At 50.5% G+C, this 63,798-nt stretch overlaps 22 protein-coding genes across 22 annotated transcripts; 12 read left to right on the top strand and 10 right to left on the bottom strand.

The window, feature by feature from the left end:
• Positions 1-1,248: 1,248 nt before the first annotated feature.
• M431DRAFT_96981 (hypothetical protein) lies at positions 1,249-2,390 on the bottom strand (the record flags this gene model as incomplete). Its single annotated transcript, XM_024924887.1, has 3 exons — positions 1,249-2,156; positions 2,213-2,285; positions 2,343-2,390. The coding sequence occupies 3 exons, from the start codon at positions 2,388-2,390 to the stop codon at positions 1,249-1,251; spliced, it is 1,029 nt and encodes a 342-aa protein (XP_024769364.1).
• Positions 2,391-2,768: 378 nt separating this feature from the next.
• M431DRAFT_96774 (hypothetical protein) lies at positions 2,769-3,346 on the top strand (the record flags this gene model as incomplete). The annotated part of the gene is made up of 3 exons (XM_024924860.1): positions 2,769-2,786; positions 2,851-3,138; positions 3,242-3,346. The coding sequence occupies 3 exons, from the start codon at positions 2,769-2,771 to the stop codon at positions 3,344-3,346; spliced, it is 411 nt and encodes a 136-aa protein (XP_024769365.1).
• A 955-nt stretch (positions 3,347-4,301) lies between these two features.
• Positions 4,302-4,754, bottom strand: M431DRAFT_486254 (hypothetical protein; the record flags this gene model as incomplete). The annotated part of the gene is made up of 1 exon (XM_024916370.1): positions 4,302-4,754. The coding sequence occupies one exon, from the start codon at positions 4,752-4,754 to the stop codon at positions 4,302-4,304; it is 453 nt and encodes a 150-aa protein (XP_024769366.1).
• Positions 4,755-5,958: 1,204 nt separating this feature from the next.
• Positions 5,959-8,765, top strand: M431DRAFT_96995 (hypothetical protein; the record flags this gene model as incomplete). The annotated part of the gene is made up of 3 exons (XM_024924889.1): positions 5,959-7,714; positions 7,773-8,273; positions 8,344-8,765. The coding sequence occupies 3 exons, from the start codon at positions 5,959-5,961 to the stop codon at positions 8,763-8,765; spliced, it is 2,679 nt and encodes an 892-aa protein (XP_024769367.1).
• A 598-nt stretch (positions 8,766-9,363) lies between these two features.
• Positions 9,364-10,355, top strand: M431DRAFT_512499 (hypothetical protein). Its single transcript, XM_024919848.1, has 4 exons — positions 9,364-9,501; positions 9,632-9,743; positions 9,842-9,939; positions 10,037-10,355. Exons 1-4 carry the CDS (start codon positions 9,462-9,464, stop codon positions 10,123-10,125), a joined length of 339 nt encoding a protein of 112 aa, XP_024769368.1. The 5' UTR covers positions 9,364-9,461; the 3' UTR covers positions 10,126-10,355.
• Positions 10,356-10,763: 408 nt separating this feature from the next.
• M431DRAFT_512500 (hypothetical protein) lies at positions 10,764-11,584 on the top strand. The gene is made up of 2 exons (XM_024919849.1): positions 10,764-11,148; positions 11,259-11,584. The coding sequence occupies exons 1-2, from the start codon at positions 11,000-11,002 to the stop codon at positions 11,272-11,274; spliced, it is 165 nt and encodes a 54-aa protein (XP_024769369.1). The 5' UTR covers positions 10,764-10,999; the 3' UTR covers positions 11,275-11,584.
• A 1,003-nt stretch (positions 11,585-12,587) lies between these two features.
• Positions 12,588-14,408, bottom strand: M431DRAFT_499734 (hypothetical protein; the record flags this gene model as incomplete). Its single annotated transcript, XM_024917831.1, has 2 exons — positions 12,588-13,983; positions 14,038-14,408. 2 exons carry the CDS (start codon positions 14,406-14,408, stop codon positions 12,588-12,590), a joined length of 1,767 nt encoding a protein of 588 aa, XP_024769370.1.
• Positions 14,409-16,681: 2,273 nt separating this feature from the next.
• M431DRAFT_265351 (hypothetical protein) lies at positions 16,682-17,444 on the top strand. Its single transcript, XM_024913899.1, has 2 exons — positions 16,682-16,858; positions 16,971-17,444. Exons 1-2 carry the CDS (start codon positions 16,775-16,777, stop codon positions 17,247-17,249), a joined length of 363 nt encoding a protein of 120 aa, XP_024769371.1. The 5' UTR covers positions 16,682-16,774; the 3' UTR covers positions 17,250-17,444.
• Positions 17,293-18,754, bottom strand: M431DRAFT_265322 (hypothetical protein). Its single transcript, XM_024913898.1, has 3 exons — positions 18,452-18,754; positions 17,710-18,363; positions 17,293-17,648 (listed from the first exon to the last, which is right to left on the bottom strand). Exons 1-3 carry the CDS (start codon positions 18,513-18,515, stop codon positions 17,401-17,403), a joined length of 966 nt encoding a protein of 321 aa, XP_024769372.1. The 5' UTR covers positions 18,516-18,754; the 3' UTR covers positions 17,293-17,400.
• A 757-nt stretch (positions 18,755-19,511) lies between these two features.
• M431DRAFT_512503 (hypothetical protein) lies at positions 19,512-21,264 on the top strand. Its single transcript, XM_024919850.1, has 5 exons — positions 19,512-19,795; positions 19,863-19,962; positions 20,047-20,482; positions 20,542-20,591; positions 20,645-21,264. The coding sequence occupies exons 1-5, from the start codon at positions 19,682-19,684 to the stop codon at positions 20,848-20,850; spliced, it is 906 nt and encodes a 301-aa protein (XP_024769373.1). The 5' UTR covers positions 19,512-19,681; the 3' UTR covers positions 20,851-21,264.
• A 148-nt stretch (positions 21,265-21,412) lies between these two features.
• Positions 21,413-23,065, top strand: M431DRAFT_512504 (hypothetical protein). The gene is made up of 4 exons (XM_024919851.1): positions 21,413-21,677; positions 21,747-22,001; positions 22,095-22,829; positions 22,898-23,065. Exons 1-4 carry the CDS (start codon positions 21,647-21,649, stop codon positions 22,963-22,965), a joined length of 1,089 nt encoding a protein of 362 aa, XP_024769374.1. The 5' UTR covers positions 21,413-21,646; the 3' UTR covers positions 22,966-23,065.
• A 689-nt stretch (positions 23,066-23,754) lies between these two features.
• M431DRAFT_486261 (hypothetical protein) lies at positions 23,755-26,301 on the bottom strand (the record flags this gene model as incomplete). Its single annotated transcript, XM_024916371.1, has 2 exons — positions 23,755-24,073; positions 24,131-26,301. The coding sequence occupies 2 exons, from the start codon at positions 26,299-26,301 to the stop codon at positions 23,755-23,757; spliced, it is 2,490 nt and encodes an 829-aa protein (XP_024769375.1).
• A 1,504-nt stretch (positions 26,302-27,805) lies between these two features.
• Positions 27,806-29,500, bottom strand: M431DRAFT_542107 (hypothetical protein; the record flags this gene model as incomplete). The annotated part of the gene is made up of 3 exons (XM_024921114.1): positions 27,806-29,055; positions 29,112-29,205; positions 29,416-29,500. 3 exons carry the CDS (start codon positions 29,498-29,500, stop codon positions 28,023-28,025), a joined length of 1,212 nt encoding a protein of 403 aa, XP_024769376.1. The 3' UTR covers positions 27,806-28,022.
• M431DRAFT_512507 (hypothetical protein) lies at positions 29,466-30,694 on the top strand. Its single transcript, XM_024919852.1, has one exon. It carries the CDS (start codon positions 29,588-29,590, stop codon positions 30,434-30,436), a length of 849 nt encoding a protein of 282 aa, XP_024769377.1. The 5' UTR covers positions 29,466-29,587; the 3' UTR covers positions 30,437-30,694.
• Positions 30,695-38,177: 7,483 nt separating this feature from the next.
• On the bottom strand, positions 38,178-38,886 carry M431DRAFT_512510 (hypothetical protein; the record flags this gene model as incomplete). The annotated part of the gene is made up of 1 exon (XM_024919853.1): positions 38,178-38,886. A coding segment is annotated over exon 1 (233 nt), but the record flags the coding sequence as incomplete, so codon positions are not given.
• A 1,460-nt stretch (positions 38,887-40,346) lies between these two features.
• Positions 40,347-41,572, bottom strand: M431DRAFT_96722 (hypothetical protein; the record flags this gene model as incomplete). Its single annotated transcript, XM_024924852.1, has 3 exons — positions 40,347-41,106; positions 41,168-41,265; positions 41,321-41,572. 3 exons carry the CDS (start codon positions 41,570-41,572, stop codon positions 40,347-40,349), a joined length of 1,110 nt encoding a protein of 369 aa, XP_024769379.1.
• An 8,640-nt stretch (positions 41,573-50,212) lies between these two features.
• M431DRAFT_265497 (hypothetical protein) lies at positions 50,213-50,654 on the top strand. The gene has a single exon (XM_024913900.1). The coding sequence runs from the start codon at positions 50,317-50,319 to the stop codon at positions 50,560-50,562; it is 246 nt and encodes an 81-aa protein (XP_024769380.1). The 5' UTR covers positions 50,213-50,316; the 3' UTR covers positions 50,563-50,654.
• Positions 50,655-50,916: 262 nt separating this feature from the next.
• Positions 50,917-51,316, bottom strand: M431DRAFT_512513 (hypothetical protein). Its single transcript, XM_024919854.1, has one exon. It carries the CDS (start codon positions 51,146-51,148, stop codon positions 50,942-50,944), a length of 207 nt encoding a protein of 68 aa, XP_024769381.1. The 5' UTR covers positions 51,149-51,316; the 3' UTR covers positions 50,917-50,941.
• A 1,493-nt stretch (positions 51,317-52,809) lies between these two features.
• Positions 52,810-54,819, bottom strand: M431DRAFT_20235 (hypothetical protein). Its single transcript, XM_024913344.1, has 2 exons — positions 53,550-54,819; positions 52,810-53,498 (listed from the first exon to the last, which is right to left on the bottom strand). The coding sequence occupies exons 1-2, from the start codon at positions 54,497-54,499 to the stop codon at positions 53,285-53,287; spliced, it is 1,164 nt and encodes a 387-aa protein (XP_024769382.1). The 5' UTR covers positions 54,500-54,819; the 3' UTR covers positions 52,810-53,284.
• Positions 54,820-55,109: 290 nt separating this feature from the next.
• On the top strand, positions 55,110-56,377 carry M431DRAFT_96837 (hypothetical protein; the record flags this gene model as incomplete). The annotated part of the gene is made up of 7 exons (XM_024924875.1): positions 55,110-55,189; positions 55,256-55,331; positions 55,396-55,861; positions 55,918-55,949; positions 56,007-56,080; positions 56,151-56,221; positions 56,271-56,377. The coding sequence occupies 7 exons, from the start codon at positions 55,110-55,112 to the stop codon at positions 56,375-56,377; spliced, it is 906 nt and encodes a 301-aa protein (XP_024769383.1).
• Positions 56,378-57,988: 1,611 nt separating this feature from the next.
• M431DRAFT_265527 (hypothetical protein) lies at positions 57,989-58,631 on the top strand. The gene has a single exon (XM_024913901.1). It carries the CDS (start codon positions 58,213-58,215, stop codon positions 58,546-58,548), a length of 336 nt encoding a protein of 111 aa, XP_024769384.1. The 5' UTR covers positions 57,989-58,212; the 3' UTR covers positions 58,549-58,631.
• Positions 58,632-61,947: 3,316 nt separating this feature from the next.
• On the top strand, positions 61,948-62,909 carry M431DRAFT_96496 (hypothetical protein; the record flags this gene model as incomplete). The annotated part of the gene is made up of 2 exons (XM_024924831.1): positions 61,948-62,536; positions 62,608-62,909. 2 exons carry the CDS (start codon positions 61,948-61,950, stop codon positions 62,907-62,909), a joined length of 891 nt encoding a protein of 296 aa, XP_024769385.1.
• Positions 62,910-63,798: the final 889 nt, after the last annotated feature.

The following is a 63,798-nucleotide window of genomic DNA, read 5'->3' on the forward strand; positions in this document are numbered from 1 at the left end:
CTGTCAGAAGCCGGGTTCGTGGAAGAGAGTGAAGAGGGATAAGGGATGATCACAGGTAGCTACACAGCGAATACGCAAGCTTAGGGTAGCGAAGTGACTGTATTTATCTCTGCCTTCCTTAACTCCTTCCCTAGATTTTAGGTCTTTTATAGTGTTGTTGCTAAGCTAAGGGCTTCGCAACCCTTAGCTCGCGCCCCCGTAACGTGGCCGGTGCGCGGCCGTTGCGCGACCGCGCCCTCTTTAGATGGGCTCTGACAAAATATTACTCTGTGGATGTTTAAGACTCCTAAGTACTATATTACTGTTATTAGTATATTTGCTTTATTAACTTTATGCTAAAATTATAAGTTAGTGCTAACAGATAATTCACAGACGCTCCCGGCCACCGCGATTTCATCGCGGTACTGGTGAGTTCTAGGCTAGTATCTCCAAGGATGGCCAGACCCGTGAGCACGCTTTGCTCGCCTACACTCTGGGTGTTAAGCAGCTCATCGTTGCTATCAACAAGATAGACACTGCCAACTGGGACGAGGCTCGTTACTATATATATTAATACTATTTTGTGCGCGCCGCCCTGTTTCTTTTCCCTTTGGTTGAAATAAACTGGAGTGTTATGGCCAGTTATTGCATCTCTTGGTGCAATATGCTATATGGCGTCCTCGTCTGCAAGATGCCGAGCTGCATGGATGGAGGAGATATCCATTGATGCCAAACTTGAAGTCGCCTTTTATTGTTTACTTGTAGATATTTCCTATGTGATCTTTTGAGCAGTTCTATTTGGGAATGTAAGGCAGTTGTGGTTATCGACGAGAGAGACAGCAAGATGTGCACGCATTCTTCTCGTTTCGAGTTTGACGATCCCATCCATCTATACACAGTACGATCTACGCAGCCAAATTGCGGACTCAAAGTCATTGTAGTATATTGATGTTTACTTGCTTTAGGCACAGAAGCTGAACAAAGAGTTCCGGCGGCAATGCATTTGTTGCTTGCTTTCTCTGACGTCGGGCGTATTCGCACACCAATTTGACGGCCCAATTTGAAGCGAAAACAGAACTTGTTACCTGCTATGGGCATCATTCATTGACAATCTAACGAGACGCCATAGACTTCAGCAGCCACTTACCCTATCCAAGGAGTTCCGTCGCGAGTTTGCAATACGTACGCTACAGTAGGCTGAGAGAGAATGGCATTTTCATCATCTTCATTTCCAAGAGATAATATTAAAAGGGTATCAGCTAATACGATTTACCACAGGTTCAACAAATCTTGAGCATCCATTCCAGCAGCGGCAGCGTAATCTCCCATCCCACTCTTCAACGCCTGGTCAAGTCCAACGGCCGCTCTCCCTGCCGCTCCGCCTTCCTTCTTCACTTTTTCGATTCCCTTTGTTACGGGATCGAAGAACCGCCGATAAAATACTTGCTGCCTTGCCTCTCGATTCGGATACATCTCTCCCTCCTCGTCTCGTCTTGACCCAAGCAAGTTCAGATACTCAAAGGTGTTTGAGGAACGGGGCAGCCTGTAGAGGTTGTCCCAGTATTCATCAGGACCGGGAGCGGCGGCAGTCTCTGATTTGAGCCCAGCTTGGAGGAATCTGGACAATATTGATATCTGGCGCGCGAGCGTCTGGGCATCCTTGGCTCGAAGTCCTGTCCTAGCAGCTGAGGTCCAGCCTGGAGCGGCCGATGCTAGGGACCAGCCCATGGTAACGCAAAAAGTACTCAGAGTCTTGACCCATCCACCTGGGATGGTGACGAGCTCATCCTGAGCCACGTCGAGAAGCCACTCCATCACTCCAAGAGAGTCGCCGCTAATATCAGCTGACAGATGTGTCATGCCTGCCCGGATAAACATGATGGCCTGCTCGGTGCTGTGTTTTGCTTCATCTTCGGGAAGTACTCGAAGCAGCTTTAATAGTTGACTCCGGACTGGCGTTGAGCTATCTGAGATGAGAGGGAGGAGTTTAGAGAGGAGGATGTTGGTCCCGACGGGATTGACTGGAGGATGTGAAGAGAGCTGGCTGGTGAGGTATGCCAAGGCGTCACGGCGCTGTTTATCATTCCGCGAGGAAGAAGCTAGAGAGAGGTTGTGCTTGAATTGCTGAACGACATCGGGGGCAACAGTTGATAGTGACTGCTGGTTCATAACAATCGCTGGTGGCTGTTAGTGACGGCCTTTGCTTTGTGAAGTAACATTAAGGTAGTCATACCTTTTGATCTGAAGCTTGTGTCTGTGAAATTTGAGGCCTTTGGCTTGGCCTTTCCCACCTTATACTTGGGTTTCTGGTAACTTGTGAGCAAATGACACTCAGATAACCAGAGCATATGAGAGAACAGTACCTGAAAATCCTTCTTCTTCTCTGCCTTCTTTTTGGCGCTGGAACCCATCTTGGCGGTGCTTTAGTGGCACAATTGTATGATAGACGGATGAAATAATGACACAAAAGCTGCAGAGAATACTTGAATTGTCCTTGATACGGCTCAATGGTACTAGATCTAATGCTTCTCGTTGATGATTGGTTTTTTACAATGGGCTGCAGGTTCAAGAGGCTGCATGGTGGGTCTGTAAATTTTGGCGGTGGCGCATGGCAGAATTCCGACGTGCCGCGATGCGATGTGGAACTACGTCAATGAGCCGAAGATGGCAGCACCCTGAGAACGCTACGGACGCCTTGGTCGCATCTACCGAACTCCGGAGCTCTCGCAAAATATTCGCATACCGTATTTTTGAGCGAGGATATACACATATACACAAACAACTACATGATGTCGGAGAACCCTACGGTACGAGAAGCCACAGCTATGTCGCATATTGCCTCCTTGCGCTTCTGGCTGATAACGTCTCTAGACAAACGGGCACGACGCCCTTGAAGAGAAGCTCGGCCGCCTGGCTAGGAAACCCGGCATCAAGGCCAGCCTCGTCTTGGACCGAGCAACCGGCGCAATTCTCAAGACGAGCGGCCAGATCGACGCGCTCCAGACGGCGAAATCGCGAAACGCGTCAACGGCGGCCTCATTCTCCAACGACGCTCCCGCAGCGGAGGAGGGCGAGGCGCAGGGCGTCGAAGAGTTTGCGGAAATGATCTGGAACTTTGTCAACAGCTCCGGGCAGCTAGTAGGGGACATTGACACAGAGGTTAGAACGCGGCTATTACGGCGATAACAACAACAACAACAACCCCTTTTTTGCAATCGCCTGCGTAAATACGGCATTTCGCAGAGGCTGACTGAGCTGGCAGGACGAATTGAAATTACTGCGACTGCGAACAAAGAAGCAAGAGATTGTCATAGTGCCGGACCAGAAGTACCTACTGACGGTCATCCACGATACTCAGCCGGCCTGATTACACACAACTTGAGCGGACTTTCCGATACGCAAAGCAGCGGGTTTATTAAGGGGCTACTATGATGGATTATAATACTGAACGGCGATGTTTCTAGAAGGTCAGGCGGTAATGGGTTACAAGTGTACGAAAGCATTGAAAGGCACCGGGGGGGGGGTTTGGCCAGCGGCGCCAACTCCGCTACTACTGGGAGAGAGAGAGGGAAATTTGTCATGGTCCATTTTCATTTTATGAAGCATAGCTACACGGCGCACAGGATGACGAAATGATACCCCAGGACTGTTAATGCCAGACCCGACACGTGCGTGATGAAATACAGGTCCGACACCGAGCTGCTGCCTGGCGTGACAGGATATCCTGCGGCCAACCGCCTGGATTGGAACGAACACGGATGTGCGGCTGCGGCATTCTCATTTGCGCGGGTTTGCCTTTTTTGCTTGGCGTCTTTCCTGTCTGCCTGACTACGGCTTGCTCATCTCGCCCAGCGAGAACGAGCATGTGCGACATTGGAGCGTTCTGCAAAGTGCCATCGTGTTCCATCAATGGCAGAGCTTCGATGAGAAACACACCAGCCTTGGCACCTCGGCTGCGATTCAGAGTAATTTCGCGTGCCGCGCGGCCCTCGCGACTCGGGGGATTGGCAGGAGCCCAAATAGAGTTATCTAAGCATCTCGATAACCCTCTCCCAATTCTATTCTCGTCGGTGTTTTTGCTTTTGGCAGCTCCTGCTCCTTAACTTGACTGCCAAGAGCCATGAGCTCATCTTCGGTACCGCGTACATACTGGTACCTGCGCGGATGTACCGGTACCTTCTCTTACGGGAAAAAGGGGCTGCCGCGCATGTACACATGCAGATTCAAGTACAGACCCCAGTCAGCCAATTTCTACACCAAGCGCCGCCTGTAATCAATCAGTCAATCACAAGCCAACTTTTGTCTCGCTGCAGCTCATGTAATCATGCCAGTCCAGAAAATGCGCCCATCCCGCTGCAGCTGCCTCCTGACATTTGGCGCCATTTATCCCTTTGTTCAGACTTCCAGAACGGATGATTGATGATCCATATGTACATATCGTACGAGTCCCCGGCCTCAGGGGGCGACTGAACTGCAAGGGCAGCAGCAGCCAATCCAATGAGCCGCGGTGTTAGTTGGGCTTGGCTCAACGGCAGCACAGAGTGAGAGTGACAAACAGCCAGCCAGCGCCCAGCCCAGATCGACGGGGCGAGAGGCGCTGATTGCCGACCCCAGATGCGCCCAGATTGACCAGGTGCAAACGCCCCATTAATTACGGCGTTAGGGAGCTCACTCAATCTCGGAGGGCTAAGATGACCGTGCTGGCTGAATCCCGTCCGTATCTGCGTTGCTGCTGTCTCAGGGCCCTTTCCGTTGAGGCGCTGTTCAGGGGCCATGGACGGGACCCTGGGCGGCGCCGAGAAGCCTCTCCCCCCATTCCACTGCAGAGCACTAGCACAAAGCACGAAATACTCCGTCCAGTTCTTAGGTCCAGGCAGGCGTTAGTCCTGCCCGAGGTAAGGCAGCTCTGGGTGGGTGGCATTCGCTTGGAGTTTGTTGCCTCCCAGCGCCCATTCACCAGAGGCCAATGGGTGTTATAGGTAGGTGACAATACGAAGTGAACTAGATGGGATGGACGTTTTTAATGGGACAAATTAAGAGTCCTACTAAGGTGGTACTGTGACACTTGGCTATTTGTAAAATGCGGGGGAATCTACTAAGGGACCTGCCGACAGACCGGTGACTTCAACATGACAGACGGCAGGTATTGAAGGGAGCAGGCAAGTCGTGGGGGAGGCGAAAGACACGCGACCTTGTTTGACGATGTAAAGAGATACAACACATTGGATGCACCAGCCGTAGAGGTGCAGTTTCAATGTTGTTTTTCAACTTGACAAAACCAACCTGGCAGCATAGGTAACCTGCAGCAGGCAGCTGATGCAAACAGCTTCATTCAATTGTGAAAGCATCATCACTTACCTGCACTGTACTCGACGCAATCCCCAGTGCATGTACGGGGCGAGGTACTCTCAATGTACTGTACATGCACAACCATCCCCACGCAACGTTGGATTGACAAGCAAAGTAAAGCAAAACAAGTCCAAAAAAGCAACAAATCCCCCCCCCCTGGAAGCATTGACGGGACATTGCAGTGCAAGTAAGCTTCAAATGTCTCATTGTTGCCCTTGTCTAGCCAGACACCAGAAACCCCCAAAATGCTAACGGGGGGGCCACCTGACCATTTCCGAGAATAGCGCTGTCTCTCTGTCTCTCCTCTCCTGGCTGAGGTACGAGTACAGGTACCCCCTTGTCCTGCCCCGCCGCTCTTGAGCAACCTCCGCAGCTAAATTGGGTCTTAACTGGACCCGGAGATCCGGCGAGATCGAACCATCATTCAGTGCCATTTTTGCTCTGCTGCCGACATTTTATTTTTCTCTTCTGTTAATTACCTCTCCCCCTTCCTTTCGCCGAGGGTCCAGCGAGCTTTCACCGAAAAATCCAATAAAGTCTCGCTACCGCCTCTTGCTTGTTCCATGCACGGCTAATGCGTCTTCCCGCCGAAGGTAGCAACACCCAAGAACCCAAAGAAGCCGAACAGCAATGGCGTCGTCCCACTTCCTTAGTGACGATGACATTGAGAAGCTCTTCTCCGGAGCTCCCCAGTATTTTGCCCGCAGCGAGAGCCACTTCCCTGGCGCGCCTCATCCCAGCGTAGCCTTTCCCTTTGACGAGGAATTGGAGATCCGCGACTTGACGGATCATGTCCAGATCGAGTCCAAGGCCTGGAGTGGCGTCACCGTCTGGCCACACCTGACCAGAGACGCCAACCATGATCCAGAGGCCAAGAAAGAAGCCGAGGAAACCCACAGAGCCCATTTCCATGTGCGATGCGCCGAACGACCCAACATGCTGAGCATGCAGGGCCTGGAGAAGGGCACCATGGGCTATCAGGCCGCCCTCGAGCTGGCCGTCAGCGATTCGCTTGAGGAGGAGCAGTTTGGCTTTGAGAGCCTCGGCACCAAGGCCCGTGCCGTCGTCGAGGCTCGCGAGCGCATGTTGTCTCGTGATGGATGGCTGCACCGTCTCCCCCAGACTGAGCTGCTGGACCGGCTCAAGCGCAATGCCGACATCTACCGTAACAACGACCTCCGCAAGAAGTCGTCTGAGGAAACCTACAAGGACCTCTTCCACGTCCTCATGAGGCCCAACAAAGCAGTCAATGTCGACAAGAAAGACCCCCACAGCCTCCCCAACCAGATCAGCGCCATCCTCAAGTGTATGGGAGCCCCCAATGTCTGGATTGACCTGACCCATGTCGAATGGCGTGTTCGCCTCGGCCAGATTCTCTGGGGCAAGCCACATGGCGACGAACTGGATGATGATACGCAAATTGTCGATGCCGAAAGCGCTGCTGAGAGAGCCGAAGAAAAGTATTGGCTACTAATGCAGATTTTGGTCTCGTCCGAGTTGCTCATCCGACTGGACGCAATCACAGATGGTGAAGAGTACGGCGCCGCACACTTTAGAGCCATTGACGTGGTCCAGTTTGAGAGGGCCGCCAACGCCTCTGTCAAGTGGTCGCTGCTTCTGGCCCGCAGCTGGATGAAGAACATTGAAATTGTTCGCGAGGAACATGGATCTACAGCACGACCAGAGGTCCGCCGTGGAAGCAGCGGTATTGCCCCAGGCTGGCTGGCGTCTCTAGCCAGCAAGATTTCTCTCCACGACCAACACAAGCACGGGAACCGACCTCCATCGCCGCCTCATTTTTACACCATTCGAGGAAGATATGGCCAGCGCCAGGTCGAAGGCTTGACTCACTTTGCGAGAAAGCTCCAGTGGCCAGGCATCGACGCCTACGAGAGACGAATTTCGGAAAACGTGCAGAGACTGACAGCACCAGCGTCTCTGGTACCACCGACACCAACACCGATGAAGAAGGATCCTGAACAGGATGGGTACTTTGGCGCCTGGGATGTCACATGCCAACGCGGACACCACAAGGAGCGAGCTCAAGCCAGGCGACGCCGAATGGCAGCCGCACTTCACAAAAACGGCTGGCTTTCCAAGTCGTACATCTTTGGCCTCATGATGCCTGGAGATGCTGTGAGCCACTTTTTGATGGCGACGTTACTGGAGAATGATAGCGAGGCTCTGTCCAGAATTGGGTCGTTTGCCAATCTGAGCAGCGGCTTTGTTTACCACGAGAAGAGTTTCTGGAGCACATCTTGCATTGTCGGCAGAGTTTTGGCTGCCGGGAAGGGATCTGCTGAGTGTATGGGTTGGATTTCGACAGACATTATCCCCGAAGGAATGAATGAGGGATGGATCAATATTGATGTTCATGACGTTGCCTGTGAGTTGTCCTCCTTGTCAGTAGATCTCGTAATGACCGTCTTCTAACTGCCCACCAGCCGAGATTTCTCAGCTTGGCAAAAAGGCCAGGCTCTGGGGCAAGAAACGAGTTGAGCGCGAGTCGTCGATTCTTGGAAATGGCCAAGAGGAGTCGGTTTCTCCCGCAGACTTTATCATCCCTCACGAGAACAACTACTCGCCCTGTCCACCAGGCGTGATTGTCGAATTACAATCGCTGGAGCTCGCCTCGCCAGTGGCAGAGTGCGTTCACCCAACGCCTCTTGCGGAGATTGTGGTGACTCCCTTCCACGAAAACCACCGAGCTCCGGATCTGCTGTCGTACCCTGCCAAGCTCAACTTTTTCGTTTCAATCGACGGGGAGAAGACGGAGACAGCAACCTTTTCGCTTCTGTACGATATCAATTTTGTCACCGCCCACCCGTGCTCACCTTCCTCGCGGGTCAGGGTCTTGAAGTCGCCTTCTAGTCCAACGCTGCAGCAGATTGACTTTGACGGATCAAAATCTCTGGGTAACGGATCTCGGTCCATGTATCGAGCAGGTAAGCAAGCACTCTGCCCGACCAGATAACCACCCCGCCACTTGCAGTATGCTAATGAAGAAACGCGCAGGCCACCCCTTGCACAAGTATTATAATTATACAGTTATCCACATCTCCGACCTTTTGCGACGACGAGACGCCGAGCTGTCAGATCTCCTCACGCCCCTCAACGGGCAAGCTGCTGCGAACCAGGTGCTGGTAGTTGACTGCATTACCAACTTTTCGTCGGCACCGCAGTCGCCTGTGCTCGACCGCTTGGACTCGCCTGGATCTTCGCCTATTGAGCGAAAGGGCAGTTTCTCCGCGGCAGCCAAGATGCACTTTGAGTCGAGAAAGCGACAGTTTGGGTCCGACATGGAAATCCTCATCCGGGCTCTGTGCTCCGAAAGAGGGTGGAATGCCATCATCAGCAGGAGGAAGCGAGGATGCCTAGCCTGCGCAATTCGCGAGGCCGGCGCTCTAGGTTGGAAAATCATTGTCCGAGTACCATGAGAGCATGTTAAGCAAGATGGAAGGGGAAAATATCCCCATGGCGTTTTTTCTTTAAATGCAGGCGAAAACAGCCTGAAGGGGAGAAAAAAAAAAGCAACGGAATAAGAAGAAGAAATACCCTTCTGTCACGGAGTTATCTTGGGTTTGTGGCGGGAATTTTCGGAGCGTTTTTGTCAGGTCAGCATCGGTTCTTTGTCGTTATTTTTTTCCAAGTTGAGCCAGCGAGCGAGCGGAAATATTTGTTGTATGATAGGTAGTAGCATTTTGGGAATGATTGGGTCATCATTACCAGCAAGGGCAAAAAAGGTCGCAGGAACGACGTTTGCGCCGAGGCTGATGGGAGAAGCATCTCGCAACTCGACAAGTCAGAAATATTTGACAAGACAAATAAAAATAATTTTGTGATATTTTTTTACACCTTTCTCCATCTTTTGAATCTCGTGAATTATCGGAACCAAAGGCCCGTTCCATCTAGGCTAGGCTTGAGGTTTGTGGAGCGCGATAAAGCTTGGAGGCTAGCTAACCCACATTGCGCTAAGCCTAGTTTGGGGAGTTATTGAAGCTTAGTCAACATGCGAGCTGCAACTATCCGCAACGGCTCTCGTGGCCAAACATGGCGCAACATTCAACCGCACAATCCTCATTGCCTTTTCTATCACCGCCGAGATTCTCTGTTCTTGAGACATTCAAATAGCAATGGCGCCTAGTACCAAGGACATGCGACGCGCGGACCTGAGTGAGTGCTGCGATTTCTTTGTTCTGTGTGCCGCAATTGGTTGGGGCGCCCGCCTTGATCGTCATGCGCTTTCAAGAGCTATGAGGGGGAGAGAGAGAACAACGAAGCTGACTTTGTGAAAAACTTCTAGTCGTGCCGTATCAGGAACCCGTCGTAAAGGGCGAGGTGACGGATTTCTCGTCTACCATGTCGTCGACGCTGCCCATGGCTGCCATGTTTATGCGGAACAAGTTTGTCGGATGGTATGCGATCCTTGGGGGGACGAATTCCGAACGCCGAACGAAGCAGAGAGAAGAAAGAATGAAAAGGACATTGTTGGCTGACGGTTGTTACTTTTTAGGATTGCGGTGGTGTTTTCTATCCAGACTTGGTTGGGCGAGAGCGAGGATAGCCAGAAGAGCAGTGGAACGCCGGGATACTTTTCCGTTGGCATGTCGGGTACGTCTCCCTCTCTCTCTCAAGCTATAACCCCTGCACTTTCTTTACGTGTTGAGTCATTGGAGATGAATGAAGTTGGCTAACTAAGTAATTGCAGTTATGGCTCTGGCGGTGACATATCTGCCCATGTTTATTCCTCCTCCGGGCGCAAAGACTGCTCCTCCCCCTCCGCAGCCGCTGCAATAAGACAACGAAAAGCTGGGTGGAGATGAGAATGGATCGATACGTGATAATAAATAATAGGATACCTGACTGAGATTGAATCAAAAGAAGGTCTTGGATGGAGGTGTTTCGTGGGGGAAAAGGCAGACGGAGACGAGGCGAGCTGCAAGGCTTCTAATGTGACATTCGTGTACGACGGTGTATATACAATAATTTTGACGACCAAAAATGGCAGATGCCATATGTTTACGTGATTTTCAGATGGAGTTTTGCTCTTGAATGAGTGAATGATTTAGCATTGGGTTCTTGCAGGGACCTTGACAACATTGAAGACGTCGCAACTCTCATGCTCAACACAGACCACCTCTGGGGATGATCCCAATTCAGCACCACGTCTGCAATTCAGCACCACAATTACATATTCAAAAGCAAATACAACAAATTACAATCTCATCTGCCAGATTTTGTTTTAGCTTCACAAAAACCCCGTAGATCTCCCTTCCGCAGTGCCTGATTCCCATCTCAAACCAGCGCTTCGACGCGATTGGCCCGCCGCACCATGGGGGGTACGGAGGCCGTCCCTGAAACCGCACTTGACACAAGAAACGTCTGGGGAGGGGGGGGGGGGGGGGGGGGGACGTGCCAGAATCAAACTCCTTCGCGACGCTTTTCCTTCCTTCTTCCTCTTTTTCTCTCTTTCATTGTTTTCGTTGTTCTATATACGCATTTTTTTTTATTTGGGTCGTGTGTTTTTTTGGGTTACGTCTGTCGCATCTACTCTTCTTATTTGCAAACTACTACTGCTGTGCTGGACACTTTGAGCTTCTCAATCTCATCCCTTTCACTCATTCTCCTTGACGGATACAAGAAGTAAACGAACTCTTTTTACTCAATCAAGATGAAGACCACTTTCATTTTTGCTCTTCTCTCTACAGCGATTTCCTTCGTTGCGGCGGACATTGTCATTACGCCTATCTTTGAGGACCAGGTCGTGCAGAGGCAAGCGGGTGATTGCTTCTTTGGCGTTGTCACGCCTCAGGGATGCGGGTATGTTTCTCTTAGCCCATATGAATCTTACGTCTCTTGAAAGTACATGCAAATGTTCCTGAGCGTGAGACGTTTTTGGAGTATTGTGACGAGACTAATCTTTTCGGTAGACCAAAGCGAGGATAAAACTACATTCACTCATCCGCGAAAATGGAAGACAACCGTGGAGTAATTCCGCCACATTCGACATGCACCGACGATATGCTGGTGATTTAATTTTGAGGAGTGTACATGAAGAAACCTTGGACTCGCTGCGCGAGACTAGGATGAGAGGTGCCAAACAGACAAATTCTTAATACGGCGTTTTGATTTGGGAAAAGAAGGCATTGCGGCAGAGAGAAGTCGCTGATGGCCCTGAGTTGAGGATTTTTTTTTTTTATCAAGCCGTATTGTTCATGTACGGAATTACATATATGTGAGAGGAAAGAGTACAAGCATAGAGTTAGCCTTGTGGGAAGCAGATCCAGATACCCAAAATGCATGTTCTCATCTAACTCCCCAATACCTGTGTGTGTTTGCATAATGTCGCTAAACAGTTGTAATTGCACTCATATCGACTTTTCCCATTATACAATTGAAATGTGATTCATCATTTATAAGGTAAAATTGAACATCTCCTACTTTAATTTTAATAAGCCTATTCTCATGCAAAAACCCACAACCACCAACATCCCTCCACCGCATACCCAAAAATTATCTACCCCCAAAAAATAAGAGAGAAACTATCACCAAAAAAGAGCAATTGAAGCTTAACTCAACCCAAAGCCAAGAGCATCCAATTCTCTCATTCCTCTGTTAACTACCCGCACCCCCTGTTCTAGCATACATAATAAACCCTTGCCCGCCAAATTCCAAAATGCGCATCGTCCGACACTGGCGCAGCACCCCTCCTTGGCGCCAGAATCCTGAAACCGCTTCGTTAGAGCTCCGTTTCGCGTGTAAAATTAACCCATGCAACGCAAACTCTTGCCTCTGGACTATTATGAGTGTATCATTATGTGTTTCTTGTCTGGTCCGCTGTGTCATTCATGTCTCACGGGATGAGTATTGGCAGAGTTGTATATGCTCAACTCCGCTAAGGTAGGTCGCAAGAACAGAGCGAAGTGTCTTGACGTTCTCTCTCCAAGAGGCTGTTTTGTTGAGTGTGAGTTATTGTTCAACGCTCAACACACAAAAAAAAAAAAAAAGTCACATTCACGAGGCAATGGGAACAAGATGTGATTTTAATATAGTATATGATCCACTGTATACTCCGCACGAGTATACTCACTATTCCTAACAATCCAATAAGCTACAAATCGTGTCACAGACAAATAAAAATAAAAAAGAAAAATCTCCTTCCTCTCTGATTCTCCCATGATTGGGACTGTAGACGGGCTCCGTCGAACATCGAATTACAGCCCTAATAGTTTTTTTCTTCATACATATCTCGTAACACCTTATGATGAGGCAGCAAGGTTTGAAGTGCAGGTGGCAACCTGAGTCTGGCAGTCACCGACGGTGACGCCGCTCAGCTGCTGGCTGTTGACGGCATCAGCGCACTGGTTGTTCTGAATGTCACAGGCTCGCTGGATGGCAGCAGCCTTTGTGGTGAAGGTGTTGCCCTGGACGTCAAAGGGTCTGTCCTGGTTGCCAGACTGAGTGACGGGGGGAGCAGCGATTCCTCCAAGAGCAACAGAGCCGGCGGCACCACCCTTGCCAGCGGCAGCAGAGACAGCGACGTTACCGGAGCCATCAGTAGGAGCAGCGGCGGCAGTGGGAGTAGCGGCAGCACCGGCAGCAGCAGAAGTGGCGGCACCCTTTCGTCCACCACGGCCGCGTCCACGTCCACCACGGCCACGGCCCTGGCCCTGACCGTTCTGTCCAGTCTGACCGTTCTGTCCAGTCTGGCCGTTCTGTCCGGTCTGTCCATTCTGAGCAGCAGCAGTGGTAGCGGCAGCGGCAGCAGTGGTGGTCTGGTCAGGGGTAGAAGCGTTGTTTGTGCCGTTGGGGTCGGTCTGGCCATTCTGTCCGTTGTTGGCGTTGCCCTGGCCGTTGTTGGCGTTACCTTGACCAGCCTGACCATTCTGACCGTTGTTAGCCTGGCCAGCATTGTTGGTGTTACCAGCATCCTGGCCGTTGTTACCAGCCTGTCCGTTCTGGCCGTTGTTGGCGTTGCCTTGTCCGTTGTTGGCATTGCCCTGACCGTTGTTGGCGTTACCCTGACCGTTGTTGGCATTGCCCTGACCGTTGTTGGCGTTACCCTGGCCGTTGTTGGCGTTGCCACCGTTGTTACCATTGTTGCCGTTTCCACCGACGGTGAAACGAACGCAGTCATCCTGAGCACCACGCTGAGCCACAGGCATCAGCACAGGCTGGTGGTTGGCAGCAGAAGACATGGAGCAGACACGGTAGTTTCCGGCGGGAAGACCGTCGGTAACCTCAGCAGACAGAAGACCCTGGCCGTTACCAGCATCGTTGATACCCTTGAAGAAGGCGAACAGCTTGGGGTCCAAAGGCTGGGTAGGGTTCAGGGTGTTACCAGTGCTCTGGACAGTGACGTGAGTGTGGCCAATGATGTTGCCGTTGCCATCAACGTCCTGAGGAGCGGCGTAGTAGGTAGAGGTGGCGTTGGTAAAGGTACCAGGGGCAAAGTTGATCATTTGCACCTGGATGTTGAAGGTGGTGTTCTCTGCAATGTTTTGACCGTCCTGGGGGTTAACAAAGACAGAGGAGACCATGTTCTCTGTAGAGGGGATGTTGCCCATGGGGATACCATTGCAAGATCCGGTCTTAACCTGCTCACCGTTGGTGATAGTCTTGCCCTGACAGAAGTTGATGAAGTTGAAGTTGTCACTGTCCACTCATTAGTAATCTTTCATGTGCCAGATGAGATGGGGCTATACTCACGTAGCAGAAGCGGACTGGCCATCGGCACCAGGGTTGTTGCCGTCTTGCTGGGAGCCAGTCTGGATCAGGTTGGAATCCAGGGTCGCACCAGCAGCATTGCCTCCGTTGTTGGCGTTGTTGCCACCGTTTTGGCCGTTGTTTTGACCATTGTTCTGACCATTGTTCTGACCATTGTTCTGACCATTGTTCTGACCATTGTTCTGACCATTGTTCTGACCATTGTTCTGACCATTGTTTTGACCATTGTTTTGACCGAAGTTGTTCTGGCGACGAGCCAGAGTACGACCGAAAGGAGATCGGCGCTCGATTGAAGCGGCGTCAGCCAGGACAGCCAGGCCAACAAGGCCAGTGAGAACGTTCTTGATTTGCATATTGAAAGGCGTTAAAAGAAGAAAATAAAAGGTATAAAGAAAAAAATAAAATTGTCGAGTTGAAGTTGTGAGAGGGAATGGTACCAGACCAGAGATGAAAAGAGAGAAAAAGAAGTGTCACAGACACACGAAAGAAGGAAATAAACGAAAGAGACCGCGAACGACCAGGTCGCTTAGAGGAGTTAGGAAAGGAATGGTTGGAGGATGAAGAGAAGAAAGAAAGAGAAACAACAAGAGGGGAGAGCGAGGCCATTATAGCTTTGAGACGCCAAGGCCTTTGGCGTCAATGCAAACCGCAGACACAGGGACGAAACAAGACATCGGGAAGACGGCACGACTAGGGATCAGGAACAGTGGTGCTCCAGTTCCAGAAACAGAACAGGGACACTCATCCACACCCACGAACAAGTGCGGTTCCATGAGCCTCAAACGGTTCAGCACCGATCCGAGGAGCAAAACCCAGGCGAGAGACTGGGGGTCTGTCTTAGAGGCAGCCCCGGAGCCGGGGTGAGCCTCTTGGGACGGCGATCGAAAAGGGCAATCCCAGGATTACAATCCCATATTGAGGGTGCAGTGTCACCAAACGCGACGGTATTAGCGCTGTCTGAAGAGTCGGGGGCTCGAAACAGACGTCGAGGAGGACTGAACGCCTCTCCACGCAGGTACCGGAGATGCTCTGGGGCACGCTGGCCAGGGGGATGCACTGGCTGCCGACTAGCCGCAGCAACGGACCTCTTTCATTTTCAGCCCATTGTTTCTGCTCCAGCAAGCTTCAGTTGCAAATGATATACTACTACTAATACCTGCAACTGGAAATGAATTAGCAAAGAGTACCTAAGATACAGGAACAAAGAAATAAAAAGGTCCAGTACAATTTAGACAGAGCGGTACTCGTAGTACCTACAATACGAGTAGCATTGTTGCAATGTCCTCTTTGTGATGCACTTTGTGTCCCCGGAATTAAAGTTATTTCCCCAGGGACTCTCACTCAGGCGCCGCAACTCAGCAGCGCAATGCCCTAGGCCTAGCCGTGGTCAACCAGACCCTGGCGCTGTCGCAGATTAAAGTACGGATGCACTGATGCGGCTTCAGGCGTCTCGGGGTTGGTGCCAGGCCAATCTGGCCAATGGCGAGCCCGGATCTGCAGCCTCCATGTGGCGCTTCGCGTTTCGGTTGCAGGCGATACGGAGACCCGAGACGACAGGTCGGGGCTCAGGCACTGGCTGTTTGAGCGCTTTTGCTTTGGTAATGGGCGTGCACGGATGGTGAGAAAGAGACGTTGAAGAGGAGAAAGTTGAGATGGAAGCGTTTGGGGGAATTGATCCGAGGGCGGTCGGCACGTGGTGTTGCTACATTGCCATGTACCGTTTCGGAGCACGGAGCAACTTTCATGGTCATTGCTTTTAGGATGAACTGAACCCGCAGCACTAATATCAAGATATCCACTAATATCAAGATATTCAGGCGAAATCTCTATGAACAGACAGACAGACCAGAAATTCAATACATTCGGTAGCAAAAGTATTAGTTGGCCAAGTACTGCAGCCCGGATCGATCTCCGCTTCCTTTCTGCCACAATGTGATCTCAAGTAGAGAAATCCTCCAGTGTACACAATACGCCAACAAGGCGTGCGCTTACAGGCCGCACGAAACATGATCCATGGGTGTGCGACTTGGCAGCATCATTAGTCCAGGCTCGGGAGAACAAAGTTGTCTTGGCTTTTTTTTAAGCTGCTGTCTAAATGGCTGCAGATACAGTAGCCGTGCCACCATGCTTTCTTTGTTCCTGTGTACACAACACAAAGAGGCAGATATACAACCCCCCACTCGAATCTTGGGCGCCTAGATGTAAGAAGCCTCGTCGTCTTGTAGCCAATAAATTACATCTGCCTCAACAATCAATCAGCTACATACAATCGGCATAAAGGCGGCCCATTCTCAGGGCTGCATTGAATGGGCTTTTATTGGAATCTATCAAGTCATTGAAAAGCGCCGGCTTCAGCTTTGACAAACATGGAAGTATATTGTAAGTGTGCTCTTTGTAATCATTAGAGGATGAGACGGCGTCAATAGGGGTCTGTTCGGAGTATATCCGTCCATCTCGCGTTGCACCCCGGACGGAAACAGACTCAATTACATCTGTAAAGGATAAGTGTACGGAGCGCGTTTCATCAAAGCCCGTCAAAATACAGACAAAAGATCCCCAATCCGGCAAACCGGAACAGCACAGACTCAAGAGGACAGCCAGTTTCGTACTGCCCTGCCAATAGTGACAAGTCTCTTTTCATCTCTTCGTATACATACAGACAAAACAAAGAAGCGAAAAGCGAATTCAACCCTTTGACGCTTCAGGGGCCAATGCACAGATGCAAGTACATACAAGTACAGGGGGAGAAGGAAATAAGCCCCAAAGGGCAAAAAACGAAAGCCCACAGCGTTGCCGTTTGCCGGTTCGTGAAACCTCCTTGGCGCTCGTCAACAGAGCACATCTGAAACCCCGTCTTTGCACCCCCGAAACAGACGCTCCGTCTTGTTCGCTTTTCCCAGCTGACAGATTTTGAGGGAACTTTTTATTCCCGGTCTCATCTTCTTGGCACAGACGTCATATATGCCGTAAAGGGTCATTCGGAATCTCGCAATGTACTTCCTGTTGAGCTTCGGCTTGCCGAATCCTGCCGTTTCACCCCTTCTGGGCGGGGGGGGGATGGCTTCAGTGTTGGCCGTTTCGGATACCCTGGAGCGAAACAACGAGAAGAGCAAAAGGGTAAAACAGTCATTGGCAGAGAAACAATTGTCTTGGCGATGATATTTCCCGTCGTGTTTCTATATCCGTTAATTTAATTGAGGCAATTCACGATTTCGATGTCCTTGGCACAAGTCTTGGTTCATTCTCTATATGCAAAATCATATCTGCTTGCTATCATGCATAAGACCAAAATATGGGAGAAGCAACCCGGTGTCTGTCTCCACACTTCTAGGCATAGGTATTCAATTACAACTCTCCAATATAGTCCTCCATCTCTTCTGCCAGCTCATCAACAGGCTCTTCATAATCCTCTGCAGGTCGCTTGCCAGTAAAGCTGGCGTCCCTCTTTTGGAACTCGTCGACAATCAGATCTAGCCATGCCGCCATTCGGTATCCTGCGCGAGCGACTTGCTTCTCGAGCATGGGAGCTGCCTTTTCATAGTACTCGCCGCTCAGCTCCTGGCCAACAATGGCCTTGGGGCCCTCAGGGAAGACTATCAAATGGTGAGTTGAGCTGTAAAGCTAACAGATTTACAAGACAGGTGACAAACTTACCATATTCGCACACAAGCTTGTTGCATTCCCGCGACCAAGCCATTGCTGTCTCTATCGGATCGCTAAAGTCCAAGTCTGCCAGCCAAGCATCCTTCTCCTTTGAATATATGCCGGCGTTGATTTTATCAGTGAGGTCCCTGGACCACTTTTCCGCCAATGGGTACGGCTTTCCGCGACCAAGCCACTTCTCAGCAATGGAGCTATCCCAAACGTGATGCAGGTTGAAATCTCGTCCATTCCACTTGACGTGGATGCCATTTCCGCCCCTCGCAACATCTTCGTTATGTAATGGCTGGTGCAAGTCGCCGACAAAGTGAATGACAAACTTGGCAGCCTGAGCGCGTTGCCATGGCGGCAGCGACGGGTCGAGGGACTGCTCGGTGTAGTTGGCTAGAGCGGTGATGACACAGCCGGTCCCCTTGCAGTCGCGCTCAAAGTCGACGTTGCACGACTCGGGCGGGCTATCGTGGGCATCGATGAAATGGAACGTGCTCGTGAATCTGCCCCATTTTGTGTATCGGATCGAGTCGGCCCAGCTGGCTACCTTGGCCATGTAGTCGGGCTCATTGCTTCGCAGGAGGTGCTTGAGGTAGGCCTCTGTGGAGTTGCTGACAAACTGGCTTGCAATGTAGGCAGTCGTGATGTGGCCCAGACCTTGATTCGGAGAGGATGATTGTTAGAATGACTGGTGATGGTGTTGACTAGAGAGCGTCACGGGGGAGAGACAGGAGACAATACACACCTCCCCAGGCCATGGCCCCTGGCAGGGAGACGAGGCTGAAGGCCACGGCATTTGAGAGCTTCATAATGGCTGCAGGTTGCAAAAGTACGGCGCACACAGTAAACAAAAGTTCTATATGGCTATTCTAGATGAACCAGCGAGATGGAATGATGATGAAGGGATGGTTGTTGTTGGAAGCAGATGCAGGCAGTGACCTACTATCCTATCTGAGATATGGAGCTCAGGCTACCAAGGTACCCCCGAGCTACACGGGAGGAGGTAGTACTCCAGCTCCGTACGGAGTAGATGCCTCCAGCCACTGCTAAACCGCCCGGCGCCAATCACAGGGAGCTCAGCCACTGCGTGCGGTGCCTGTAGCAGCTGGCGCCTCGCCGCATAATGGCATTTGCTGCTGCATTACTCACATCAGCACGAGCACAAAGCGCTCACTGGATGGATCACGCGCATTAGTTGACATCATGCCTGGTGCTCTTTGGGTGCATCAGCTGGGAGCGGTTGAGCCATGTGCCCGCCTCGAGTGGAAATGGGAGCCCCTGTGGCGAATCACAAGCGGGCAGGGCGAGTGTTGTCACTAAGCTGCGGCCTCGGCACCGCCGCTGCGTGCCAGAGCGATTGAGTTTTTGTGCGAGGCTTTTTGGCTGTAGGCGATGGGTTATCGAGTTCGAGTACAGTGCTGTTTTCTCTGGTCAAGTCAAAAAGTTTGATAATAAGTTGACGAGAGCAGAGATGAAGTCATCAGATAAAATACAGTCGACTACTGCAGATAGATACTGAGGTAGTACGAGCAGAGCATGCTATCTATAAGCTGACTGACCGCAACCGAATGACGACCAGCCGCAGAGATAGCGCGGGAGTTACACTGGCAAGCGCTATGCATGCACCCCACCAACTCCCTAAATTCCTCCCCCAAACGGACCCTTGATCTCGTGTGCAAGCAGCAAGCAAGATTGGCTTTCGCCTAGCCGCGCCCAATCAGCATCCGCGCTTCTATCGCTGACCCGCGATAAGGAGCGTCCGATAAGCCTTCCTGCACCGGCGATCTCGTGAGCAACTCCGACCAGCCGATCTTTGACTCTCCCTCCGCACAATCTCGCTCTCCCTTTTCCAACCTCTGACGCTCTCTTGCTGCTGGCTCGACCGCCTCTCCCTTTCTCTCGAAGCTGCAGAGCAAGCGACGCATCTTGTCCAGCATCTACTGTACGCCGCCGGAATCCGCCCGACTTCCTTATCATGGCGTCTCTTGCGATGGCCGTGGTCAACGAGGCAGTGAAAGAGCTGCCTCTCCACAAAGCTGTATCGGGGATCTTTGGAAGCATTAGCATGGCAGCATGGATATGTGTTATTGTATGTGCTGAATTTCTGGTTCCTTGCCCTCAAGAATGACTTTATCTAACTGCGCAACACCCGACAGCTACCTCAGATGATTGTCAACTACCGAGCGAAGAGCGCCGATGGGCTGAGCATGCCGTTTCTGGTTGTCTGGATGATTGGCGACGCCACCAACTTGATCGGTGTGTACACCTACAAGATTCTCACGACTTTGCAAATACTCCCGTGGAGAAGCCGTCTGAGAGCGGAGCTGACTGTTACATTAGGTGGACTCTTTACGCATCTGGCCCCGACAGCGGTCGCATTGGCCATGTACTTTTGCGTCGCCGATTTCCTCCTCATCTCCCAGTGCCTATACTACAACACGATCAACGCTCGCCGAGCTGCGGAGGAGGCGGAGGCGACCGAGGAGGCACCCCTTCTTGGAGAGCGGCGCATGTCGCATCGCCGATCGGTGTCGAGCGAGGACGTCGGCAAGATTGCGCCGGCCGGCGACGAACTAATTGAGCGGTCTTCGTGGTCGTCCAATGCATTCAGCCTGATTGCCGTATATGTTGTTGGATTCATGGGGTGGTACCTCTCATACAAGGCTGGAGCATACAACGAGGCAGACCCTCTCGTCTTCAACGCCGTGGAGTCGTCAGACTTGCTGGAGAAGATTGGAATGGTGTTGGGCTACTTTAGCGCAGTTTGCTACCTCTGGTATGCTTGAACACACCTTGGGTATCGGTGACAGAAGTGAAAGACTGACCTTTTCGCAGTGCTCGAATTCCCCAAATCATTAAAAACTACCGAGAAAAGTCTTGCGAAGGTAAATCCAGCCGACCCTAATTGACGCGATCACATGCTAATCAACATGAACAGGCCTCTCGATTTTGTTCTTTATGCTTTCCCTGACTGGAAACCTGACGTACGCAATCAGCATTGTGGCCTACTCCCAGGACAGGAAATACATCATCAACACCATCCCTTGGCTGATTGGGTCTCTTGGCACCGTCGTCGAGGACGGCACCATTTTTGTGCAGTTCCGATTATACGCCAACAACAGGCGAAGTGACGGCCAGGCATAAAGCATTACCGACTGGGATTTGTCTGGGGATTTGTCTCGAATGCGCGTGCATTGTAGAGCGGAATATTGGTTCACTCAACTCGGCATAATTTGGTGTTTACTTGTTTGGTTTAGTATTGGATGAGGCGTCACGGTGGATTTCACTTGGCGTTCTGGCGCAGCATGTTGATATGGGACTTTTAGGTTGAGTCTCATCTGCATATTGTTTACCTTTGATACTAAGGTAGGGCATAAGGGCCCATTGTGAAGAACTGCCTGTCTTGGGTGCAGGCAGTCTCACGGGATAGATTCTCAAAGAGAGCAATCATATTAGCTATTTTCTTCTTCTTCTTTAACTGTCTCTTTTGTTCAATCTCATCTAGGGAAAAACACCCCTTGAGCAATTATTCGTAAATAAATCATATTGACTTACATGATGCTGTCTGCTAATAATCCAAGTTGCTATCTAATAAAAAGCGGTCCGGCACCGCGCAAAAAAAAGCTAGTCTGACGTATGGCGACGCTCCGATGGCGGGGCAGCAATTGAGCTTAATCTGGTAGCCAAAACTTTTGGGAGTCAGAAAGTTAAACCTCAATTTCTTTTCCTTTTGGCTGACGATTTTTGGAGATCTGGATCTTTTATCAGTCTAGATCTGAGCTGTTTGTTTATTTCATCATCGAGTCTATTATATTATATACCCTTCTCTCTCTTTTTCAATCTCTTGTTATTATTGCGACATCGAGTGTCACCCCATCTGAGCTCCGTATCGGCTCCCATCTTCGCCCTCATACAACCAAACCACAGCAAAACCACAACCATGGCAACGCAATCCCCTCGCAAGAAGTGCGGTACGGCTCCCCATCATCACATCACTCTCCTCTCTTTCAAGCCATCTCTCTAACATAATTCATTCTCAGGCGTCCTCGGCTGCACCGGCTCCGTCGGCCAGCGCTTCATCCTCCTGCTGCAAGGCCACCCGACCCTCGAGCTGCACGCAATCGGCGCCTCGTCCCGCTCCGCGGGCAAGAAGTACAAGGATGCCGTGCGGTGGAAGCAGGCCTCGCCCATTGGCGACGTCGCCGAGATGGTCGTGAGGGAGTGCCGCCCGGAGGAGTTTGCCGACTGCGACGTGGTGTTTAGCGGCCTCGATTCCGATGTCGCTGGCGATGTTGGTACGTTACGTTTTTTCACACACATCGACATTATGTCTTGTCACATGAAAGAGAGAGAGAGAATGATTGACTGATTCTGGCTCTGAAAAACAGAAATGGCTTTCCTCAAGGCCGAAATCCCCGTCTTCTCCAACGCCAAAAACTACCGCCGCGATCCCCTCGTGCCCCTCGTCGTGCCCACCGTCAACCTGCCTCACCTCGACCTCATCCCCCACCAGCGCTCCGTCCACGGCCTGAAGAAGGGCTTCCTCGTCTGCAACTCCAACTGCGCCGTCATCGGGCTCGTCATCCCCTTCGCCGCGCTGCAGGCCGCCTTTGGTCCCATCTCCACCGTCAGCATCGTCACCATGCAGGCCGTCTCCGGCGCCGGCTACCCGGGCGTCTCCAGCATGGACATCATGGACAACGTCGTGCCCTTCATCCAGGGCGAGGAGGACAAGCTCGAGACCGAGGCCAGGAAGATCCTCGGCGCCATCGACGGCGACCGCAAAGCCTTTGTCGAGCAGGAGGCCCTGCGTGTATCGGCCTCGTGTAATCGCGTCGCTGTCATGGACGGCCACACGGCCTGCGTCAGCCTCAAGTTCGAGCGCCAGCCCCCTCCCTCGCCTGAAGAGTGCAAGGCCGCCCTCAGGGCGTATGTGTCTGAGGCACAGAAGATTGGGTGCCCGTCTGCGCCGAACCCGCCCATCAAGGTGTTTGACGAGGACGACCGGCCGCAGCCGCGTTTGGACCGCGATCTGGGCAGGGGATACACCGTCAGCGTGGGCAGAGTGCGGGCTGACGAGAGTGGCATCTTCGACTTGAAGTTTGTTGCGTTGAGCCATAACAGTGAGTCTTCCCCCTTTTCTTTCGTAGAAGTTTTGTTATAGGGTAGATGTCGCTAATCATTTTCATAGCGGTTATTGGAGCGGCTGGTTCCTCTATATTAAATGCTGAGGCTGCCATCCTCAAGGGCTACATCTGATTGCATTTTGCAGTTTTGTACATGTATATATATAGAAAAGTTTAAAACATGGGCTTGGTTACAATGAAGAAAAAGAATAAATGGATCATCGATGACTTGCATCATGACTCGTATTATCGACTTCACGATGAGGGTTACTACTGTGACTAAAATTCATCGCATCAACAATCATACAGCCTTGCATTGTATCAAAGGCTGAACTATAGCCAATGTCAAATCAATGTGTGAGCTTGTACAATATAGCTGCAACTCAAATGACAGGAGATCAAAGCCTGCCACCATCCATGACCCGGCATCCATTACCGCACTACAATAACTAAATACAAGATTCCACATGAACCGCCATCAACTCAAGGGTATAAGTAAGCTTCCATCCGACACCCAACAGGCGCTCATCGATCAAACAGCCTCCTCACTCCTCTATCCTTCCCCATAACCAGCTCAAAAACACCTCGCCACACAAGGCAAGGACGCACACAGCTCCAGTACATCTTCCGTACAAAATCAAAAGAGCCATTCAAGGCGATACTTCCATAATGCTTGATTAGTCCCAAGAAAAACACACAAAAGAAAAAGAAAAAAACTCCTATTCCTCCCATTGCCCACTACGCCAAAGCGTATGATTGTTGCTGTCCCTGACAACAAGGTATACCGCTGAGATAGATGTTAAAGCAGAGATATGCCCGCATAAACCGTTGATATGCTTGCCGACTTTTGGAGCGTCATTCAGCTGACGGGTCCGGTCGGCTCCAGGAAAGCCGGCGATTAAGATAAACCTCATGAATCGGATCACGTCTGGCGATCATCTGACGGCGGGGGTGGGGATTGTGTCCTGCGTCTACCACCGGGTAGGATGAAGAAGAAATTATCTTGCCAGTTCGAGCGACGCGCCGCCGTGGGCTCCGCCTCAGCAACGCCTTGCTCAAGATCCTCATCGCCGCTGGATGATCTAGATCCGGAACCTTCAGCTACCTGCTCGTCATCGTCATCGCCGTCGTCGTGGTATGGCTCGTATCTAGGGCCAGCCCACGAGCCACGAGCCATGGAGCGCACTACATCTCCCTTGCAGATGGGGCATGTTCGTCGACGGGTTGTCAACCAAGGAGTGCTATCCATCTTGTCAGTCTGATGCTTTCAGAAAACACAACGGGGAAGAAAAACTCACATGCAGTCGGCGTGGAATTCATGACCACAGGGCAGCCTCATCACCCTACTCACGCCATCGACATACTCCTCCAAACAGACAACACATTCTACCTGCCTTCCCATGTACTTTTTCCACTCTGCCGAGATGGCTCCTCGTTCGTGCCCTGAGCGACCAGTACGAGAGCTCCGCTGTGGTAGTGTCTGCGGCAACGCCAAGTCGCTGGGAGTAGGGGCAAGAAAGTTTGCGCTTTCCATGACACCGGTGGTCGTCCTGGAACGAGGCCGTGATCTCGGTGGGCTGGAGTTGTGGGTGTGCTGTAATAACGGCGTGGTTGGTGTTGGGGATGAGACCCTGGGTGATAAGCTGGGGGATCGAGCAACTGTGTGATATGTCCTGACGGGCAGACGTTCGACTACAGACTTGGGGGCTCGCCATCTTCTCCTACGAATTCTGGCTCGTAAAACTAGAAGTGCATACACGATTGAGAGAGTCACCAGAGGGCTAATGACAAGAACAAGGAGCGTATCGAAGAATGGACTGGCGCTGCTGGTTGGTGTAATGGTAACCCAGAGGCCTTCATGCGGTACAGGATCTTCATCTTCTTCAGGCAAGTCGTCGTCATAGTCGCCGTCTTCGGGGTCGGCAAGCTCAGCATCTAAGTCGTCGTCCTCGTCATCACCAAAGATTCTAGAAATCAGGCCGCGGCTCTTTGTGGATGGTGAAACCCCCCTCAGCTCAAAGGCCGAGGTGGCTTCGTTTTCGACCTCGGACACTTTACGCAGCTTATACTCGCCGCTGCCCGGGGTAATGCTTCCTCCCTTTGGCTTATCGGCGCTGGGTGTCTTGTCAGAGGCGTCGCCTTTGGCATTGGAGTTGGCTGGCACATCCTTGCTTGCAGAAGTCGCCTTGCTCTTGCCCATAACATCTGGGTCCCGCCAGTCTTGAACTCCGATGACAAAGTCGTCGCCCTCAGGTTTCGGCCGTTTCGGTTGCTTCTTTGATTTAGCCACGCTGGGTTTTATGGTACTGTCTTGCTCATCTTCCCAGTCCTCAACCATTACCCAATCCAGCTGGCCGCTGCTGGGTGGCCTGCTTTCACTGTCGACGCCACGAGAAGACGTGCCCCAGCCGAAAAGGCGCTTGAACCAACCAGTTGGCTTCTCCTCGACCTCCCTTCTCTTCGTAATTCTTTTTTCCTTGTTTGAAGTTTTGGACTTTTTCGAGGGCGTTTTCTTCTTGGAATCGGCGTCTTTGCTCTTCCTAGCCTTGGAGCCCTGCTGGACTTTGAGGACGGGATTGCCGTTATCGTCAAGGGTATCTTCGATAAAACTGCCAGGCTGCGTCAACGAAGAAAGCAGCTGTGCTGTGGTCCGGGCAGTGAAGACGGATGGAATCGTCACGTTGTCGACCTCGTCGCCGCGAGCAAACATTTGGATTAGAGGGCCTCCCTTGACGTTGTCGCCGACGATGACGCCAATGGCTCCTCTTCGCTGTGCCCACATTACTTTCTCCAAGAAGCCACATCCTCCACGCATCAACAGAACAATCTTTCCCTTGATCTCGGCCCCTTCTTGGATCGACTGGATATCGGCGTGGGAAGACACAGAAGTGTCCCGCCGAGTAAGCGGAAGCCTTTCGTGGAGGTGATTGTCGGTGCCGTCATCGGTGGGGATGTCTTCGCTGAGACTTGCTTTGGTGTCTGTTTCGGAGCTATCCGGACCAAGAAGCTCTTGGCTGCGCCTCGGCCGGCGAGTAGACTTGGGGGCATCTTTCTTGTGTGAAGTAGATGCGTGAAAGGATTGCTTCAGCACATGCTTCGCTCCGGCACCATCCCAGCCTGGGAGGTCGCTGCAGCCCAGCTCGCCATTGCCGTCCAGGCTATCCTCAATGAAACCGCTCCCAACCCATAGCTGCCCACTTAGACCGTTGGGTCGCAACCTAGGGCCAAACGCTGCAGGCCGCGCCGCAAAAGACGTGCTGTTGTCGTCGGTCAAGCTGATGGCGGCGTTGGGAGGAAACAGAGAGAAGGGCGTGTTGTAGAAGATGAGCCCCCATACCGATCTGTTTGGTCGCAACTCAGTGGGGTATCGGGAGTCTGCGGCTCGTCTGGAGGCTGTCGCTGCGCGGAAAAGGAGGAAGAAGGACGCGGATATACAGAGAACAAGAATCACAATCCGGGGAGTGCGCATCGTGAAGAGCGCGGCTGTCAGCCGGCCGCAGATGGAGTGGTTTTGCTTGTTTTTGTTTTGCTTTGCTTTTGTTTTGGGTTTCTCTTGTGGCGTCTGGTCAAAAGTAATGCCGCCTCAGGGAGCTGACGTCGGCCAGCGGAGACACGTCATGGGACGAGCGGATAACAAAAGAAACTCGGGTATCGGATGCACAGGAAGGAAAAGAAACAACAAGACGGCGGAAATAACAAAAGAATCAACCTTCTGACGAGACGATAGAACGGATGCAAGAAAGAGGAGCGCAAGGAGGAAAAGAGGCGATGTCTAGAGATGAAGGCAGAAGCTGAGGTGCTGAGGAGTAAAGTCAGGTATGTAAACAGGCCTGAGGCGGGGCGGGCAAAGGCAAAAGATGCACTCGACGCCATCAGAGGTCGGGTATGGAAGGTGGACCGCCTATACTAATACGCTGTTCTGGGGCTTAGGGAGCAGCCGGCAGTGGATGGGCGGAGCTTGGCGGGGGGGCTGAGGTCGCTAATTGTGCCAAGGCACTCGCCTGTAAATTCAAATCCAGGTGCTTTCAGCGATGTGACATCCATTTGATTCAATCCACCAGTTGATTGCACCAGACATGGACATTTTGATGACCAAAAGCAGACAGACAGACAACATTCATGTTTTGCCACTCAGCATACAAACTTAGATTCTCGAATATCGCCAGATTCGCATCAGACCATGGCTTTTCTCGGCTCCGGCAATTCCAACGCACTGGCCTGACAAAACGGAGCATCGCGGTTTGTGATGGAAGCTCGATTAGTGCGTTGGCGGGTGGGACGATGGTGGAGCTTGTGAAGTTTGGGCCATTTGACGTAGGTTGTTATCTATTGTTGTTCCATATTATTGACGGATGCAGTGCTGTTTGCTTCTGATGATGATATCATTTCATTATCTATATCAACATTTACCCATTTATTCGACTTTGGCATGGAAGCAGACAAGAAGTTGACGAAAAACCCAAAGTCCTACAAACCAGCTCAATGAATGGAATTGAAGCTTCAGGCCGCCCAAGCTTGCCAGGGTCCCGCTGAAGAATTAGGTTCTGAGGCCACTACCGGGGGGGGCCACCACTTCGATCCACTACGCAGAAGCAAAAATAGCCTGCATGACGCAACTGCTCGCAACTGCTCGTGATGTCCATCAAGTGGAGTGGCCTGACTTTTTTGCCCAGCTGCTGGATGCAAAAGCAAAAGCCCTTGTGATCAAAAACTACAAAATCCAGGTTTGCGAGCGAGACACGCGCGTGCAACACATCAAGACATTTGATGTTTGTCTCGAGGTGAGGGCAAAAAGTGGCTCGGATGAGGTGCACACGTGCTCACAGACTGCGCGTTAAAGCGAATACGAAGGAGTCCAGCGGCACTTCATATCGCCTGGTTGGGGGCCCCTTGCATATGCAGATGATTTACCTGCGATTCCCACTTTGGGCCTATTCCTCGGGGCCTATCTCGTAGTAATCGTATAGTCTATGGAGTCTTGTTCGAGAAGAACCAAATAGTAGTAGTAATTTCGCTGTCAGAAAATATTGTTCGTGTTGCATCATCATAGCTCATAACTCATGACTCGCCGCCGGCGATACACAGGTATCCAAGAGCCTCCACCTTCATGTATATCCATCGAAAGGTAATCAGCTGTTTTATCTGTATCCAATGCCATACTGCTCCAAATCGGATCTGTATGTATGCTCCTCACGACTCCTCCGATAGGATGCCGTGCAAGACAATATCGCCATCACTATCCTCTCTCTTCCCACGATCCCACGCCCTCTCCTCGCCAGCCTTGGACCATACCACGTCCTCTTCTGTTTTCTCTCGTTGATTGTTGTTGATCCGCTGAATCTGGTGGTCTGCGAACCCGGCGGCTTTCATCCGCTCATCCTGCACTTGACGCAGCTTCTGGCGATCCCTAAACGCCTCCACTGCGTCGTCCCAGTTGTCCTCTTCTTTATCCGGGAGCACATCTGTGCTTGGATCGTATGAATCAGAAAATCGCCGATCCAAGCTAGCTGTGCCGGCAACTGTTCCCCGACCGCGGTACTTTGGAGGCGGAGCAGGCCCGATAAATTCGTCTAAGGGATCTGAGTCATCGTCGTCGTTTTTGAGATACGAATCTCTCGAGGCGTGCTTCTCCGCAGCCAAAGGAGAGCGACTCCGATGCTTGCTTCTCTTAGTTTTAGGTGAACGAGAACGACGTCGACGGCGAGGTGACCTAGACCGATCTCTCTGGCGATCGCGGTCGCGGGTGTGTCGGTGTTCATCCTCAGAGGAGCCATCGCGATGTTTCCTTCGTGAGCTCCGTGACTGATCATCGCGGTGACTCCTTCGCTCGTCGCCCTCAGGGCTTCGCGACAATCGACCGTAGTCTTTCCTCGACTTGTGGCGATCAGTGCCTCCATCCCTATCTCGACGCGACCCCCGGCGCGAATGGCGGTCGCTGTCACTCTTGCTCCTCGATTTTTCGTCGTCGGCCGGCCTCAAGTTGTCATCTCGTTTGTGCTTTGATCCGCCCAGAATTGACTGGATATTTCCCAGCTGCCGTCTCCGTACATCTCCGGCCGTTGGGTTCGTTCTCCGTCGCTTGGCTTCTTCGGTGCGCTCCAAATCCCTGAGCCTCGCCTTCGACTCGGCGGCCTCCTTGGCCAGTAGCGCCTTGTTGTGCGAGTCCGTATCCCTGATGATGTTTCTCAGAAACCTCGTATTCGGCTTCGGTACGTTGGACGGCCTTTATCTCCGTCAGAATAACATCCCCTTTGCGCGAAGAACAGCGGGCGACATTACTTAGAATTTGTGTTGAAAGCTTCCATTCCCATTGCTGAGTATTTGATCGAGCAGTCGCCGGCCTCCTTGGCCAGAAGACCGGCGACATAGTCGTCTGTAAGGATGTCGTCGTTTGGCATAGCAAAAGCAAAGTAATTATAATTATAAAGCAAGATATTCGTGATTTCGCAAAGAAAGCAAATGCGGTTGTTGACCGGAGGAACGTGTTTTAGCGGCCGTGGTGACGGGCTGCGTAAAGATCTGGGATCCTGAAAAATGGATGACTCAGCTCGAGCCAAATCCCTGCCGATAAGATAAGACATACATAATTTTCCCGGAGCAGCGAGGCTAACTGCATCGGGCTCAATGTAAACACGCTTGAATCGGCTCTTGTTCAAAGCACAATCCATTTTCAGGAGAGGCTTTTCAGGGTCATAGGCCTTATATACGCTTTCCTTTTATTGAATAATTGATCAAAGCTCCCAGATCAACTCAAAATGAGCGCCAAAACTCCAGCCCAGGTGCTTGAAACTCTGCGGCGGCTGCAGTCGAACAATGAGCTGTCCATCATCAAACTCAGTGAATCCATCTCAAATTCTACGCCAAATGATACCCTTAACCGCATCTCTGACGCGTCCAACACGTCGCTTGACGGACCTTCTCCTACGAGCCTGGATGCAGACCTTATCCACTACAAAGAACTCTTCGCCAAACTCCGATTTTCGTATGTTGAGCAGGTGACCAAGGAAAAGTTCATCCGCGCCATTGTAGGAGATCCACCTCTCATCGTCACTCTTCAGGAGAACCTGGATCTGGAGCGAGAAAACGCCGAGGCGAAGGCACAGCTCAAGAACCTCAAATTGGAGGTGGCAGATCTAGTGTCTGACTTGGAAAAGAGGGGGCGGGACCTGAGCAAGCGGTACGAAAACATTCAGCTGGAGACGGTGCGTTTGGAAGAGTTGCCGGCAAAGATTGTCGAGCTGGAGAGTCGGATCAAGGAGCTCAAGGACAAGCATGAATCTTCAGAGTCGGATCCAAATCTTCGACTGCCTCTCACCAAGACGCTTAGCCTCGTGGCGAAGCGGAAGGCAGAGCAGCAAGAGCTTGCGCGTGAGCTCGAAGCGCTGCAGGCCAAGGTTCCCAGGAAGAGAAAGGAAGCGGAGAGGCTGCAAGCCGAACTGCAGCCGTTGGAGGTGAAGCGGCAAAGTAGCACCACGGCCGCGCGTGAGGCTCGCAGGAGGAAGGAGGCTGCTCTTGGAGGAGTTGCTGATGACCTTGAGCAGAGAGCTCGATGGTATAGGGCAAGTGAGAGTATGCTAAAGCAAGTACTCGATATCAACACATGATGCCCAGAAGAAGCGACCAACAACGTTACGAGGATATGATTTACGGAGACTCATTGGGGGTTTTAAGGCGTTTTACGGGGGTACCTTGGGACAGATGTGATGGGAGAATGGGAATGGCGCTGGATGGCATGATGGTTGGGTTGGAATACGCATTTTTGGAGTATTTGATGTATATAATGTTATGTGGCGTCTTCTGCTGATGCATTGACATTCCTTGTCCTATCAAAACGGAAGGATTTGAACAGCTGTGATCGATCTGAATCAGTCTTGCATATAAAAATGGCTACTTAATCTCAGCGTGGCTATAGCTCTTCGCTGAATTGACACTCTATTTCAGCAAATTTCTTTCTCTGAAGGATAAGTTTGATACGAAGATGATTTGAGCGCAATATCGTCAATTTTTAGAGGCCATCGAGTAAGATCTACGAGATGCCATTGTGTATCCCCCTTACATCAGAGGGTCAATCATGTCCAACTATGAACACACTAACTTAGGAGCATTTAATAGCATGCTCTTTCAAGAAACTAGATTACAAATGTAATACAAAACAACTCTAGCGGCTAGAGTAATGGACAGATAGAGTGTGAAACCAACAATGTTGAGCGTACTCCTGCGTCTTGATATGCCGTATTGATACTCTACGAGGTTGCGCATAAGACGAAGGAACTCTTTGATCCAGCACCAAGAGAGTAAGCAAACTAAAACTTGACACAGAAGAACACACTTTAACTGAAAGCGCATTTTTCTATTCTATGGTCATCCATTCGTTGTTGTATCTTAGTAGGCATCTTTCGTCTTGACCAATATACATGTACTTTCACCAGGCGGTACGTCTGCGTCAAAAGTGATTAACAATACGGCAAAACTATAGCATAATCCGAGATAAAGACACCAAGTATACAACATAACTCAATGAGAATACTAGGGGTTAATGGAAGAGTCACAATCCTGGAATATGGAGCTATTCACGATTACAGGGGTATGGAGATACAGGAGCGCCCAGCCACGCAGTATCATTTGGCTGTGGAATGATAAAGGCAGATACGAGATAAGATCCTACGAAGATAAGCATGTTTGCATGCCATGTTTTTGAATATATTGGGACACTATTGAACCTTGTGGCCATGTTATCCAGCAGTTCCAATTTGGCCTCGAGTTATCTCAGGGGGTGCACCGATGTAACTCTCGCGTAACTCAACCACAAGTCATCTTTTAGAAGTAAAAATGACATGAGCTACAATTCTAATTAGATAAGATGAACCAAACCAATACAAGATGTTCTAATTGAGCTTCAAAGATTGTAAACGGCGACTCCGTAGAGACGCCGGGATAGTGCCCACGTTCGGCCATGCCGTCTCGTTTATTCGTGTAAGTCCAACAGCCAAGCTCATAATGTAGGGTTAGTTCAATCCAATCCAAGAGGATGCTTAAAGCTAACTGAATCGATTTAGTAACTATAGCTTGCCAGCTTCGGTCCCGACGATTTGGAAGGGTGTTGATTGCGGTGAACAGCCTAGTGAAGCCACTCAAAGGGTTACAAGTATCATGCATAATCTTTCCGCGGTACATTCCACAAGTTTCAAAAGTTCTCTAACAAAACATCCCGAATAATCATTGGACATGGAAAAAAATAGGCGTCACATGAGCTCCTTGAATGGCTTCATGTTCATCGGGCCTTCACAGTTACGGCAGTTGTCAACAAAAGCCCACGCGCACGAGCTGAACCTACCTCGAGCTCCATGACTCGCAAGCATCCTACAGCTACGATTGAGCTTGTGAAACCCCTCATTCATCTTTCCCTTTTTAACCCAAATCGTGCCATCATCTCGTTAAGCTACACCGATACGCTTGCTGCCCCGTATGGCCCGCCAATCAACAGAACGAGGCGTTCCCCTCTGCCAAGGACCAACAACCACAGCAAAGGCTACGCCCAAGTTATCGAAGCCACAAGGGGCCTCAGCTGAAGAAGGCTTGTCGCCGTTTTCTCCTGGCTACTACCCCGCAAAGTATGCTGCCAACTGCCCTGTGAAGGTCGCCGCAGCCTCGCCCCCGAGGTTCCATCACACGATCTGGATCGCGCTCCGTCGCAGCTGTGGCTCTCCCTCTAGTCGATGCCACCTCTTACAAACACAGCGCCGGTGTCGAGTTTGTCACACGTGCGCATCTTGAAGCACGTTTTGGGCTCGTGCGAGTGACGTTTGGGCGATGGAACTAAGGCGCTGGGCTGGTGGGAGGATCATGACTAGCAACATTTGTAAACGCCGCCTCCTCCTCTCTTTCGCGTAACGTTCTTTTGCTGTCAAGTCTCATGCGAGATCTACCGGATACACGGCAATGGAGTAACTTGGCTAGACGCTCCTTTGACTATATGCTTACTTTGCAGAACGGGATGTACAGGTGTCTCATTATCACGGCTCGGGGTCTCTACGCCACACCTGCTGGAGCTCTTTATCAGATTCGCCGACGGTACGAATACCAATGGGAGGGTACTGCAGTACTGTGCCTGGCTGAGAAAGCAGTGATGTTAGTGTCCGATAATTCGGCGTTCAGTGGAAGTGGAAGAAAGGGCCAGACGTGTTCGAATACGCCGCATTTGCACTCAAAGAAGCGCCTCATGAGGCCACAGCAGAAATTCGAGAAAGCGGGCGTCGAGGGGAACCGAAGGCGAGAGAAGAGGAGGGGAGTGAATCGAAGCAAGATATGAAAAAAAAAAAAAAAATAGATAAATTGATAAAACAAATAAATGAGAAGTTTAATAAAAATAAAGAATAAATTCGAAAGGGAATGATGGCAAATGGCAATGGCAAACGAGTTTTCGTCTAGTCGTATAGTAGTCCCAATGCTAACTGATTGCAAACTTGAGTGTATCTGTTTTTTCGGTCCCGACCAAGTTTACAAAAGTTGGAAGAGGTTTTGCTTTGCTGATTGAGCGATGGATAGGGCTGAGTGAGGAGAAGCTTGGGGCGTGGTGTTGTCTTGAAAGTTGACGCTTTTTGGCGCTGAGTCGAGCAGTTAGGGTGAAGCCACAACAAGAGCTGATTGCATGATGGCTGCGAGCGGGGACGGGCGATTGGGCACAGATACATGTATTTAATCTGGTATCTTTATTCAAGGTTTGGCTAGCACATGCTTTGAATGGTCTTCAGCCCGCGCTTCCTGACTCAGTGTAAGTCCATCAACTGGGTCGAGTGCTGTCAATTGCATGTAGGTAAGGTATGATAAGCGCTTGAGCTCCAATTATAGTATTGCTAGACGAAGATCTGGGGGCAAACCGTGCCGCTTGGCTGTGCTGCCACCCGCGTGAGAATCTCATCTATCGTAGCGAGACGGCATGTTGGAAACATGTATTACCAATTACTCAAAAGGAAACCAAAAATAAACAAGACACGTCTCACTCAAGTTATGTAAAGGAGTAAACAAAACTTGGGTTCTCGACCCAGGGTCTGTCTCGGCATCGGCATCTTGACTGTTCTCCCCCACCTCTAGGTAGCTATTCGGAATAAACTCTTTTAACTCTATGCACCTCCATCACTCAAAGAGTTGCCTTCTAACCTCATTGGCAAGGCTGAGAGATTGACTTGACACCGCCCGGTCGGTACTCAATTGCGCCACGACGGCAAAACGGGTGGCCGAGTGGGATTGATTCGGCTGAAGATGTTCTCCCTCGTACGATTCATACAACAAAGCCAGTGGAGGAGGGCCAAGCTAAAAGGAAGGGAAGAGGAAGTGCGAGGGAGGGAGGGGCCTTGATTTCGAAGGAAGATGGTGAACGATAACGACTGGAGTAGTGACAAGACAAGAGCTATTACGGCGGATTGATTTTCATTCCATCAGCCCCCTCCCCCCTCTGAAGGATCGTTTCGTCCGTTGGGTACATGTGCCGTAGTGTAGTGTGTAGCTTAGCATCGCAGCAAAAGGATTCCGATGGCAGCCTATCACCAGTCAGGGGCGCCACCGCCATGGCACCAGCTAGGAAAGTTTGCAACTGCCGCAATTCATTCGCTCGCTTGGGTGGTCGGCGATGAGTCTTGTAAGACGCCACAGGTGTTTTGGATTTGTGCCCGGCTGCTGGGTGCCGTGTGGCATTTTGGGCCTAAAACGAAAATGCTGCCTTTTTTTTGCTGGTTCAGGGAGGGGGGTGAGAGTTTCTGTCTTGTTCTTGTCATCAGCGGAGCAACTTTGGAGCCCCTGGGAGGGTGTGTTGATTTAATTTATTTTTGCTTTTTTTGTTTAATTGGTGTTTGCATGCTATATCTGACCTTGATAGAATACTATTGATTCCCGCCTGAATGCATAAGATGATCCGAATAGGCGAACAGATAGAGAAATGAGGCCTTGATGACATGAGTGTTAACCGCAAGGGAATAGCCTCAATAGGTACCTGTCAATTCAATTCGACCCGCTCCCCACGTTTTGCTGCGTCTGGCCTGTCAGCGCCGTGCTGATACGCGTATCCACTTTTGATACGTGCCGATAACCAGGCCAGGTACCTACGAATGTACTCTGTAGCTGTTGGAGGTGTGTGGATGTACATGTAGAGTACCGCATGTAATCAGATCATGGCATAATTTGGGTTGCCCCCTCCAGCACGTCATGGAGAGCACATGCAATTTACTGTACTGTCTGGTACTGTACTGTACATGTATCCATGGCAGTGCCTCTCTTCTATGGCAACAATGTGATTTTTACCTGATATAAGGATGACAGTTTTATTCTTCTTTCAGCTACTACAAAATCGCGGAGTTAACGAACCCTTCCCCCAGCATTCACACACACACGGAGCGGCCCCAAACTCCGCTGAGTCAAAGACGCAATCCACGTGCCAACCATGGCCGAAAAGCAGGGGTCCCGTCCAGTAAGCTTCAAAAGCTTATGGAATCTCCAAATCGTAAGGGATGGCATGATTTTAATCGCCGACTCAGACGCCACAAGGAAGCCATTTCCAAGAACGGCATAAAACCGAAAATAATAATGGAATTAAAAAATAAAAAATAAAAAATGCTGGATGACACACAGACCGCTGTTTATTTGCGATTCGATTTACAACCCATTACAAACGGGGCTTCTTATTTGCCCGGCCCTCCATTTCTCAGCAGCTTTTCAGGGTTCATTGCTTTTTAGCTCAAATGGATTGAGTGTCGGTCTTGCTAACCGGTGACTAACAAGGCGGAACTCCGTTTGCTAGTAGCGTTTATCTGGGAGAGCTTTCCGTTGCTTATGCACAAGCTAGCAACTTTCAAACTTCAGGCCGTAGGCTAAAAGCGGACATTTGATTTGATTTGAATTGATTACAGCAGCAGGGCGGCAAGTGGATAACACAAACCTTGAAGTTTTCGGCCACTTTTTTTTTTTTTTTTTTTCTTTGGGAGCGGAAAGTGGCCCTGTAGATCAGAAATCCAATGGATCTAATCCAATACAAGAAAATGGAAGATGACAAGGGACAAGGAAGTCAACCCAGCACGCTAAAAGCACACATGGAGGCGAGGCAAGCGATACGCCCTGTGAAACAAGGCAATTCAATCTAGCTGGCGTACTTTCGTATGAGCTATACGGGGCCCGGGAATTGGAGACGGACAGCAGCTCTTTTTCGGTGTAATATTGGAGTAGCACTCGATGGTTATGTACATGTGCCGATGCAAATGCCTTTTGGGGGCCTCATGCGGCGATGCGGACTTTGATTCCGGTCGTGCTTGTCCAGCGCAGTTCCGTCCCTGTTCTTGAGGGGGTTGCACCGGCCGCTTGTAGCATGCCGAGCCGTTGGAACATTGAAGCACACGGGGGTTCATGTTAGTATGGATGCCAAGCAAGCATCGCCAGGCACGGCGTCGGGTGACGGCCGCACAGACACAAGTGTTTGGTGTTCCCCTCTGTCTCCGATCCTGTGAGATTGAGATGGAAGGTGATTGTACATATGACAGTGTACATTCAGCGTGACATAAGAGAGAGAGAGAGACGGAGATGGAGACGGAGTCTGAGAGAAAGCTGTGGCCACGAGCCCATATTTCGAGTAAATTCGGCGCACTCCGTGCTCCGTCCTGCAGGGCTCCGCGATCCATGGCGTCTGATAGACGCATATGCAAGCCTGTACGAGCTGTACGCAGAAGGGAAAAAAGGGTTACGTGTATTCCTGCTACTAGCGGGGCTAGACGAGAAGCCCAGAAAACCATCCCTTCCTCTGCATTGCATGAAGAAAGTGTGTACGAGTAATAGCAAAGCAGCCTTGGGTTTGGGTCAGTGTTCTTCCCGTCTGACATGTGCCGAGTGTGTGTTTGCAGAGTGGGAATCTTTCCGCTTGCCCTGCTTGCTTTTGCACTTTCTATCCACTCCAGCTGGAGCCCGGGTGGGCTAAATTCAAACCTTTTTTTTTTTTTTTTTTTTTTTTTTTTTTTTTTTTTTTTTTTTTTTTTTTTTTCGTTGTCTGACTGTTTTTCTTTTTGAAGAGTCATAATTAAAAATCTTGTAATAAATGATGATTCCAGTGGTTTAGATAGCGTGCGCTCTGTAGCTGTGCCGTACCTGTACCCATGCACTGCGAATCGCTGTATGCCTCTTATGCAAAGGGCCATGTATATTGACCAAGTCTCTACCAAATCTCAAGCATTTTTACCCAAACCTCACACATACAACATATCCCACTCTCCTGACTATATTAATCATGATTATTTAGTCTTTAGTTTGTCAAATTTCCAATCACTGTACTCGGTACTCCGTGCCACGTCCCCAAAATCCCAATCCCGATCCCAATCCCAATCCCACCCATCCCAAAGCTCATCCCATCCCAAAGCTCATCCCATCCCATGTACACGTCGAAACCCGCCATGCAGCAATTGTCTACATGAGCTGATTCCCCTTCAAAGTAACCCACCCCGCAACCGAAAGAAAAAAGGAATAAAATACAGAAAAAGAAAAAAGAAAAAAGGGCATTGGATCGAAAACATCCAAAATCACACACCCCGGCGTTCGGAGTCTTGCGAAGGTCCGGGCCCCGGGCGTTGATGCCGCCCGTTTTTTGGGCTGGCGCAATCTGCGTTACTGCGGACGGTCTACGGGCCACTCACTGTACTAGGTCCAGTAGCTCTAGGCCCTGTAGCTCAGCAGGTACAGGTACTGTAGCTCGGGGGTGTTTGGTTCCATGGTAAAAGCCCCCCCGGCCCCTTGGAGCGGGAGAGTTTGCATACGCGGGCTTTCGCGCCCTTTTCTTGCTGAATACAGCGATTTCACCTCGGAGTTGGCAAAGCCCGTGGTTTGCGTATGTATGTACACAAAAAGGCACAACACGAAGAATGGATATTGAAAGGATCTCAGGGGCGTCGTATTAGCAAAAGAGAACAAGACAAGATAAATTACAAGGCAAAAACAGGGAACGGGGGAAATCCTTGAGTGGATTTTGTCCGCTCCTTTTTCCCTTTTTCTTCTTTTGGTCCTTTCTGTTTCCATTGTGCGCACCGCACCCAAGACACCCCGATCGTCCATTTTGTTTTCTTTACTCCGAACAGAGTGCGGTTATCCAGCTCTCCAAGTCCGTCTGTCCTGTCAAAAGACCGCGGATATTGCGGGCCTGGCGGGTCGAGTCGGGCTGGCTGTCGGACATATTGACAGCACATTTGATGGTACCGTCCGCTCGGCCAGATCAGGCCAGGCAGACGCAGCACGATCGCCGCAGGCTATCTATCATTCGATATGGATCTCTTGATCAAAGATTTTAATTGCTTTATTTTCTCTCTCGAATTTTATTAGATTTTGTTTCGAGATAGCTAGCCCAGCCTACGCTGTTGTCTTACTGTTATCTACGCCCGGCAACTTAGAGCTGTCCCAACTGCCGGGAAACCAAAAAAGTTCATGTCATCAATCATGGCAAGGGGCCGGACCCAAAAACCCAATATTAGCATCTTCCTGTTTTGACCAAACCACGTTACCTGCCAAAGCTGTCAACCAGGAACCTTCATCTCCAGTAAAAACACCCCAATAAATCTCCAATTCACCAAGAAGAAAAGAGAAGAAACACCAGACCCCACAGGAACACGCAGCAAGCCAGTCTGCATCGTGGAAATATTTCCGATTCGGGGGGAAGAGGGGCTCCATATCGAAATATTTCCTTACTCCGTGACCGAACGCTGGTAAATAGTTTGTCAGCGCATATGAATCACTTGACAAAGCCGTCCGCCGCCGCGGGCCCCTCTTCTCTCCGTCCTCCTAACTGCTTGCTTCCATGGAGATTTCTGGAGCTTCGTTGGTTAATAATTTTTTAATTTTTCATTGCTTTTTTATCTCCGATGGGTCACATCGTGGCTCTCCGGAGTTGAAATGGGTATAACGGACGGACGGGGATAGTAGCCTAGACTTTGCGGTGCCGTGCATACTCCGTGCTCCTCTTTCTTTTTTGTTAATTCCCCCCGGTGCCATGATTATACACGTAATTCATGTACAGAAATGTCTCGAATGACTCTAGATGCAGGGCGTGTGTCGATGCTAGCTGGAGTAGAGTCACTTGTAGAGGAGCGGGAGGGGGTGGGATAAAACCCTTTCCTTTTTTCTTGTTGCTCTTGTGTCCAGTCCTTGTCCTTGCTCCATGGATGACAAACCCTGCCAATATGTGTTGACAAACTCCGATACCATTTCCCTAAAGCGGCTGATGATGCGAGCAAACTGGACAAGGGAGCGCCCGTCTGGTATTCTGGTCGAAAGGAAACACCCAATGAGGTCCGCTTTCAAAAATAAAATAAAAAATAAAACAAAATGAAATAAAATAGGGAAAATAATATCCATAAGATATGTAAACGCGTATCGTGTTCAGCCAATGTAATTAAAAATAAACATAAACGACCCCAGCCTAATGCATGTAGGAAGTCATCCGTGCGTTGTACGAGAACGAAACCGAGAAAAGCGTTTCCAAGAAAAATCACGGGCGTATTGCAGTAGATTGGATTTGACGACGACGGCATAGTGGCTGAGGGGGGGCTTGGCTTTTTCCTTGGCTACATGTTATACGCACGTCTCTGGCGATGCAATCGGCAGGGGTTGGGAGGGATGGGATACCATGACGTGTCGGCGATTTGGGGCCTTGTGTGAGATGAGTTCGAATGGTAGGTAGGATTGGATCGAAGAAGAAGGGGGGGGCTAGCTAGTTGGTCCCGACATCTCAGCAATGGCTGGGGGGGGGGGGCTAATGAAGCTGTTGCATCTCGCGTGTAAGCCCTATGGCCGCTTTGCGTTTGAGACGGTGATGATGACCAACCTAGGATGGAATCAAATGTGCTAGTTGGATACGACTGGAGAATGGTATTTTTATTGGAATTAGGTCACATTCACCGAGATGTCAAATCAAATTCAATCAAGTAGAGGTAGCCAACTTTTGTGAATTACTTCAAGCGTGGCATTGGTGTTGCCATCATTCTATTTCAAAAGCTCTGTTTGCTTGCTTCGGTTCCGTTTCCGTAACTTCGTCACGCTCCCATTATCAATTGATCCCCGACCCAAGGTCCACCCCACCGCCCCTTTCCAGAATATGTACCACATATACAGAAATGAACAAATGATGGTAAAATAACAAAAAGCAAAAGTCTATCAGTGCACCGCGCTTGTAGTGTGTCCCGTAACGCCCATTAATCCCAAAGTGATGATTGATTGAACCACCCATGAATGTAGAGAGAAGGTAAAAAGAAGAAGAGAAGGAATGAAGAGTGAAAATGTGAGAAAAAGAAAGAATGCCGAGAATCGAAATGTGTCGCATGGCCATGGATGGCTCATGATGAATCAAAGTCGCAACCAGACGACCCCTCCTCTTACATCCCGGTATGACTATTACACCGGTCCGGTCAAACACAGTTTGCCTCTCTCCATCCATGAGCATTAAGTCCGAATTGTTTTTGTATTTTCTTCTTTTGTTGCTTTGGTTCCTGTTGGTCCATCTTATATCGGGACCAGGTCGATATCGTAGCCGTTATACAAAGTCGGGTCGTTGATGCCCATCATGACGCCGTGATTGGAATTTGAAAGAATCTGAGGCTTGATCGTCTCGTAGCCGCCCTCCATCAAGGTAGGTCCCATGCCGCCGAGGTCCTGCATCGCGCTCTGCTGGAAGAACTGCATCGCCGCCATGTCGTTGGACGTCTTCATGGCCCAGTCGGGGAACACGTTCATCGAGGGGGACTGCGAGGCGAAGAGCGAAGCGGTGGCGTCGAGGTCTGGCTGGCCGGACTGGCTAAACTCGAATTCGGTGCTGCCCGCGTAGCTTTGAGGCGACATGGTGACCGGGTGGTTGTGGCTGCCAAAGGCGGCTCGTCGGTAGTCGATCTCGATATCGGAGTGGTCCAGCTCCGAGGAGGAGGCGCGGTCGGTGCGTCTATAAGGCATGGGAGACTCGCGCTCCATCTCGACGTCGCGGTCCTTGTTCTGCGCATCGGTGCTGTTGTGGTGGTCGTGCAGCTGCTGGGCCAGCTCCTTCAGGTCACGCTCGTTCTCGGGGAAGACGGAGTGGACGGGCAGGTCGATGTCGCTGTTGGGTCGGATGCAGCCCAGCTTCTGGGCAATGTTGTGGATCACGGGCTGGCCACGGTCGTTGAGCTCGGGCTCGCCAAGGTCCCACTGCTGGTTGGTCCTGACCATCTGGTAAAGCTTGTGGACGGTGGAGATGAGGGCAAACTGGGTGTTTTCGAGAACCTCTGCGTATCTGTGCGTGACACCCGTGTTAGTCAAAAGGCAACCTGGGAATGAATTTCGGAAGAGCTTACCCTCGAGGCAACTGCTTGTACTCCATCTTCTTGCGAACGCCAGCCGTGCAGACAAGGCCGTCATCCTTACATCTCTTACAAGGGAATTCACCGTCGCACTATTGGTAAGTCAGCAAAAGAAGCTACTTCCTAGAGTCTCGTTGTAGGGCGTACCTTTGTCTTCTTCATTCGACATCTCTCACAGGCCTTCCAGACGCGCTTATGTCTTCCATCCATGCCGTGTGTAACTTGCTCGTGGTGGTGCAGAGAAGCCGCATTGGATCCGGCACGCTTAGACGTTCGGTGGTTGGCCTTGATAGCCTTTGTACTTGAGCCACTGGCTTTTCTTGATAGTGTGGAAGGTGATGTGGAAGTGGATGATTTGTTATCCTCCGCAGGAGGAGAGGGCAGGCTATGGGCAACCATTGTGAATGTGTGAATGTGAAAATGAAGCTATCCCACAGAGACTGTTTACTCTTGATGGGGTTGGCTATACGAATATGTATAGATAAGGTATATATAACCGTTCAATGTGGATGGATGGTTTGTGTGATGATGTGAATTAACCCCAAGGTCCAGACAGCTTATGCTTTGCTTTGACCAGGTCCCTTTTCTTGGTCAAGATGAAGATGAATAATATCGGAAGAGTGAATAAGAGAAGGAGGTGAGGTCCCGACCCAGCGCAACGGGACCCGAGAGATTATATAAATACCAGATAGGGTGGTGTAGCAGGTTGTCTCGATGGAGATGGACGGTGGTGCTGAATAATGGGCACCGGTGGGGCTTACAGTGGGTTAATCTGGCCTGTGAGCTGACTGAGAAGCAAGCTGATGAGCATCATGGCCCTCGGAGGCTTTATGAGCCAAGATCAAACTAACGTTCGTTGTGAAAAAGCCAAACGGTAGCTTTTGATCATGGCGCACTCCTGTGGGATGGGCTTCCAAAGTCACCATGTACATGCACATGTATTTCCGGCTGCGGATCGAAACAGGGCCTCGGGGGGTGTCGTTAGGACTCGGCAACGCCATTATGTCCGAGGGCGCGAGAGTAGACGGACGGCCACTAAGCCGCAAGGGGGCGAGTAATACCTAAACCTATTCAAGGCATTTATGAGCTTTAACGGGAATAGCACTCTTTTTCCCACAGGCAAGGTCCCAGGGCGTCCTTTGCGCTACCGCAAAAGGCGTGGGCTTAGTCGAAGCATATGTGCAGTTGCAGGTACATGTTACAGGCGCGCCAACGCTTGGCCGGGCGAGACTGCAGGTATCGTCGACGAAGATGACACAATCATGGCATCAAAAGCGAGGACGGGCTGCGCGACCCGATTGTTTTTTTTCTGTGCTTGTGTCTTGGTTGCCGCGGTCTTTGTCGGCAATGGCCTTGCAGCACGTTTTTGACTTGTTCCTTTGGTCCTGGAAGATGACAGGTCCGGTCACGGCCAGATGACGAAAGTGAACGCTCAAGTCCAAAGCATAACGATGGATGGATGATCGGCGTGATGGTTGATGGTTATGGTGATGGTGATGGCAGAAGCGAAATCCCAAGGTATGATTACACACAACTGCCGTCAACATTATCGAGCAACAGTCATCTTGGGCAAAAGCCTAAGCAAAAATCCATGCTTCGTAATTCGTAAACGCAGCCCAGTCAAGCGTCTGCGCTTGCTAGCAAGCATCCCATAGCACTTAAGCCCAGCCCAGCCAGCCAGAGCCAGCCAGCAAGGCGCTACACGAAAAAGCGCTGGGCAAGGGTTTTTGGTTTCAATCCCGTTATCCTCTTTTCTGGGCGCTGAGCTAGGCGATTTGCCCATTCCAAAGTCCGCGCCGACGCGGGCGGACATGAACGGGCGAAGTTCCGTCATGACGCTGGGCAATCATCACCTCCGCGAAATTGAAGGATGTGTTGTGTGCGTGTGTGTGTGCGAATGTACTGTACCTACGACTGACTGACTGACTGCCTGTGCTTTTCTGTGGGAGTCATCAGGCAGCCTACCTAACAAGAGCAGGAGGCTCAGATATTACCGCTTGTAGCATGTGTAGAGTGCAGAGTAGTGTGTGCGAGTAGTACCCGTAAGGATGGATACAAGCATGCCTGATGATTGCCGCTGGGTCTTCTTGGCTTTGGAGGGGGTGGTTCATTCATTTCCCCTTTGGACCAGAGTGAATTGGTAATTTGTCAGTGCGACGTGGTGATCACAAAACACATGGCATGGCATCACGACAAGGCGCAACAGATTGTCAAACCTTCGGCTCATTGCCGAACTGGGCGTTTAGCCTTACAAGCGAGTTCTCTCGCCCAGTTGCCAATTTCCACATCAGGCTGCCCCGGAAGGATTACCGCGTTGGCTTGGGTGATGAGGCCCGACTGGCGTCTATATTGAATGGTAAGCGGGAGTAAACTAAGAGGTAGAAGCCGTCGATGGAAGAAGCCGCATCCTCGAAATAGTCGGCACCTTCCAGTCAGTTGATACGCCTTGAGCCAAAAGCCCTGCCTCTTCTACTTCATATCTCGTCATAGCTCTTGGGTACGTTCTGAGAGAGAGAACGTGTTTTAGTTACAAAGCATCATCGGAAGGCTGTCGTCTGCTGAATATACAAAACAACAGCAATTCGAAGCTTCACCCCTCCCCCTCCCCCCACCGTTCTCTCGAAACGGCAATTAATAACCATTTCCCCAATAGCATTTATTTATTCCTCAACATGTTACCTTGATGGGGGGCCCCGTTGAAAAGGCTCGCGGCTCGGGCAAAGATGCCATGACAAGACAATCTGCGAAGCGAAGCACAAGAAAAAATCGGTCTGGTGCTGATTAATTGTTCGCCAAAGGGAGCAATTGCCTTTACGGCGATCGCTTCGATGCCCCAGTAAAAGCTCTTTCGTTTCTATTCTACAGCGGTGCGGGTAGCATTGAAATCTGCAAGCTCTGATTGGAGGCGCCGTGTCTAAGCCCTATCAGAGGCGGCACCTTTTTGCGTCAATCCCACCTGGCAGTCTTTTTGCCCGACACAGTAAAAGGTCCCCATCGCCGGCAGTTTTTTGCTGTCATGTTGCTATATTTGCCCTTTCTCCCACCTTTGGCCGGGAAATGGAAGCTGCCAAGGCCTGCACGGAACACGCCAAGCGAGTGGGAGTTGCCCGCAGATCAACAGGTGAGGAGAAGGGGATTTGGATTTGTGGACAAGAAATTGCGAGATACGCTGGCGATACGACGGCGGGTTAGATCGAGTCTGTACAGTACACACTCTAAATAGAGGTCGTATCAATACTACATGTACAGTAAAGGATCGTGTAATATGGACCACCCCTGGTTTGGCGAGCGCGCGCTACAGCGCCTGGCGTGCTCCCGATGGATCAGAATGTCAATATTTGTGCCGCGCGCGAAAGCGAATATACAGTTCCAAGTAGTATCGCTAGTACCTGGGCAAATGGGCGAAACAGCTGCCATCGATGACAGCGAATTCGATGCCAGCAAGCCATGCCACAGGGAACGCCAGCACTGATTAGCGCCTTGTGCCCCATCCGCCTTCTCACTGGCACTGGGCAGATGTGATGCGTCGAAATCCAAATTTCTGATCCAAAATCCTTTAGCATGCAGTGCCCGCTTCCTTCGTCTCGACAATGAGAATAAGCTGATGTCAAAATCCCCCAAGAGACTTTCTGTGCCCAGCTACACGTAGCCACCCCCGCCTCTCTCTCTTCTCTTTTTCGAGCTTCTCTTATTTTCGCCCGGCCGCCCAGCGGGGCTCCCAGAAGCAGCAAAACCAAACTGACGGCTCGCAGAGACCCTCTTTTTCCCTGGTTGCTTTTTTTTTTGCTTTCGGCCGTCGGTGGCGCTGGAGTTGCCCGAGCGGTGGGAGCAAGTCGCAGGGACCGGCGGCGAGACTTGGGGCGGCGCTGGGGGGCAGCGTTTCAGCCCGGGTATCGCAGAGGTAGCCGCTACGGCATCGGGCTGGCAAAGTGACCACCCGCGCTAACAGGTTTGATGGTATGGAGACCTGATTGACCTTTGACTGTACTGTACCACGGCTCACACTCGCGGACCTGAACTCAGCTCAACTCACTTCTTACTTGTCATGATCCAAGATAAGTCTAATCGTAACACGAACCAGCCATTGAATTCAACTCGTCGCTGGCTGGAGCAAGAGGGCTGCGCTCGTGACGTAAATGTCGACAATGGACTCGTCGCTGACGCCGAAGGTTACCAAGAATTTTGGTTTTGCTTGACTCAAACTTGAGCAAAAAGCTTCAATAGGGTCGTCTCTCTTTGTCTGCGGAGCCCCTGCATCCATAGCTTCTAGGCATTCGTCGTCTAGCGGCTGGAGAATCCATCCGCAAACAACAGGTCGAAAAACGCTTCTGCATGTCGGCAGATACATCGCGCACAACAGGCGTATTTTCTTGAGGCTCTCGTCGCTAGCTACTGGTAGCGCGGGCTAGTTGCGTTGTGGTTGTTAATTCCGATTCCCGTGGCGCCATCAGGTGAATCACGTCTCCTCGATCCCTTTCTGCATAAGCCTCTGCATGATGTGTGTGTGTGTGCGTTGTGTGTGTGGCATAAAACGGGATAAACCCGGTGAAGCTTGGTGGTGCATGCAAGGCACTTTGCTGGCCACACTGTTGGCACAGATAACAGCTCGCACTCGCTACCATTCCCGACGCCAGCCAGTCCACGGACGAAGAGAAGGTCCAATATCCGGGCCCTGGGTGCCTAGATTTTGCTAGCAGAAATGTCTTTTTTAGTTGACAGGGAGTCCCTAACTTTGGGGGGTGTCAATTGACGGAGCACGGAGCGTAGGAGCGTCTCCTCTGATCCTTCGGCCTTGATGCAACTCGATAGCAATTCCGTCTCCTTGCGACGTCAAATAAGAGCACAGACACATCCGGAATCACAGCAGTGAAGAGGATCAATCACACACTGCTGGCATGCCCGTCCTACAATGAAACAAGGCGCAAAGACCTAAAGAACTGCCAAAGGAAGCAATCTTTCCGCGCCCTTTTCTTCCCAATTCCGCTGGAGCATCTGGCAGCACCGCCTTAGTTACTGTGCCGTGGAACTTGGCCCGGAACCCCATTATAGCCGAGCCCGATCGGATATCTTGCAGCCGGCAATTCTCCCCCCTTCCCACCCTCCAAGAACCAAAAGCCTCAAATCAACTCTTTCGTTTCGTTGAAGCGTGCGGACCGCTTTTACCGCCCACCTTTCCTGTATGAGCGGTCCTTGTCCGTTCGTAGGGCTCACGGAAAGAAGCCGGCTGAAAGACGAGGTGACGCTATGCCCTGCCCTTGCTTTTTGGACCTTGAATTGTATGTATCAAGAATTACATACTGCACTGTTGCTACCGTTGTCCTGGTGACTCATTTCGGCCTCCGCTTACCAAACTTGACGTTCCCAGAACGGACGGCGATTCATTTTACGAATTTTATTTATTTGCATTTTATTTTATTTTTTCGTTTTGCCCAGGATATACCGGTAATCAGAATTAGTACTCCGTATTTCATCGATTAAACACAAGCGCAGTAATAGAACTACACCGTGCTTATCTACCGAGCTGCCAACCGTCAAAAGTAAACACTTATGGACTCTGATGTCATTGATAGATACCTTACCTCGGGTTCGCTCTCGAACAAAACAGAGCGAAGTTTTTTGACACACTTCACACGTCGCGAGAGAGTTTTTCGCAGGGCACGTGTCCAGCTCCAGCCCTAACAACCTTTCACCCACTTTGGCTGCCAATACGACATGAAAAAGTTGGGTGTTTTGGCATGCAAAATGAGGGGGGGCTGGCCTGCAAGTTGGAGAATGAAGCATAAACCTCAAACTCTCATACCCACAGCGGCAGCGTTGCGTTGTGGCAAAAGCTGTATGTATGGAGGCTTTCCAGCCACAACCAATTTTTAAGATTTGCTGGATTCCAGAACCCTGTTTTCGGTGTCGTTGCTTACAGGCACGGGAGAAAACATGTTCGGCACATGTCTGCGCCAAAAGGTCGATCGCTCTCTCTTTCGTTGATTGAAGCGTGGTATGGTGGGTGTGTGTCTCATCTCAGCTCATACACTATCATGGCATGGCGCCTGTCCGCAACTCAAAAAAACAAAGAATGCGGGGATGCTAATGAGACTCTTTCGAGCTGGAACTTGCGATGGCGCAGGCCAAGGTTCTGATTCGTGCTGAGCTTATGGCCCATTTTCACCAATTAGGGAGCACCTGGACGGGCGTTGCATTCATTCAAATTCTCATCACATTGCAGCGGGAATACGTGCGCAAACGCTGGGTGGAAGTCCGCAAATGTGCGCACTTTTGCGGCCAATGAGCAGCCCGTACACCCTCCCTTTTTATTTGAGCACTTTCCAATAACGTGCAATGGTCGTTAATGTAATACATTTGGTGTAGTAATAATCGCAAATCTCCTAGGAGGCGGGAATAGCAAAAGGCGCGGAATCGTCCAGACTCTCTCCCTGGGGCTCGGCCATCTTAACGGGAAACGGGCCTTTCTCCAGAGTCATCTGGCCCTGTACAGACGACCATCTATTTGCTGGCAATGTCTCCGGTAGCCTATGGCCCTTCGTTAGCCTATGAATGCCGTCATGCAGCTCCCGTTGTTGCGAGAACCCCTGATTCTTTGGATAAATTGGCTGGGCACAAAGTCCAAGTACGAGTAGCTTATCGGGTTGGATAGCCGGGGCCGAGAAGCAGAAAAAAAGCCCCCTTCGAAGCCCCGATACGCCGTCTCGTGGCCTTGACATTTCCCGGGCGTCCTTTTGTGTAATTGCACGTTTCGGCAGCGAGAATGGGCCGCTTACCTCACCCTCACTCACTCACCCCTCGGCATTGCGAAAATTACACAAGTTTCTCGGACTGCGGAATTTCGAACTGATGAATAAAATCCCACGGAGCTTTACGTATTACTTTTTTGTGCACTTGTAGGACGAGGTATAATAATAACCATGTAAGCAAAAAATAAAGGTTCATGTTCCCAAGTACAGTTACTTGCTACTGGGTCCCTTGAGCCTTGACCTTGATCGCACACGCCCCCCTCCAGGCACTTCGATTCCGGGAATGAGAATTATTATCGCGATTAACCAGGCGGGTCCCCATCGCTCTCACTACAATGGAATCCGACGAAATGGATTCAGGAGCGTTTTCTAGCCTGCAGCGTGATGACTCGCGTTGCACAGAATGGAGACTCTGGAAACTTGCCAACTTTCTTTTTCTTATTCCCGTGATTCCTTTTTTTCTTTTTTTTCCGGGTCTTGTGCCCCCTTCTCCATCGACCCAATTGCGTATCAAGTGATTCGTCGAAATGGTGCTGGCCAAAGTTCTTCCATTTTTCTTTTCTTCTTCTCTTGCAGACTAAACGATTCAGTTAATGATGGGGACCGCGGAATATGCCGCAAGCCGAGCCAAGGCTAATGCTAATCAATCCTCAAGGCTGCTGTAATGCTGAATAAAGACGTCCTGAGTGCTGCGTCCCGAGGCTGAGATGATGTTTATTAAACCAGAGTCCCCACAGAAAACGTTGTTTATGTGAACCTCCCAAAGGTGATTACCAATCGAGATTCACGCTCTTTGGGCTCTCTTCACGCTGGCCTAGCACACAAACTGCTTGCAGCCTAGCTGTGGAATCACCCTCAAATCGCATCGCGTCGGCACTAGAAAACCTGCCCCTTCGACGAGTCCCATGATCCTGATCCTTGCCGGGTGGGTTCTCCGATTTCCACGGTCCATGTCCATGGGGGGGCAGCCCTGCAGGAGGCGAAAAGAACGCAACCCTCATTCAGAAAAACAGAGTTTCCATCCGTCCTTCTAGAAGCATTCCCCACAGCGGACGCTTGTCGGGACCAGCTCGGCCCAAGCTAGACATTTCTTCGTAGGTTTTGAGTTGAGAAAAAGAAATGGAGTACCGAAGGGGGCACTTGAAATTTCCTTGTATGGAAAGAAGTCTCTTACAAAACTGCTTCCGGTCCGCTTGAGCCGCTTTTGCCGCTCCGACTTCCAGACCAGAACGGCATGATATCATTGCTCAGGCAAAAAACAAACCTTGGGATTCGTCTAAAATCTGAAAAGGGCATTTTTCGTCGAAGGCGTGTGAGATGTTGATTGATTAATTTCCAAGGCGAGACGAGAGAGAAAAAAGCGGGCATTGCTTGCTTTACGATGCGCGAAATTCTGCGCTGCAACTTTGTAGTAATAAAAACCCCCGAGCTGTAATGCCGAGTTGCAGGTAGCATTGAGCAAGCGCATTGAGACGAGTGGGTTATGCTTGTCAATGTAGCTTTTCTGTTTTACGCGTGGAAACGGAGTCGCTGTTTCGTCGATTTTTTTTGTCGTGTGCCGGCGCCGAGGACTTACAAGTTCCGCGGGGTGTCGACAAAACAATGGAAACGATAACCGCGAGGCTAGCGTGCGATATTTACAAGGTGTATACGGATTATACAGTGAGCCTCAAGGGGAGAGGGGAGGGGGGGTGTCTCTGGATGGATGCAGAAGGAGATGGTTAATGAATTTAACGATAAAATCGAAAAAATATGATACATCTTCAAACTAACATATACAATATAGCTAATAGAAAAGAAAAAAAGAACTCAATCTAGTTTGCACTTCATCCAGCATGAAGCTAAAAAGGGGGTCCCTGTTTTCTCGCTCTTTTCACGTAGCCTCGCCGCGGGGGAAACGGGAGATCGGTCGCCGACCCTGCGGCTGGAGACCACAAGACCCTTACCGAGGAGAATTGCCAAACTGGTGTTGGTATTGTATTTATGGAGACCTTTCTTTCTTTGCGTTGTTTGTGCGGTGCGGACGAATTGCAATGCAGACGGAGCTGAGCCCGCAAAAAGAGAAGAGAGCTCACAGTACGGAGTACAGAATCAAGGGGTCAGGAAGCTCCGGTGCTAGGCCTAAAGAGAGCAACGCAGGCCTTGTCCGGACTACGTCACCGAGCCCGAGTCGGACCTCGCGTTATTAATCCCATGGTCATGCTTTTGCCTTACATCTTGATTGAGCTTTTCGATGATTCTCATGACCTCTGGGGAAGTTCTAGATGACGAGGCTAGGGAATCTTCCGGGTTTGCAGGTTTGTTCTGTTTGGGAGCAGTGGGCTGCATCACGATTCGTCCGAATTGTTTCGGGGATTGAGATGGGATGTGAGATGAGTGCTTGTAAATCCGATTCCCATGATGCGATTTGCCTGGGGGTCGATTTACCCCGAGTTTTCTCGTCTTCTGATTTTACAAAGCAAGAAGGACAAGGGATCTCTATACGGAAGGGTTGAGCCGGTGCATGTAAAATGCAGACAAGGCTGGGTCACGACCTGGTTGTTCTCGGGGGTTCTAGCCTCTTTCCAGCCCGCCACGAAGAAGACAAAACTCCATACTCGTACGGCTTTGGTGATGTTATTCGGTGTTATATCCGTTCACTAGGGACATAAGGTTTGGTTTCATTTGGGACGAAATAAACCAATTGAGCGTTCCCAGCTGTCACTTTTTTTCTTTTTTTTTCTTTTTTCTTTTTGCCCTGCCCATTGAATGCACACCCCCTCCCACCCCCCCTTTGTGTCCAGGCCCCCTTCATCATGATTGATCGTCGATCGTGGCTCTCTCGTCCTTGGGTACCCCCCCTGGTCCGTTCCCCCTTCTGCCCGTTCTCCGGCACGGCTTCAAGAAGCGCTCCGTTGGGCGGTGTTCGACACTTACACACAGGACGCGAAGGGTGTGGCTTACTCACAGGTACATGGCACAAGCGCATGGAAAAGCGGGAGCGCAAGGTCGTTCGAGGTGGCGCGACATTTCATGGCTTATTTTACTCCACCATCCCGACAGGGCCCCGATTTGTTCTTCTCTGGCCTTGTGCTTGTTCGGTTTCGTGCTCCACCGTGCCGAGGAGACGTGCTGACTGGTCAATTGGCCCTCGGGGAGTCGGAGTCTCCGCGGAAACGATGGCTGGCAAGCTGGAACCCTCGCGTGACTTTTTGTGTGGCCCATTCTCGTTATGCTCATATCCTCCCATTGATGTCTTGTGCCTCCTTAGGAGTTGAGCTTGTGGTGCTTAGAGTCATATCCCGCGGCTTTGGGGGAGAAAGGGATCTCGCTTCAGGAGAAGCAATCGTTCGGTTGGCCTTGTTTTTTGCGCTCTTTTCTGGGTGAAACTCCCAACTCCTGCATGAAAGAAATAGATAGTCTCAACTCCTAACTCCGATTCCCCTCGTATCTGTGCCGTGCTCGTACGAGTGAAGTATGCCGCTCCGGCACCGATAGCCATCTATCTGCATGCTCTCTCTCTCCCCTTCTCCTGGCTTGCTTTTTGCTTTGCCCGGTTCGAGTACACACGCTGTGCCGTCTTCCAGAGTCCCTCGCTGAATCTTGCCGAGTTTGACGACCGGCGTCCTTCAGCCGACAGCCTTGCCGCCCGTCCTTTTGACAAATCCGGGGTGGGTCTGATGCAACTTCACTCCTGGCCCGTTTCTCAAGTGCCGATGTCATTCTTAGTCTAGGGGCTTGCGACTAAAGTTAGGTCTTGTAATTTCTGACTGTGTTTTTTATCCAATCTCGAGCCATGACGACATTGCCGGCGCCGTTCCGTCTACGTTCAATGCAAAAAGAAGCTTGCAGGAATGGAAAGAAAAGAAGACGAAATATCTCCGTATCTAACGCACATCCCCCATCTCAAAAAACTACTCTTAACCGATGTGCATCTCCGAGACCGGGGCCCTCATTGCCGGCCGGAGGTTCGCCGTCTTTGTTCGGTATCCACATGGGGGTTCACACCTTCTAAACGCCCAGGGCTTTGGAATTTTTTTATGTAGATGCGGTTTGACGTACATGTAACCTCATGCAGGCTCCGTGTATCGATGAATTCTTTGGTGTATTCTTTTTTCGCCCGGAGATTGGAATCGGGTATGCATGAGCCTCGGTTGGCGCCATGGCTTGTGTTCGAGACCCTGAACTAAAACATTCGATGTATACATCATCGTGTTCCACATGCTTGCTGGGCGTGTGCATGGGAATCGGAATCCAGAAGCCATGGCTTGGAATCTGTGGTCCACTATATCGATGATTTTATTCATTTATCTATCTATTTATCGATTTAATTATTTTTCTATGACTTCAGCTTGGTTTCATTGCCGATTGCCGGTGCCCGTGTCATGTTGCAAACGCTCCCAAGAACTAGCAATGCGCCTTCGCACTCAGTTCGGGGCAACCGTTATCTACCTATGTAATATGAAGTCATTACATGACTCTAGTTGCGGAAAATTCCGCGTATCTTTATTATATGGATTGCTTCCAAGGCCCTAATGTATGGCACTCGTTGTAAATCACGAACTAGCCTCGGCAATTACTTTTACTATGGCGATCTTGATGGATTGGGGGATTGATGAGATGATTTGTGTCTTTTTTCCTATTCGCCGTACAAGTTTCCGGCCCTATAAGTCGTGTAAGTTAAGTTACGTGTATTCTCATGAGTCTCGCCTTCTAATGTGGCTGAAATCCAGAGGCAGAACGAATATTGGCAACTCTATTATTTTGGGGTTGTTAGCCAGGTACGTCGAGGATTCGTCAGTAAACGTATCACATGCTATTGAGCCATCAATACCAGTAATATCTTTATACACTCATTCCATACAAAAGCGGTCTAGAACACTTTAAAATATCTGCATGAAGCTCTTATTTGACTAGATAAACTCCAACATAGCCACATAACCTGCGCCTCATATGTGGGGGAAAGTAACACTGCAATAACCTTTGAGGGGAATATCACATGTATGTATAAAGTAGCCAGATTCATGTAAAAGTCGAGGGAGTTGGGCAATTATGTGGCTGAGAATAAAACCGGCCGCATGCCCATTCTCGTCCAAGGATGCAGATTTGTTCTCATTCCACCTCCATATACAGATCCACAGCCAGCAAACAATTCAGCCTCATGACCCGATGACTTAACCAAATCTTGAAACATGTTGGTGGAAAAGATATAAATAATGAATTCAAACTGTGTTATATGATTCATATCGGCGCTTTATACGCCATCGCTTCCATTAGACTATCACCCGGCGGCCTCAGCCCCTTGATGCGAACCCGAATACTCAAGCAGGCCCATGTACAGTATCGATTAACACATCCAACAACAAACTTGACTTCTTTCCAATCATCAAACATCTGTGTACACAGGCATTGGCGGATTCTCCCACTCACAAACAGCCCAGGTCCAAGCTGCACCAGAGTGATACTTGAAGAACAGCGACATATCGTATCCATAATCAGCAGGCAAGAACAATTCGGGATCAGCACTCTTGGCCTTGTCCATGGCCTCGACTGTCGCAAGAGAGAGAAAGTGTTCTCTACGTGGCCCACGAGGTAGGTTACTGCGGAATGTTAATACGATTACGCGAGAGAAAACGAGTGGACCATCTTACAGAGCGTTTCCAAGAATGCCGTGACAGAGACTCGGCTCCTTTCTGAGCAATCCCAGCTCCCAAATGGCTTCTTGTCCCTTGCTTATTGCGGCATCGATTTCATCATGAAGCTCGGGAAAGTGTGGCCGGATAGCACGAAGAGAGAAGATAAAGCCAGGGGCTCCATGACACCACTGCATGAGGCTTGGGTGGCGGGTTTCGTCAATCTCCTTGGCGATAGGCCAGTTTCCATCTTTTTGCAGATTTAGCAAAGCTCGAAGCTTGGGGGCAAGCTTTGGCGCAAGAGCAGGAGTGGTGAGAACTAGCTGCGTAATGATTCCTATATCGCCGTGACCAGCACCGATGTACTTGTGCTTGTGGAAAGTCCACCCCCCTTCATCTTGGTCCAAGCTGTCTGCTAGAATCTTTTGGGAGACCTGAGCGATTGGATCCTCGAGAAGAGCGGCGCTGTCTGGGACGTGGTGGCGTATCAGCCTTGAGAAGTAGAGCGTGCCAGCTCTTCCCTGCCATATTTCCGACTCGAATGGATCCTTTTCTGAATCTGCATAAGGTCCGACGATGATGGGCATGTTGGACAAGAAATCCTTGACATGATTGATGTCTTTGCTGATACAGGCTTTGAGTGCTTCGTAGGCCAGCTTCTCGCAGCTTATCCCGACTCTGGTGGTGAGTGCAAGCTCTCCACGGTCAGCGCTGAGGTATTGCTCCGCCCAGTGCAAGAGGGTGTGATCTGCAACTTGGACATCAGGGTAGAGTGTGGCGAGTCGGAAGAAGAGAAAGGCAATGCTGGTTGGGCCTCGTATGAAGCCACCAAGTTGCGCCGGATCAGGGTAAGCGGGCAGGGGAGGAGTCGTCTTGAGAATGTGCTCCAGGGACGACTTCATTAGCTGCAGAGGGTCATGATTTAGCGACTGTAGCGGGAGGTCATTTGGTATGTACTTGAGCGCCATGGCGACTGCAATCTTGGTTGGATCTTGGGTCTTTAGATCTGGAGTAACTGCCGTCTCCCTGTGGAATGTGAAATGTATGATGATCGAGCTGGGGCGGCTGTTCCTTATTCTTACCCTGGAGATATCAGGTGGAGGGTCGGTTTAGCACGATGCGGCTAGATCCTGCTAGGCGGCACCTCGGAGGCATCCTCTGGATTCCATTCCCATTCAGTTGCCTGATTGGTAAAGTCAATAAATTCATTCAAGTGGTTAATTATTGGGAATTCAAGGTGCAAATGGTGGATCGAGATCAAATGTTAATGCTCCAACATGTCTGTCCGTTTTTGGTGGTGAAAGCTGGCGGTGATACAAGTTGCAAGTAACTTCAGAGCTTAGAAGCTCGCCCCACACCACATGCCAATGACGACACCATTTCGCCTGTCATCGCCTTCAGCCAAAAAGCTCAAGCTCTCCGCGTCACGACTTTTGAAGCTATCAAAGAGCATCTCGAACCAACTGCAACGCCATAGACTATAAGCTTATCCAACATTCCATTTGCGTCTCCAGTCTTCAGCTTCATTCAAGTTTCTGTCTTTCTCCACAGCACGAGGCGAGCACCGGTGGCGGCTCAATGGCTGAATCACCGCACCGAGAAGAGAAGCCGCGCAATCGCGTCGTCGATTCCATCAGCAGGAGGGCCGAGAATGCTCTGTAAGCGTGTTGAGCACTCGCAAATCACTCAATCACCATGGGCACTGAGAAACTGACGGCCATTAGCAAGGAAGACTACGGGAAAGCGAGGGTCATGGCCTCTGACGCCGTCCAGAGCCAGGCATATCTCTATCCCATCAAGGTGCACATCACATCACCACCAGCTTTAGTAGCGACTGAGTCGACCCTAACTATGGATTTGACAGGGCATCTTCTACTTCCTCGCTCACCGGAGCTTATGGCAGCCGCTGATTGACCGAATCATCCCTTATGGCACGCTCACAATCTCTGTCATTGCTGCCATGTTTACCTTTACGTACCTACCACAGCTTGCAGTTCTCTTGCTCTTCAATGGCCCATTGGCTGTATATTCTACAGTTTTACTCACGCTCAACGAAAGTTCCATCCTCATTCACATGATTTCCCGCACTTGGATACTCCAGGAAGCTCTCATGGATACCTTTGACGGAACACTGGTTTCGAGAAACGCAACGGCCGTTGTCCAACAAGGTCGAGAGGTGAAACCTGGTAGTGATCCCATGAAGAAACTAGGCAAGGTATTCAAGAAGCGGTTTGATAAGATGAGCCTCACTGCAATGGTCCGATATTTCATGTACCTACCTCTCAACTTTATCCCCGTCGTGGGCACCATCGCTTTTATTTTTCTTCATGGTAGGTGTATCAATATTCCAAAGTCACAGAGATTGACCTGCTAATGCTTTAAACAGGTAAACACAGAGGCAAGGTCGTACACAGTCGAGTATGATGATACTACCCCGGATGCTACCAACGAGGTCTTTGTACTAACAGTGTAAAGTATTTTCAACTCAAGAGCTGGTCCGAGTCACAGAGGACGCAGTGGCTCAATAACCACACTGGAGCTTATGCATCGTATGTTTTATCTCACTGATATCATGCAAACCATATCAGAAATCACCTGCTGATTGCCATTTTCTTACAGCTTTGGCGTCGTTGCGACTCTTCTGGAGATGATCCCGGTGGCGTCCATCTTCTTCTCCTACACAAACACCGGTATGAACGCATCACTGCAAGTCCTTTGATCTGATACTGACCTATTTAGTTGGTGCTGCCCTTTGGGCTGCTGATATTGAATCGCAAAATAACGCCATGGTCAAGGAGACTGCCCCAAATCTCAGGCAGGCAGCCGAGAATGCGAAAGAACTTTAGATTCATCGCCAGCCGCCTAGGGGTTTGTCAAACAGAGTGCTCAAGATGCATCGGTTGAACGATCGAGCAACAGCTATTTCAATGTTTGCTACCGGATGTTCAGCCGCGGCTAGGGTTTTGACCACCGAGAGATTGGAAACGCGGTTGAATCGTCTATTTATGGAGTTTCCGCGCGCACACGTACACCCGAATGGGCTGAGTATCTTGAGATGCTTTGCATCTGTAACAGCCTGAAATTGTTCAAGTTTTCACAAAGAATGACGAAAACGCTACATTATAATAATAGGTAGTTAGCATAGAACAAAACCGGCCAGATCTCGGTTTTTGGTGAGACAGTTTCATACAAGCAACATCGCCCAGGAACATTCTCAGCCAGGGCCGCATCTCCTTTGTGGCAAATCAGGCACCTCGTCTCATACTGTCTTATCCTGATGCATGCTAACATGGTGTCTTACTGGGCAGAGGCTTTATTCGTCTCTACTCTTCAACTTCCCTCAAGCATTGATTGTCTGCACCCGTCAAGCCGGTGCGGACACCAGCCCAAGCCTCCGCGGTCTAAATTAAGTTGAAACACGGAAGGCATAGCTGAACAGGGGGAGCATGGAAAGCAGATTGAAAGAGATTGAATGGAGCTTCCGGCCTCCCTTCCGCGGCTGACCTGTTTACGGATGTTACACTCGTCTATACCTGCAGGTAGGCTCTTGGAGTGACACGACCCTCATTGTTGCGATGACACGGACTCATTGTTGCGATGACACGGTCCTCATTGTTGTGAAAGGACACAAGACGTCCTGTCATAATGCGAGAAGGCGTTGTGCGAGGGAGATGGCGGGAGGCAAACGACCGAGTCTAACATCCCATCTTGGCGAGATATGGATGCTCCCGGTGCATCGTTCGGCCAAAATGAAGGGGGATGGAGGAGCACCTAATATCCGATAATACGAACGTGGGAACAGTGTTATCAGCATGGGTTGCTTGTGCTACGATGGCGTACTCGCGGAATCGACGATCCGATGTCTCCTCTGCGTACGATGGTCAGCTGCGTTGTGCTGTTGGAAATAGCAGTGATGTCCCAAGTCTGTGTATGAAAATGATATGATCTACTGTCATTCATCATTCGATCGTCATATTCAGGCAGTCATGATGGAAACGGATATGAGCTCTCTGATACCCATTGGCATCCTATATCAGATACTCAATGCTCTCTTTCAATATACCACATCGACAGTGAACAACGACAAGCGGGACGGTTCTGTCAAGACAAACGCTTACTCCCACTCTACTCTCGACAATTCAAAGTTTCATATCGAATCCAGGATACGGGGAGATGCCCCCTTCGTCAACAAACTAGTTCCTCACCGTGTGTCTTCGGCACGGATGCCTTGACCTCGAACCGTCACACAAGGACGGTTGGACTGCGGTGTTTGCAACCGTGCATGGAGAGTTGCCCCAGATCTCGGTGCACCCCATCTGCCTCCAGCTGCAGGATCTTGCTGCGCGTTGCCGATCATGCACACGAGTCCTAGCCGTGGCGAGTTTGAGCGGCTGTATTGTATCCACGACAGGGAACCCTGTTCGACAGCTCGCTCATCAACATGCTACTGCCTCCTGGCTACAACGTCCGGCTTCCCATATGAGCCAGTATGACCGAGACATGGACTCGCGAGCATTTCGGAGAGGACTCGGAACAGCTTCTTGTAACCCGTGGCGATTGCACAGCCTGAGCCGGTACCGACATGGGATTCGGGAGGGAGTAGCCGGGAAGAAGAGGCTCAGCGCAGTTTTCTCTCTCAGCTTGGGAAGATGTGTGACCGGCTTCAATTCGTTGACGGACTATGTCTCGAGGGAATAGGGGAGACTCGCAGCTGGCAGCTGGCAGACGAGTGTCTTCCCATTTATTGGCCGGTCCCGGGTTAGATGTGCCCTGTACCCTCTCTCTCTTCTCCTATTTCAAAGACGTCGTTCACTTTTCTGTCACTTCTGGGCTGCCAGCTGCCAAGTCGGAAACGTTCGCGTTGTTTCTTTTCTTTTCTACGGCGCGTCACTTCGCGTTGTTTCTACTCTTCCTTTTTTCTTCTTCACATTGCATTTCGAAGGAATCATCATTTCTTTTCGAGCACTACTTCGTTCCATTCATTAACCTCGTTATCTCCTTTGCAACTCTGCGATAGTTCACTCTGCATCTGCGTTTCCTGCATCATATTGTTTGTGAGAAGTTGCATTAGGCGTTTCCATCCCGTCTATTCATTGAAGGGAAAGGTGAGCCTTTGGTGACTGAACGCGTCACAGAGAGCCTATTGTTTCTAACGATGAATAGCCACCGTGTCCCCACTCGCGATGAGAGCGTCCATCTTGTCTGCTGGCCTTGTGCCAGTGGTGGTGATTCTTCTCGCTTGCATCTCTGCAACTGTGGCTCAGCTTGGAGGCGTGGATCATCGTCATGATGGTGATGCCGGCCATTTCAACGTCTTGGGTCCTCGAGCGGCCAACTATGGTGAGCCCAGCGACTATGGCTACTATCCTCCTCCTCCATATGGAGAAGAGACTTCGACAACTTCTGTTACCTCTACGACTAAATCTGGCGTTTGTGAGTATGGCTTCGCCTTTTGTTCTCTTCTTGAGCTAATGGATTGCTAGACTCTCCTCCTGCTGAGTCTTCCTCAGGCACGGCGTCCAATGTGACCACCAAGACCAAAACGGAGACCTTTTCGACTACTCTGTCGGGTCACTCGGCCAATTCGACCAGCACAAGAGTCTCTTCCGAGAATGGATCATCTACCTTTGCGGGAACGGTGACTTCTTCCACCACGGACAAGCATCACTCGTCAACAGAGACTGAGGTGACATCAACCACGGAGTCTTCTGTTAGCCAAACGGTCCTGACAATTACCGTGTCGTTGCCTACTACCACATTCGTTACTGCGCAGACTGTTCCGGTTGAATCTAGCCATACCGGTAATTCATTCTCCTCAACTGAAGTGACGTCGGCTTCGAGCACTTCATCGGGGACTTTTACCAATTCGACCAAGTCCTCAACTGGTGAGGAATCTGGTACTGTTCGGCCTGTATCCTCTACATCTTCGTCCTTCTCTGTCTCTTCGTCAGCTGAATCCACAGCCGTCTTCACAACTTCTCCGTTGCCCTCAACGGTTTCATCGAGCACGTCAACAGGAAGGTCATCGTCCACTCAGCTGACTGAGAATGGAACCGTGACAATAACGACGATTGGAATAACAGTGACGAAGCCAGCATCTGAGTCATCCACTCAGTCAACCTCATTGGGATCCAATGTGACTTCTTCTACTGGTTCATCTGCTTCAACTGCTTCAGAGAGTTCATCATCCTCTAGCTCTTTGGTGGCCACTCCTTCAAATGGGACACTGACCTTGACATCTGTGGTTACTTTAACTGCCGGTACTACAACATCGGACCACGGTATCACAAGTGTCGTGAATGGAACTGTCATCACAGTCACCATCTCTGAGGCACCGACCAGTACCACCTCGTCAACAGCCTTGTCCAACACATCGTCCTCTCTTATTAGCGGCTGGCCTTCCTCAAGCGGCCCATCAGTTGCTACCTCGACCTACCGGTTCACCAACTCGACTGTGACCGTATCTCCCTCGAGTATAAGTGGTACAGGATCTCCGTCAACTAGCGTTACCGAAGCTACACTGTCGTTGACACTGACTTTGTCAGGCACCGTATCACCGTCGGCATCTACTGCTCAATCAGGGACGTCTACTCTGCCGGTTACGGGTAACCAGACGTCAGTTACTCTGAGCACCACCACTGGTGTCACGGTAGTTCAATCCAACGTAACAACGATCTTGCCTGCTACATCGGTTTCGTTAAACTCGTCTGTGGCAGCATCGGCTACATCTGTGCCTGGGAGTGTGTCGACATCGCAAGTTGGTAACAACACTGTTGTCTCTACCGTCATCTCGACTATCCAGACGAATGGCCCTGTGGGAAGCACCTCATCTTTCTCGGTTCGTCCAACCGGCACTGGGCAGACGTCGCTGACACTTTCTGGCGAGATTCAGTCGTCTTCAACAGAGACATGGGGCAGGTCTGCATCATGGACTAACACAACGTCTACGGTGACTGCGACGGAGGCACCATCGAGCCCACAGTTTACAGTATCTACTCTTCCATTTACGCTAAACTTTACCACCATTGTTCAGACATTGACAGGCACTGCTCCTTCTGGCTCGTCTGCATCATCTTCGAGTTCCGGTATCTCCAATGTGACCTTGACCTCATCGAATGTTGTGTCCACTACAGGGTCTCAGCTCCCTGGGAACACAACTTCTGCGGACCAGACAATTTTCAGCACTTTGACTACCACCATCTCAGGCTCGGGCTCCGCCAATTCGACGGTGACTGCTCAGCCTTCGGGGACCGTTGTGATCATTACTGTTACTACAGGCGTTTCTTCAACTGGTAATTACTCTGCCAGCTCAACCGAAGCCTTGCAAACCAGTCTCAACGCCACCACAAAGACGATAACCCAGAGCCAGCCGCCCTTTGGCAATACAACGTTGTCATCCGGCGGGCAAGTCGCAACTACAACAGTCTGGAATACCGCACCGACAGTGTCGCAATCAATCATCTCAAGCCATTTGGTGTCCTCCACCTGGAACTTTAGCCAATCGGGCACTCAGGAAACATCTCGCGCATCTGTCACGCAGGTTAACACGACTTGGCTATCATGGACTGGCGTGCCCACAGAGACACCTGCTTCCAGCAGCCCGCCCTTCCCTACGGCTCGCAATTCCACTGAGACTTTATCAGGCACAGTTGTGAATCCCAGTAGCTCGGGTTCAGCAAGGCCTAGTGTGATCACAGTCACCATCAGCCCTCTGCCAGCAACCAATTCTACTTCTGGGTGGAGTTCACAGCCAACAACCAGTGCTGGAAGCCTGACGTGGTCATTCAGCAACTCTTTCAATTTGTCTACGATATGGCTCACAACTGGTGCTCCTTCGGGTAGTTCGCCATCTGTCTCCGTCATCACAATCACCAAGTCTGATACTGGCTCGCCAGTCGGGACGGTCAGCTCTATCCCTCTCAGCACTGGCTCTATCAGCACGACGCAATCCAATTCATCTACCCAATGGAGTGGTTCGACTTTGCCCGCGCCGTCCTCGTCTTGGACAAACACATCCCACACACCAGCCTCTTCAACTTTGGTATCAGGGACGGCAACTAGTTCGACTAACGTGACAGCTAGCCCGGTCATCATTCCCACCACTGTTACTGGCAAGACTACAGTCCAAACCACCGTCTTCACATCGTGGTTGACAACAGGGTCCGGTGGCTCCACAAGCAGCTCTGGCCCAGCAGTGTCTCAGGAAGGCAATTTTACAGTCATAACCATCACGCAAAACGGAACATCGTTGGTTTTGACAACTGGATCCGCTCTTCCATGGTCAACGACTTCAGTCTCTTCTGGAGTCGGCACTTTGTCGACACAAGCCTCCAGCGGCGGACCCATTTGGACTAACAGCACACGGGTGTCTCCATCTTCAACTGCCTCAGCCGTATCCACCACAACAACGACACAGATGGTTACGGTAATCGTTTCTACGCTGACTGTGGGAGCTTCTGCTTCTGTTTCGGGGTCAAACGCAACGGGAGTCGAGAGTACCATAACCAAGACTCTACCGCTGTCAACAGCAGGATCATCAACTCTTACTGGTACCGTCATCTCGCAAACATCCTCTTCATTGGAGACAAAGACGCAAGCGACGAGCAATGAGACTCAGATTGTCACGACTATTATCCAGACTGTGCCTGCACCGCCAACGACTGCCACACGCTGGATAAACACCACCATGACGACTGAGCACGAGTCCAGCCAAACCGGTAGCGTAGTTATCACAACGCTCTACCTGAACAGCACTACGGCAACGCCTCCTTGTACTCACTCATGGGCGTATCCTTACCCCAACATCAGCGACAGCATAACCACCTGCCATCGATTCCCAAGCGGCAATACGACAATGAGTCGCTGCTGGGCAGTGCCATTAACAACCGGGGTCCCAGAGTCGTCACTCCACCACACTCTGCTATATACGTCTACCTGCAACACAACCAGCACGGCAAACGCCACTATAGTTGGGAATGGAACATTCACCAGTACTACTCGAAGCTGTAAGTGAGACCAAAGAGAGAGAAAAGCTGAGAATACGAAGAGAAAAGCTAACGTGATGTGCCCCCTTTAGACTCGTATCCGTATCCATTCCCGACGACATTTGAGACTTCGACTACAACAAAGGGCCATGAATCTGGTTCGCGCGGCTTCGCCTATCCCGTGCCAACGGAGTCGGTGCAAGTAGAGACGCTGCCTCCCAACCCGAGTTACCCCTGGGGTGCCTCGTCGCCTTTGCATCGGCACCAGAACGTGACGAGTTTCACTGACGGGCTGCTTGTTCGGGGCGGTGAGCTTGTGGACTGGAGCAAGATGGCAGCGAATCGCCTGCGGGCTCTTTTCAAGAAGCATGATGAGAGTGAAGGTGAGGAATGATACGGAGAAGCTTGGTAGGAATCGGGGGTGTACCCTAATCCTATTGGATTGAAGAATGAGGCTTGATATATGGAAATGTTGGAACGCTAATTATCATTTGCTTTGATACGATTTTATTTTTGATGGGAATTGTCATAGGGGAAATTAGGTCATTATGGGGATATTTATCATGGCATTTGTGTCTTGGGAGAGGCACGACTACTGTTGTCTGTTATGGAAGTATGGTATGAGATAGTGTATCGGTAGTGGATTGTGATTGATGAGGACTACATGTAGTTTCAATGCCATGATGGTTTGATATTGTGTGTGCTGGGCTCCGTAAAGGGTTCTGTTATCGCGGGTTCATCGATATAATTGCTTCTTCTTGTTGCTGTTGATGATATCCAGTTACAGGTACTAACTAACATGGCGATGACTGCGGTTCAGGGGCAGCCAAGGGCCAATGTTTATGGAGTGTCAAGTCCAAAGTACAGCCACACTGGATCAAGAAAACAATAAAAATAAATAAATAAATATAATAAATAAAATTCATTAGATATGGCAGTTTGCGCGAGAGATGCAGCGGCGTTACGAGACACGTGCATACACGAATCCCGCCTGTCTACGAGGTTAAAGACGGATCAGTGGATGGCTTTGCACCTTGTACTCCATACAGAGAGCGGGATTGGGGGCTACAGTACATGTATTCCGTACCTACAGCGGTTGTCAGTGTCAAGTGTCAGGACCCTGCTCGCCTAAAGGCAGCCGGCACAGCCTTGGCGGATGCGACACCCGCCCGTAATACAGTAGTGCCTTTTTCTGGGATGGTGCTACTGTAGGTGTATTGCGTACGTACGGGGCAGTGGGACATGACATACATTAGCATGTACATGTACGAGTTCTTGCCCAG

The sequence above is a fragment of the Trichoderma harzianum genome (genome assembly GCF_003025095.1).
Source record: "Trichoderma harzianum CBS 226.95 unplaced genomic scaffold M431scaffold_16, whole genome shotgun sequence".
In the NCBI taxonomy this organism is placed as follows: Eukaryota; Fungi; Ascomycota; class Sordariomycetes; order Hypocreales; family Hypocreaceae; genus Trichoderma; species Trichoderma harzianum.

What these genes read in the sequence shown, in the direction of transcription:
- M431DRAFT_512503 (XM_024919850.1), top strand. Translation starts at nt 19,682, where the DNA reads ATGGCGTCTCTTGCGATGGCCGTGGTCAACGAGGCAGTGAAAGAGCTG. An exon ending in AGCGCAGTTTGCTACCTCTG is followed by an intron (nt 20,483 to 20,541) that starts GTATGCTTGAAC and finishes ACCTTTTCGCAG; the next exon opens with TGCTCGAATTCCCCAAATCA. An exon ending in CCGAGAAAAGTCTTGCGAAG is followed by an intron (nt 20,592 to 20,644) that starts GTAAATCCAGCC and finishes CAACATGAACAG; the next exon opens with GCCTCTCGATTTTGTTCTTT.
- M431DRAFT_512507 (XM_024919852.1), top strand. Translation starts at nt 29,588, where the DNA reads ATGAGCGCCAAAACTCCAGCCCAGGTGCTTGAAACTCTGCGGCGGCTG.
- M431DRAFT_512499 (XM_024919848.1), top strand. Translation starts at nt 9,462, where the DNA reads ATGGCGCCTAGTACCAAGGACATGCGACGCGCGGACCTGA. An exon ending in CATGCGACGCGCGGACCTGA is followed by an intron (nt 9,502 to 9,631) that starts GTGAGTGCTGCG and finishes AAAAACTTCTAG; the next exon opens with TCGTGCCGTATCAGGAACCC. An exon ending in CGGAACAAGTTTGTCGGATG is followed by an intron (nt 9,744 to 9,841) that starts GTATGCGATCCT and finishes GTTACTTTTTAG; the next exon opens with GATTGCGGTGGTGTTTTCTA.
- M431DRAFT_512500 (XM_024919849.1), top strand. Translation starts at nt 11,000, where the DNA reads ATGAAGACCACTTTCATTTTTGCTCTTCTCTCTACAGCGATTTCCTTC.
- M431DRAFT_265351 (XM_024913899.1), top strand. Translation starts at nt 16,775, where the DNA reads ATGCAAGTACATACAAGTACAGGGGGAGAAGGAAATAAGCCCCAAAGG. An exon ending in CACAGCGTTGCCGTTTGCCG is followed by an intron (nt 16,859 to 16,970) that starts GTTCGTGAAACC and finishes ACAGATTTTGAG; the next exon opens with GGAACTTTTTATTCCCGGTC.
- M431DRAFT_512513 (XM_024919854.1), bottom strand. Translation starts at nt 51,148, where the DNA reads ATGGGAGGATATGAGCATAACGAGAATGGGCCACACAAAAAGTCACGC.
- M431DRAFT_512504 (XM_024919851.1), top strand. Translation starts at nt 21,647, where the DNA reads ATGGCAACGCAATCCCCTCGCAAGAAGTGCG. An exon ending in ATCCCCTCGCAAGAAGTGCG is followed by an intron (nt 21,678 to 21,746) that starts GTACGGCTCCCC and finishes ATTCATTCTCAG; the next exon opens with GCGTCCTCGGCTGCACCGGC. An exon ending in TGTTGCGTTGAGCCATAACA is followed by an intron (nt 22,830 to 22,897) that starts GTGAGTCTTCCC and finishes TCATTTTCATAG; the next exon opens with CGGTTATTGGAGCGGCTGGT.
- M431DRAFT_265497 (XM_024913900.1), top strand. Translation starts at nt 50,317, where the DNA reads ATGATGCGATTTGCCTGGGGGTCGATTTACCCCGAGTTTTCTCGTCTT.
- M431DRAFT_265322 (XM_024913898.1), bottom strand. Translation starts at nt 18,515, where the DNA reads ATGAAGCTCTCAAATGCCGTGGCCTTCAGCCTCGTCTCCCTGCCAGGG. An exon ending in AGGGGCCATGGCCTGGGGAG is followed by an intron (nt 18,364 to 18,451) that starts GTGTGTATTGTC and finishes CTCCGAATCAAG; the next exon opens with GTCTGGGCCACATCACGACT. An exon ending in CAAGCTTGTGTGCGAATATG is followed by an intron (nt 17,649 to 17,709) that starts GTAAGTTTGTCA and finishes ACCATTTGATAG; the next exon opens with TCTTCCCTGAGGGCCCCAAG.
- M431DRAFT_20235 (XM_024913344.1), bottom strand. Translation starts at nt 54,499, where the DNA reads ATGGCGCTCAAGTACATACCAAATGACCTCCCGCTACAGTCGCTAAAT. An exon ending in GGCATTCTTGGAAACGCTCT is followed by an intron (nt 53,499 to 53,549) that starts GTAAGATGGTCC and finishes AACATTCCGCAG; the next exon opens with TAACCTACCTCGTGGGCCAC.
- M431DRAFT_265527 (XM_024913901.1), top strand. Translation starts at nt 58,213, where the DNA reads ATGTCTCGAGGGAATAGGGGAGACTCGCAGCTGGCAGCTGGCAGACGA.